The sequence below is a fragment of the Drosophila mojavensis genome, unplaced genomic scaffold (genome assembly GCF_018153725.1).
Source record: "Drosophila mojavensis isolate 15081-1352.22 unplaced genomic scaffold, ASM1815372v1 contig_136, whole genome shotgun sequence".
NCBI lineage: Eukaryota > Metazoa > Arthropoda > Insecta > Diptera > Drosophilidae > Drosophila > Drosophila mojavensis.
In genome coordinates, this window is record NW_025318667.1 from 6,084,705 (window position 1) to 6,156,497 (window position 71,793).

The 71,793-nt window shown below is 42.4% G+C and overlaps 6 protein-coding genes and 1 long non-coding RNA gene across 8 annotated transcripts; 3 read left to right on the forward strand and 4 right to left on the reverse strand.

Moving 5' to 3' along the window:
• Positions 1-7,701: 7,701 nt before the first annotated feature.
• On the reverse strand, positions 7,702-8,292 carry LOC6586046. Its single transcript, XM_002011633.3, has 2 exons — positions 8,184-8,292; positions 7,702-8,126 (listed from the first exon to the last, which is right to left on the reverse strand). The coding sequence occupies exons 1-2, from the start codon at positions 8,290-8,292 to the stop codon at positions 7,702-7,704; spliced, it is 534 nt and encodes a 177-aa protein (XP_002011669.3).
• A 3,879-nt stretch (positions 8,293-12,171) lies between these two features.
• Positions 12,172-13,381, reverse strand: LOC122756839. The gene has a single exon (XM_044007469.1). It carries the CDS (start codon positions 13,379-13,381, stop codon positions 12,233-12,235), a length of 1,149 nt encoding a protein of 382 aa, XP_043863404.1. The 3' UTR covers positions 12,172-12,232.
• A 9,812-nt stretch (positions 13,382-23,193) lies between these two features.
• Positions 23,194-24,406, reverse strand: LOC26528085 (putative uncharacterized protein DDB_G0271606). The gene is made up of 2 exons (XM_044011449.1): positions 24,321-24,406; positions 23,194-24,197 (listed from the first exon to the last, which is right to left on the reverse strand). The coding sequence occupies exons 1-2, from the start codon at positions 24,397-24,399 to the stop codon at positions 23,251-23,253; spliced, it is 1,026 nt and encodes a 341-aa protein (XP_043867384.1). The 5' UTR covers positions 24,400-24,406; the 3' UTR covers positions 23,194-23,250.
• Positions 24,407-27,721: 3,315 nt separating this feature from the next.
• Positions 27,722-28,854, reverse strand: LOC122757185 (putative protein TPRXL). Of its 2 annotated transcripts, none has more exons than XM_044008651.1 (2): positions 28,594-28,854; positions 27,722-28,392 (listed from the first exon to the last, which is right to left on the reverse strand). In XM_044008651.1, the coding sequence occupies exons 1-2, from the start codon at positions 28,793-28,795 to the stop codon at positions 27,773-27,775; spliced, it is 822 nt and encodes a 273-aa protein (XP_043864586.1). In that variant the 5' UTR covers positions 28,796-28,854; the 3' UTR covers positions 27,722-27,772. The 2 variants fall into 2 exon arrangements, with proteins under 2 accessions (XP_043864586.1, XP_043864584.1); XM_044008649.1 differs by having other exon boundaries at positions 27,723-28,519; positions 28,577-28,852.
• A 7,044-nt stretch (positions 28,855-35,898) lies between these two features.
• Positions 35,899-37,950, forward strand: LOC116804635. The gene is made up of 4 exons (XR_004364636.2): positions 35,899-37,112; positions 37,183-37,293; positions 37,362-37,485; positions 37,568-37,950. It is a non-coding gene; the product is annotated as an uncharacterized LOC116804635 (long non-coding RNA).
• A 1,558-nt stretch (positions 37,951-39,508) lies between these two features.
• Positions 39,509-42,412, forward strand: LOC6586049 (E3 ubiquitin-protein ligase KCMF1). Its single transcript, XM_032733162.2, has 2 exons — positions 39,509-39,614; positions 41,297-42,412. The coding sequence occupies exons 1-2, from the start codon at positions 39,610-39,612 to the stop codon at positions 42,273-42,275; spliced, it is 984 nt and encodes a 327-aa protein (XP_032589053.1). The 5' UTR covers positions 39,509-39,609; the 3' UTR covers positions 42,276-42,412.
• An 18,461-nt stretch (positions 42,413-60,873) lies between these two features.
• Positions 60,874-67,175, forward strand: LOC122757588. The gene is made up of 2 exons (XM_044010147.1): positions 60,874-60,938; positions 66,332-67,175. The coding sequence occupies exon 2, from the start codon at positions 66,447-66,449 to the stop codon at positions 67,068-67,070; it is 624 nt and encodes a 207-aa protein (XP_043866082.1). The 5' UTR covers positions 60,874-60,938; positions 66,332-66,446; the 3' UTR covers positions 67,071-67,175.
• Positions 67,176-71,793: the final 4,618 nt, after the last annotated feature.

The following is a 71,793-nucleotide window of genomic DNA, read 5'->3' on the forward strand; positions in this document are numbered from 1 at the left end:
TATTTCTATTCGTCTCTGTATCTATATGTTTGTAAATCTCTATATCTATATATCTTAATAGCTTGATTTCTATATGCATATACCTATATCTATGCATGTATTTATATATCCTTATATTTTTGTCTATATTTATATATCTATACATATCTCTCTATATTATTATATTATCTATATCTTTGCATCTTTACACTTATAAATCTATGTCTTCATATCTATCTGTCTGAATATCTATATATCACTAAAGAGATCCTTATACTTGTGTATCTTTATATCTATTGTATATATATCTATACATCTATATATCTATGTAAATCTGTACTACATCTATATCTATCTATCTTCTTATCCATATGTCTGCAATACTTTTCCTGCATATACCGTAATACCCATATATCTATAATCTATTTACCTTCATGTCCATCTTTCTCCCTTGTGCTTATACGCCCACAGCTTGCTTTAGATTCCAGGGTATCTGCATGCGGTGGCAAACAGCGGCGCTATGGCTATATTTCAAAAACTATCGCAGCATTTTGGCTAGGCAATGGCTGTGAGCGGGTAGGTGTGGGGGCGTGGTGAGAGGGGTGGGGTATGGGGGGCGTATGTCAGTGAAAGGCTGAGTGAAGGCTGACGACTGTTGTTCGGCTGTTGGCAATTGGATGCATGGACATCTGTGTATCTGTGTATCTGTAACTTTGCAACGGTAATTAAATTGCAGCTGCCTAAAAGTAGGCAATGCTTTTGTGCCCGCCGGAAAAGCGAGCGAGCGAACGGACGGGCTCTGTTTTTTGGTCAATGTAAATCGAATATACAGTGGACAATTGTGGCACAAAAGAGTTAAGTGAGAGAGACAAAAATAGAGAGAGAGAGAGACGGAAATAGAGGTAGCGACAATTTTGGACGGAGCTTAACGCTCGACTGCGTGCGCATTTCTTAAATTCATCACAAACGAATCGCAATTGCCGCATTTGAATTTGCATGTGTGTGACATGCGTTGTACAGCATTTCTCGTGTTTATCTTAGACCTACCTCGAACAGGGCTCGAATGTTTGGATACATCAGCAGAAGTACTTCGAGTTGATGAGAGAAAAAATGCAATTAATAAACCAAATAAGCCGAAAGCCAGCAAATGGGCCATAGAGCATTGAGTCGGAGGCAGAGACAATGTCAACTAGAGCCAGTGTTGGGCAACGTCTGAATGGGGTTTATGAGGCTGCCAGCAAAGGAGATGATTTTGTGGTCGAGTGGCAGAGGCAGAGGCGGGGGCAGAGGCAGAGGCAGGCAGCCAGAGCTACTTAGATCTAGCCGCAAGCTGTTGACAGCAGTTGGCCAACTGTAAAGCCAACAGCAGCTGGTCAAGCGACAGCTGGTGGGCGGGCTGGCCAAGAGCTGAGTCGAATGGGCAACGAGTGTTAAGCATTTTAATTGCAGGCATTAATTTAGACATGACTGTGGCAGTTACTGTAGCAATAGCTGTCGTTGTTGTTGTTGTTGTTGCTGCACCTGCAAATGGCAGTGGAGCGATGCGTAATCAAAAGTTCATGGGCAACGTAAATAATTGCTTGAAACAGGCTAGACACAAAGGCATTTGCACCAAAAACCAGCAGACAGACGCAGCGACAAACAGACGGACGGACGGACGGACAGATGGACGGACGGAGTGAAAGTCGTCGAGTCGCTGCAGCTGCAGCTGCAGCATTTGTCTCACTTCGTTGGCATTTAATTAAAACGCCAGCAATTTATGCAAAACAATTGCCGCGTGCACATACTTTTCGACAGCAGTGTAGCCAGCTGGGCTCATTGACTGTGCCAGACCCTGGCCAGCTCGCTCTCTCTCTCTCTGACTGCCCTTGCAGTTTACCCGGGAAAGCGCATCAGGCCGCCGACTTGAGGCTTGCGGCTGCGGCTGCTTGCGAAAGTGCCGCAGTCATCATATTAGAATGCAATTATACAATTGCCTTTGTATGGCAAGGACAACAGAACGGCTCTTAGCCCAGGGCCTGGCGCGTGCATAATTTATAATAGTCCACATAGATTGCGCTATATAGCATATAAATATAAATATATGTATATAAATGTATGTATATATGCATGTATTCATTTGCTATATGCATTGCCACGCCCCTTGCTTGCATCGATGCGTTCGCCTGGCATTTGCGATTTATTACGTATGCGACCTGTTGGGCGTGCTGCTTAAATTTACAACAGTTTGCGGAGCGCCTAAGCAGCTGCCACCCCCCCCCCCTCCCATCTCCACCAACACACATTTGCCCCAAACTGAAACTGAAGTTGGCCCCAACTTGCGGCCTTTGTTCGCCTAAGCGCCGAATTGTCGCCGGGCAGACGGCAGACGGCGAAGCAGACTTGCAGCTCAAGCCAAAAAAAATTGAAAAATTGAAAAAAAAAAAAAAAAACCAAACTTGGAATCGACAGGTTCGTTTGCCGTTCGGCAAGGTCTTTGTGTGCAACTTGACAAACTAAAAATGAAAAAAGTTTCCGCCGCCGTCGTGTTGCCAGCGTCGCCTTTTTCAATATTCCTGCGCCAGCCTTACCGCAGCAGGAGTCGACGAAGCGGCGCAGCGAGGGCTTGACATATTGATTTTGTAAACTGCCTGAGTACCCCTCCCCCTCTCACTACCTAGCTCCCCCTATATGTGAGCAATAAGAATTTAAGCCTGCTCAAGCAGCCAAGCTAAGTCAAGGTGAAGCTGCAAATCCATTTAAGCCAAAGTGCAAGAGCTGCTGTCAAAAATTTAAAGCGGCGGCAATCGAAAGGATTTCTGGATGTGGACAATGGTCACGTGGGATTTGGCTATGCTTACGTAAATGTGAAGGAGGCGTGGCAGACGAGCTGATGCATTTGCATTCCTGATGAGGTGGACTGAGGCGGGGATCAGCTATAGCCGTGTTCTGCTATTCATATGTTCGCTTGCGTGTCTTCCTGCTCCAGTGATGTCCATTTTTTTTTTTTTTTTTGGAAAAAAGGCAAAACTGACCGTAAAATACTGAAAAAAAGCTGAAAATTTAAAAAGAAAAAAAGACAGAAAACAGGACAAAAAATTTTGTTGGTATAAATTTGCAATTTGCAGATTCTGCAGTACGCTTTATTGTTGGCGTCTTCATATCGGGCTATCCACGACTTGAAATCTGGCTCTATAGCCAGCAATCCCGAAATTTTTGCCTATAAGTCTACTTGGGCATTTTATCACTCTTTTCGCATTGAACATAATTGCAAACGATGTCGATAGTACATACAAAGCACCTACACAATTCAATTTATCGCTGTTATACTCATTCTGGCATGGCTTTTAACCAAATAGAGGATGTTTGATATTTTTTCCGTATGAAGCCCTTAAAAACAGGACAAACTTTTCCGAAAAATGGACAAATTGGCATCACTGTCCTGTTCTTTCTCTCCCAGAGACTTGCAGTTTCAAATAAACTTGGCATATCTGCTCAAAATTCGATACAGTGATTGGTGGATTAGACACCGCCGTATGCTTACCAGACACTCGCCAGCTACCCGTCAGATCTCTGAGACGATTGAGATGAATAGGCTTTGCCAAAGTGATTAGTCAACTAAAAAGTCTTCCTCCCATTATGAACATATTTGCAAGTTCTCTTGTGTATGAGTTTTGAGTTTTGATTGGGTGTGTAGGAGGTTTTAATTGAGCCCTAGTTTTCTTTCTTTCAAACTACTCTTAATTTCATATTTTTATATTTTTACTTCATATTTTCTCTTATTTTTCCCCTTTTTACTATAAATTCCGCTCGCACTCTTCCTCTTCTCTAATGATGATCTCGTTTTTGTATCGATGGCACGATGCTCGACTATCGATACCTAGCTATAAGTCTATCGATACTTAACCATTTGGCTATCCTCCCTAAACAAATCTAATCTCTTATTAGCCTACGACTGGTACTTGATCAGATAAGTAAAAAAAGTGTGATACTTAAACTAAATGAAAGTGAATGAATAATATATATATGAAAAAAAATATATATATATATATATATATAGAACATTATTGTTGGGATATATATCTTGGGGCATGGAATTGATGTTAGAGTGTAGTCAAAAGAGGTAAAGTTATTGGTTCATTATTACACTTTTATTTTCATAATTTAATACATATAATATATTATAATTTATTTTTTAGATCAAGAGAGAATGGTACCAACAACTTCTACTCTACGGGAAGGCAGTAAGGGAGCTTTAAGCAGCTGTAGCTGCTCACTTGGCCAGGCTACTTTTGGATGAGAATTTGACCTCTCTCTAGTTGCTCTTTGGCCACCTTCCGGATTTTGTAACCAATTTGAGGAGTATTGAGGTCTCGTTCTATATATCTGGGTCTCATGTATCAGAGATCCGCAGCAAACTTCATCAGTATATTTGTGTGTAGCAGACACAATTTGTGGAGCTCCAACTCAGCAGCTATGACACTTGGATAACATCGAACGAGTAGCTAGCAAGACCTTGTAGATTATGACCTTGTTGACCGAGCACCGAGAAAGCCTTGTTACGCATTGCAAGTAGCCAAGACAATTTGTGTAACTAGCGCAGGTCATTGCCTTTTGCAAGTCAATAGACCATTAAGAGTCGGTCCCGTAGGTCTAGAGGGGGGTAGCCTCTGAGTAGTGCTCAATTGAATAAAGCAATCTAGTCTCCAGCAGCAACTTGTGGTTGCTTTCTCCAATTTTTGCACCGTTTGCTCTTACTCTCATATTCCTTACGAATTTTTGCTCAATGGGTACTTAGCTTCATTGGCTTCAGCTTAGGCATGGAAGAGTCCAGAAGATACTCAAAGATGCTGATGCGAATCTCCTTAGATATATCCATATATCAATATATCAGTATACATGTTTCGCTGACACCGTCTCAGCTCTACTCTCTGTTTATCAGTCATATCAAGTAGATTGAATATTTATTGCCATGCCCAGGGGAACTCGTCTGCTTAGAACTATTTGCCCATGGCTCAGGTTGAAGAAAGTTCTCGGAAATGCCGCCGCCCCAAGCCGAGTTTGTTTTTCATGCTGTGCTCCGCTTGTTAGATCGCCAATCGCCAAACGAAATTCGCCAATTTAAGCAATATTTATATGTATATATTTATATGGAATATTATTTCTATTTTTGCAATCTGCTGTGGCAGATCTGTGCGAGTCGAGCTGAAAAACACAAACCGCTGCTGGGCATAAAAAGTCAACTGTTGATTGCTCGCCAGCTGGTGACGGACGGGCTGACCTTTGCTGGGGGTCACGGGCTGCGCCCGGCGGCATCAAACCCGTTTCTGGCAATGGGCAACGCTTTATTGGGCCGTCGCGCCGGAACGTCGATCGGTTCTGGCCAAACAACATTAATTTCCAGTCATGACAGCCCAAAAGAACGAAGAGAGAGTGGGAGGGAGAGAGAGAGGGAGGGAGACACAGCAAGTGTGGAGCTAAACAACGAGCGGGTTGAATTCCCCGGCGAATGCTGTTGGCGTCTCGCCATTTATGCGTAATTTGCCAATTTACACAAATTCTTGTTGGCCCTATTGAATCTCGCTGGCCGAAACGCAACCTTTTGCGTGCCTGAGCCAGCTTGGCCGCCTTTCTGCGGCGTCACCGTCGCATTTCACGTTCGAGTCCCATGGAGGGACAGACCGAGAGAGGGACGGAGGGACAGCTACGGTTACGGGCTCACGCGCGCCAGACATCCTTGAACTTGCCGTGGCCAGGATATCATGTTCGCATATTTTTTTGTCTGCATTTTATTTATATAAACTGTAAGCCAAGTCGTTGACTCCTCTATTTGGCCAAAGCCAACGAGGCCAGCAGCGACACCAGCCGCACCAAGCGCAAAAGGCAAAGGCTACGCCAAAGACTCTGGCATGGGTTATCAATTGTTTTCACACACACAAACACACACACACAAACACACACACACACTTGCACAGGAAAAAGGATTCAGCGTCTGCCATTTTGTTGAACGTGCTACGTTTTCTTCTTTGGCCCACGAATTAAAAGAAGATTTAGGAGCGCCTGGAGAGTGTCGCACCTCAGATGCTAATCAGACTTTAAACTCGTATTTAAGCGGACGTGAAAGTTAGCCATTGAATTATGTATGCGAATATCTATAGATGTATATATGTATATGTATATCTTATTGAACACCAAATTCAAATCAATATTTTCTCTTACAGGTATATACTAGGCTGAGCCAGTCTTTAAATGCATCAATATTTGAGCTAGAGTTGGCCAAGTTTATGCTATAAGCTTAAAGGCTCAACTATATCTGAGTTTTGTATGCACATAAATGGATACTAAACTCAATTTAATTAATAGGTAAATAAATATACCGTGCGCAGTGTACTATATCAAAGCCATTACACTTTTTATTGTTTATAATTTGATGAAATTGAATATGAAATTGTTGTACCTTATATTTTCTGTTTGCTTTCAAATAGAGTTTCGCAATTAAACTTCGCTCGGAAGTAAATTAAAATTTATTCATATTTATCAGATAGAAAAAATCTAACAAAACTGATTTTTAATAAAAATATTTTCCACTATTGGATTTCACAGAAAAAGCAACTCAACATTTTTTAAATGTCTGGAAAAAATATATTACAGAACTATAAAAAGGCTTCCACGATTCCATTTCATATGAAAGAAATAACTCAAAATATAAATTAATATTTACTACAGTATATATTGTTTTACAAATATTGTAATGTAATATTAAATTACAACTTCAAGAAAAACAAAATAATTGCATATATTTGATATTAACTTTTAGTCAGAAAAAAACTAGAATAATGAAAATCTATTTTTATTATATTTTATTTCATTCGAGAAAAATGTTTCATATATAAGAAATTATTGAAACAATGTGGAACCAAAAAAAAAAATGTTTTTTTAATGTTAAAAAGAAATTTTTATATTTGTAATATTTTTTTGATGAAATAATTTGATATTTTGTATATTTTAATAAGAAAAAAACTTTTAATATATAAAATAGTAATAAATAATTTATTAATTAATAATATATATTCCAAATTAATTATATTGCACAATTAATAAAAATATATGTTTATTAATTTAAGAAAAATGTATATAAATTTTATATAAAAATTTTTTTGAAATAAAAAAATGAAAAATAAGTAGAAAGAGAGTGAAAAAAATATAAAAATAAGTAAATAAACATAAAATATAAATATATTATACAAAATATACAAAATTTCATATTTCTTTAAAAATGAAAAAAATATTTAAATTATTATGAAATACATTTCTTTTATTGCATTCACTGTTATATTTCACTCAAAAAATCAATAAATAAATAAGTCAAATTAACTTTTAAAAAACAATACCAAAAAAAAAAAAAAATAACGAAATATATGCAATTTTGCATATTTCTTCAAAAATGACCAAAATTAAAAAATGATTATTAAATATATTTTCATTATATTCACTTTTATATTTCACTCAAAAAAAAAAAAATAAATAAATAAATAAATAAATAAATAAAAAAAGTAATAATAATAAAATAAATAAATAAAGTTTATATAAGTATATATATTAAAAAAAAAAAAAAAAAAAAAACTAAATTAAAGCAATAATGAGAAACTATTTTTTTTTTTTTCAGATTTGATTGTATTGCTTAGCAGCTTGGCGGATCGGTTCGTCGACTGCTCATCTGCCCAGTCGAGCGGTTTCTGGCAGCTATCGCCGATGCCGGCGGTGCCGCTGCCGCAGTCGCTGCCGCTGCTGCTGCTGCTGCCGCGGCTTGTGTATGTGACGGTGGCGTCGCTTCTTCTTGTGCCTGCCCTGCTTGTTGCTGCTGGGCTTGCGGCGCCTGGTGACGTGCTGCTGCGCTGAGCCGCCATCGTCCAGCTGGGTGGGCAGACTTTGGTCCAGGTGGCGCCAGCGCCGCGTGTCGTTGCCATTGATGATGGTCGTCGTTGTGGTGGTGGTTGTGGTGGGCGTGGTGAAGGTCGCGATCGACTGCGGTATCACAATGATATTCTCGCGGGCCGGCTCCTGCGGGAAGAGGCCGCGGAAGAGCATGAACTTCTTGAACAGATCTCGTCCGCTGCCCACATCCGTGCCTCTGGCACTGCGACCCGCTGTCTGGGGCAGACGATAGCCTGAATGGGCAGAGTTAGATGCAATTGATTGTGCTGGAAATGAATCTCAGATCTCACCGGCTCGCAGAGTCTCAGCGCCTTGCAGCAGCTGGAACAGCAGCATCGCCAGATAGACGCTGCATGGCATCCATTTGCCCACAGATCGAGCTGGAGCGTCTCTTGGCATCGTTTAGCGGTTCTGGCAGTAGGTTCTGTGCGCTGGCTTGGCTGGGTAGCGACGCTTTTATAGATGGGTCCATGATGCGGGATGCAATTAAAAAGTTTCACCCGAAATCGAATTGCGTGCTTGCGTGCGCGACGCTGCCTTGACATGGTATCATTAGAGGCGCTGGGGCTGAGCCGTTGCGTTGCAGCCATGACTGGCGGGCACGTAAATCAAGCGGCAAGTGTATGTGTGTGTGAAGAACTCATAGAGAGAGAGAGAGAGAGATAAAGTAAGTAGCCGAGGCACAAGTGAAAGTTGTAGGCACAGTAAATCAAATCTAATAAACTCGACAATAAACATGCGCACATAAATCTCGGAAGGCGGTACGAACGAAAAACTGGCAAATCAAGTTGCAGCCCAAACAACTATGCGCACACACACACACACACACAGGCACACACGCACATACAGCTTGTATATGTATCTGAGAGATACAATACTTATGGCTGGCTAAAGCAGCAGCCCGAGCGTGTTGTATAAATAAATAAACGAATTTATGTTTTCACAGCCAGCCTCAATCTTTTGTGCGTGTGTGTGTGTGTGTGTGTGTGCGGCATATTTTTTTATGCACATATTTATATTACATGACCACTTTTGCGGCCAAAGGATGTGCGGCAGATAGTGTCAGTGCGTGAGACACAGAGGCAAATAACTTTAACATAATTCACTTAAATCTTTTCGGTTTAATCTTGAAAAGTGTTTCACACACACACACACGCACATACACACAAAGAGAGAGAGAGAGACAGACACAGAGCCAAGCACTAAGTGTTCCATTCAGACAGAGCTTGACAGAGCGACAGACAGACAGACAGAGGGCGAGAGCTGTGGAGTCCTGACAGTCAAGTACATTGTGGCACACACACACACACACACACACACACACTGAGAGCTGTCCAGCAGCTGCAAATGTATCTGTATCTGTTTCTGAATCTGTATCTGTGTATATACGATACGAAATGTATCTTGCTTTGTATGCCAGCTGTGCGTAGCTATGCTTGACTTCAACTTTTGGCGCCCAAGTCAAAATGTTTTCTTGTAATTTCGCAAAGTGTTGAGTCAATAATCAACAGGATCTCATAGGGTCCTTAACCCGGGGCGAAGCTGATTAACAAAACACAAGAAAAATATTGAAAGCCAATGGAAAATTTCATAAATTACAATCTGAATGAAGAGGGAACAGTAGAGAGGAGAGGTGAATAGAATATAAGAGAACTACTATATATAACAAGTAGGAAAGCTTTAATCGAGACTGCTCAACTACGAGAGGCTCCGAACCCTGCGAGCAACTGATATTTTAAACATTCTGCTTACACAGGAGACACAACAGGCACATACACACAAACGCACGCACACTTAAGCAGTATAAGAAAATTCGAAATTCTCTAAAATACTCATGAGTCTATAAATAAAACTTAGAGAAACTAGCTTTAAAAATGTTGGAAATATAATTTTATTACGGATTTTCGCTAAGGTTTTTAATCGATATGAAAATAACGGGATTAGCTATCAATTTTTTGAAACAAGCTCTATATGTGGGTGGCATATGCGAACTCAAAAATAAAAATTAAAGTCTTCAGCTCGTATATCTTCTGAGATCGATGCGTTCACACATACGGACAGACATAGGCCTCAATCGATTCACTTCGTCATTTACTTTATACTTTATGGGGCCACTCCTCCTTCTGCTACTATACCCTTATTTTCCATTTTCAATATGCATACATGTATTCACTACATTTTATATATGATATTATGCATGTATATTTATATATATTTCTTTGTGTATTATAAATATTTTTATCTATATTAATTTTATTTTATATACTCGCCTTTGAATCTGCCATCATTTATAATTTTGTTGTGGCTGCTGTTGCTGCTGCTGCTGCGGCTGGTTGTGATAAAATTCAATTATAACATTTTCTATTAACTTAAAAGCTTCTTATATTTATTTAATTTGTTATTGTAGCTTGGCTGTTGTTGTTGTTAGTTTTGTTCGACTTGCCAATTATTGTTGCTATCAAATACACACCCACAAGCAAACCCACACACACACACACACAGAGAGAGAGAGAGAGAGTGGGTGATTTTATGAGTGCTGCCATCAATTAAGAGTTCCTTGGCAGCTGTGCGTCTGTTGGCCATCTTTCTCTTGGCTGCTGGCCGCAGCCTTTTGGAAAATAGTTGACATATTACAGCCAGGCTAAGTGTCTAATTGTCTGTCTGTCTGTCTGTACGTTTGTCCGTCTGATTGCATTTATCTGAATATCCATTTTCATTTGCCAGCATATTTCAGTATTCACAGCCCAGCCCCAGCTGCCCGAGCGCCCATTAGCCCGATTTCAATTTATTAGTACTGCTTCTTCCCACATTGCCTTCTTCTTCTTCTTCTTCATCTTGGTCTTCTTCTTCTGCTTCTTCCCATTGTTGCTATTGTTGGCCTGAATTGAATTGTTATGCAAGCAAATTAAATCGATCTACTTAAAATATGAACGAAATGCATTATGGCATTCAGCCTCTGCCGTCCGATTCGTGGGCAACGGGGCGTATGCCTAATAATGCTAAATGGACTCCGTTTACAAACGGAAAACATGCGTAAATTAAGCCTCAAAGGCAAATATGCAACGTCTTGGGCTAATAATGGCCACTTCATTTCTACAGCATTTGCTGTTGTTATTAACAGATTTGTGGTTTTTGTCTACCCAAACTACTGCTAATAACTTGAGTGCCAATCGAATCTGAATTTCAATAAACAAACCTCCACTGAGCACGGCTGAGGCGGCCGTTGAGTGTATACTCAATACGGATTTACGTAAGCATTGCGGAATTTCCAATGAAAATAATCTTTTAAGCTATTCCTCGCATTTTCGAGAATAGTGAAAATTCGTTGTAAGCGAAATTCATTACCATTCAGATGCATAATTCCAATCCTTGTTAAGCTGAGGAGCCCATTGAAAATGCTAAATCGACGTTGGCTGAAAATGAATGTAACAGGTCAAAAGAGGCGTGGTCAATTTCACAAATATATATATGTAGGTATACGGTCCGATTGGTTAGGCATAGCATAGAAGAAAATGTAGGATATATACCTATATATGTATGTATAGCTATGTGTACCTATTATATATAAATATGTAGTATTACCTATATATGGTTGAAATAGTGAAAGATTAACGTCTGTAACGGCTCTAGTCCTTGCAAGCTGCAAATTTTTTGCTTAAATTTATAAAAAAAAAAAAAAAATTTAAATACAATATGAAAAAAAATATATATAAAATAAAGGACCTTAAAATGCAAATTTTTTGTTTAAATTTATGCTATCAATTAAATTAAATAAAAAAAATAAATAAATAATAAATAAAATAAAATATATATAAAAAAAAAAATAAAAAATAAATAATAAAAAATAAAGTACCTCAACATGTTTTTAGTCAAATTAAATTAATTTTTTTTTTTTTTATATATATATATATATATTTTTTTTGAGTTTTCAAATTCTGTTCTTTGCTTGTTAAAATAATTTAGTTCTTGTAAGCTGCAAATTCTTTGCTTAACTTTATGCTAACAATAAAATTAAATTAAAAAAAAAAAAAAAAAAAAAAAAAAAAAAAAAAAAAAAATTAAAAATAAAGTACCTCAAAATGTTTTTAGTCAAATTAATAAATTCATTTTATTTATTTTTTTTTTTTTTTTTTATATATAAATTTTTTTTTTTTTTTACAGAATTCAAACTCTGTTCTTTGCTTGATAAAATAATTTACATTAAACAAGTGGGGAGAGAAAAAAAAAATTGAAAATTAAATCTAATGCTAAATTCTAGTCAAGAGAATGCGGTGCATGGCCAGTTAGCTTGGATGGGAGTCGTGGGGGTGGGGGATGGGGAGTCGGGTCGAACGCACGCCTAGAGGTACTGGATGCGGCGAATGTTCTTGGCAAAGGCCGCCAGGGGATTCCTGCTCTCAGTGGCAGCTGCGAGCGCCGGCCGCTGCCTTCGACGCTGGCCCAGCAGCGGGAAGCGAGCGTCGCCCATTTTGGGTATGTCGGTGCTGGTTAGTGCTGTGTCGGCTGTGCTCTTCGGCTGATCCGAGTCGAGGGGATCCATGACTAGCGACGCATCGTCCTCACCCTCGCGAACGGCCAGGGGGCCAGAGTCCGCGTCTGCTGTCAGCTGGCGCAGCATGCGCAGGTTGAGGGGCACATAGCCGACCGCATTGTTGCCCAGGCTGACGGGCACCAGGGGCACAGCACCGCCGAGAGCACTGAGACGACTGAGGCCATTGTAGCCAGCGAAGACGTTCGCACTGCTGACGCCGTTGTCGTACATCTGGGCGGAGCCGTAGTCGATCAGATTGTAGGGCAGAGCCAGGCCCGGCTGCTGGCCCTGACGCGTCTCGAAGTACTGCACCGGCATCGACATCGACATCGGCATCGGCATCACCTGAGGAGTGCGCACGATTTCGCGGACCACATAGCGCGTGCCGCCTGCAGGGGGGGCCTCGGTGGGCGCGTTGTTGATATTGGTGTTGTTCACCCAAAACAGCGTCCCGTTCTTCTCATCGAATTTGTGCCTTTTGAGGAAATGGAAGCGACGTGACTCGTCCGGCTGGCTGGGCGACTCCCTCTCCGCCACGGCGGGCACATTCACCAGCAACAGGTTCTGCCTCAGGGCCGGTGCCAGCTCCGCTAGGTCGGCATAGTCCGCCTCGGGCTGCTCCAGCTGCTTGCCACGCTGCTCCTCGGCATGGACGTTGGCAGCGAGCTGCTTGGCCTGCTGCTGCTGCTGCTGCTGCTTCTTCTGCTGCTGGAGCAGCGCAAGTGCTGCACGCCGCAGATGGGGCGCGTCGAGCGGCGTCTCGATGTACACGTCGTTCGAGTCGAATGTGGTGTGCCACAGTGGCTCGCCACTGCGCTGCGCGGGTCCCATGCTCGTCGCGCTCGTCTGCACGCGCCGCTCCCTGCCCACAGAGGCCGCCCGGCCGCCATCGATGCCCAGCGAGCCGATCACGGCCAGCGCTAGCAGTAAATTCCTTATCCCTTGCACTCGCATCATCTTTTCTGCCTTTGTCGTGTTGCGCTTCTTCTCTTTGCTTGTGCTCTTGTCCAAGTTGCTCCGATGGGTCGCTGTGGTCTGTGGTCTCTGCCTGGCTAGAGGTCGTCCGCCCGGCTTATATAGTTGCTCCAGTTGGCTTCAGCTGGCCGTGGCTAATGAGCGCCATTTATTCGACAGTTATCGCCGACGCTTATCAGCGAGTCGAAGCGTTCTGGCTTTCATCGCGATAGCCAAGCGAGCCCATTAATTTTGCTCTGCGCAAGTTTTGCCTGATCTAAAGCCAGCAAAGAACTTGACGCTAATTGCGGCGAGGACCAGCCGCAGCTGAGTGCACGAAAGGCTGCAACGACCCATTGACAGATATACACAGAGAGAGAGAGAGAGGGGGAGAGCAAGTTACAGATAAATCCTTTGCTAATTGAGTTATGCATTCATCGTGCACTACTTTGGCAGCTCTTGTTAGCTCTGTTAACTCTTGGCCCAAGTTGCTGGCGACTTCCGTTTGTTTAGCCATCTGCTCAAGACAAATATTCTATATAAGTATATATGTAATAGATTAAACATGTATAGTATATTTCTATATATCTAGATCAGCTAGTTGCCTTCATAGTCCATTCGACAATTTTGTTATGCCATTGTCATGCAAGAGCTAACGGATTGCTTTTAGATTGTAGGAGGGAGCGGGGGTGGGAGGGAGGCGTATGCTTACAACTGCATTACTATCTCCACCTCTATAAATATATAGCTCTCGCTCTCTCTCTCTCCCTGTCTCACTGTCTCTCTGTCTATCTGTCTATCTCGCTTCGTGTTTGTCTTGGCCCAATGTGTCAAAGTCAACTTGGTAAAAAGTTTGCTTTTTATTATTTCGTTACCTTCATCGTCGGCGTCGTTGGCACTTTTTGAACTTGCCACTTGCCACTTGCCGCATGCCGCATGCCGCATGCCGTCGCTGCTGCTGCTTCTGCCCCGTCTTCATCTTCACGCTCCGCTTACCGAACGCGGACCGAGCGAAAATATTATAACATAGCATACTTTCCGGCGCTGGGCAAAATATGTACGAAAACAGCGCTCACCGAAATTGGGCAACGAGTGAACCGAAATAAGAAAAATATGATGGCAAAAGCATCGACGGGATAAGCGCAACTAGTAGATTCTCTGTAGCCGGCGAAAGTCTCCTAGAGCTCTTCCAGTTGGGAATCTTTGGCATTGAGTTCAAAGAGGCAATCGCCACGACTAGCGGATACCCGGCAATGAAGAAAACTGATATAGATGCCTATGATTGAGCGAGAATTGCTTAAGTTACGGTTTATATATTTAAGGAATGGTAAGAAATAAGATATTAGCTGGAATTGACACGACTAGTAAATACCCGGCCATAAAGGAAATGGATATGAGTTGTTCAATTAGAAAATTCTTAAGGCTTACAGTTTATAGATTATTCTTAGGGAACTATAATATATAATAATATATGATATTAAATACATAAGCTGTAATTGACACGACTAGCAGATACCCGACAAAGATGAAAGTAATATAAACTAAAATTCTTCAACTCTTCAAATCAGCTATATCCATGCCTTAGACTTAATTTACAAATAGAAATGAAATAAAGCATAAATGATAATCGACTAGACTGGCAGATGCCTTACAACAATACATGAGCAAATCAGCTCTTGAATACTTTGCTTAAGCAATTCCATTATAGAGTGAAAAGAAATAAGAAGAAAGAAAATAGATAAATAGATAAAAGGTTCAGGTTGCTCTTTGAAACCTATAAAATTCCACAATTAACTCCAAGCCATGTAAGCAATTTATGATCATCTTTGTTCATATTCAGAATATTTAATCTTAAGTTTCCACAATCCACACTAGATATTCAAGACTCCCACAACTCAAGCTACTATACGATCTGGCTAACCCTATGCAGCATCTGCAGCAGCCCGCTATAAATATTGAAAAAACAAAAAACAAAAAACTCTATCCGTATGTTGGATAGGTCTGAGTCGTCTTGGAGTTGGGCGCGTTATGAACGTGTTTTTCCGGGCGGGCTGTGCGAGGGGTGGAGGGATGAAAAAAATGCTATGCTATAATACGATTTTAGCAATGGCGTCGACTGCACTTACAAGCCGCTGCCCGCCACCAAGTTTGATATAGCGTGAGCCATGCCCACCGCCCACCGCCCACCGCCTGCCACCCACCCAGGCACATTTGGAAAGCTCTTGTACTTTGCGCACTTTGCGCTCGCGTTTCTTTTCACTTCTCAAACAGTTTTTTGTCGCAATAAAAATTTAAGTCGATTTTATGGGCACAAAAAGCAAGTGGAAAGCCCGAGTCTACGTCTTGAGTTGCCAGCTCTGAGCTCGCGAGCTCTGAGTTCTGAGTCGTGAGTCCTGAGTCCTGAGTCCTCAGTCCACAGTCCACAGTCCTCCGCTGTCCTCGGCTCTGTGTCTGTGCAGACTTGAATCGTGGCATCAACTCTCGAATGCAAAGTAAAGGCCAAAATTACAGTTCTCGGGCAAAAAGTTTCATTTCTCTGGCGATTTTGTTGTCTCAACTTTGCATTCATATGCAAGCGAGGGCGGTATGGGGTCGTCAAAAATTGGAAGGTTTATTTAAATTTCAACTTGTTTCGAAAACGTTTAAAAAGTTTCCGCTACTAACTGACTGCTGATAACACAAAGTATCCCCATCCCAATGCCGCAATCACTCCCCCCTCCCCCCTGCCAGCAACCGACCCGCAGCCCAAACGGCAAGTTGAAACAGTTGGCAAAGTTGATTCGACTTGTCCTCAGCCCGCGTCGAAGAGGCTGAGCGAGGGGCGTGACAAAATTAGCACAGCATATAAATAGAAATATATAGAGATAAATATATATTTTATTTACTTATGTCATATTTATTTTCGCATTTATTGCCGACTTTAAGCCGAGCCCCAAATAGCATTCAGGCACATTAAATATAGAGCACAATATATGAAATTGACGAACTGGTGCGAGGCCAGACGCTGCTTACCCCACAATGTGGGTCACAATGCCAAATGTCTGGGCTGTCATTTGATATTGGGTCGGAGCAGGAGAAAGATAGACGTAGACAAAGATGGAAATAGAGATGAAGGTATATAGATATAGATCTAAATATAGATACGGATACAGTACAGATACTCAGATACAGATACAGATACAGATACAGATACAAAAACACATACAGATACAGATACAGATACAGATACAGATACAGATACAGATACAGATACAGATACAGAAAAAGATACAGATACAGATACAGATACAGATACAGATACAGATACAGATACAGATACAGATACAGATACAGATACAGATACAGATACAGATACAGATACAGATACAGATTCTAAGATACTCAGATACAGATACAGATACAGATACAGATACAGATACAGATACAGATACAGATACAGATACAGATACAGATACAGATACAGATACAGATACAGATACAGATACAGATACAGATACAGATACAGATTCAGATACAGATACAGATACAGATACAGATACAGATTCTAAGATACTCAGATACAGATGCAGATACAGATACAGATACAGATACAGATACATATACAGATACAGATACAGATACAGATACAGATACAGATACAGATACAGATACAGATACAGATACAGATACAGATACAGATACAGATACAGATACAGATACAGATACAGATGCAGATGCAGATGCTGATAATAATACATTATGCAATGACTAGTCTGAGTCTAAGCCAAGTCTGCCCCGCATTTAGTCAGCCTGGGTTGAGGCTGCTCTAGCCACTCGGCTCGGCCTCGTCTGGCTGCGGCAGCATCTCAAACGAAGTGAGTTGCAACTAATTTCAGTTTAATTTGTGTCAGTTTTTGCCTTAGCAGCGCTTTTCTTTCCACGCCGTCGTCATCGTCGTCGTCGTCGTCGTTACTTATTATCCTTTGGCTTCCCTTCGGCTTCAGCGTGCGACGTGTAAATGCTGCTAATGACGTCGTCGTCAAGACACAAAAGGCTCAATGCGCCAAGCTCATCGCTCAGTGCTCGCTGCTCGGTCGTGGGTGCTCGTCGCTCGTCGCTCGGTGCTCCATGTGGCTCATCCGTCTGTCTACCTGACTGTCTCTCCGTGCGTCCGTCCGTCTGTCTGTCTGTCTGGCAGCGTCTTTAATGACTTCCTACTTTAATTTAGCGAATTTATTATTTTAATTTGCGCGCTTTACGTTTTTCGCGGCAAATTCGCTGAGCGAATTTTCGTTTCGATTTCGATTTCATAATTAGGGACCAGGCCTTAGTCGTTTTTAGACGGTTGCCCCTGGCAAGCGCTGGCGGTCCTTAAGCCAAAAACCGCTTCAAATTCACCACCCCAAATAGCTTGCCCTGCCCCCCATCCCGCCTCCCCCTGGCCCCTGGCCCTGCCCATGGCCTGCCTACGCTCCATCCATTCATCAGGAACATAAACCGCCAGCGTCCATGATGTTAATGCGCTTATTTTCATGTTAATTACCAGCAGACAAGCCTCGGCCTCGCCGGGGCCATAGTTTGGTCAGTCGGGCCGTGGGACTCTCGACTCTCGACTATAGCATAACAATGGGCGATGCTGAGGACCGCCCGCGGCCAGTAGATGGCGCCAGCACTTCAGTTGGGCTGCGAGCCAAAACTCGAGCCGGTGCTCAGATTTTTGGCAGGCGATTTAAATAATTGACAGATTTTCGCATTTCACTGAGCGCCGTCGGCCATCTTAGCTGGCATATCGGCAGGGGGTCAATGGGTTCCTTAAACCGCTTCATATCGTTTCTAGCTCTGTCTACTTCCCTCTCTCTCTCTCCCACTCTCTCTCTCTCTCGCTCTCTTTCTGCCTGTCTGCCTGTCTCTAGCTATCTTCATGTGCATTTGAAAATTCATCTTCCACTTTAACTTGTGCTCCATTTTGTTCGTCTCCGCAATAAACTGTTTTATCTTTATGAGATTATATCTTCAGTTTCACCCACACAATTTTGCCCTCTCTCTCTCTCTCTCTTTCTCTCTCTCTGTCTCCCTTTCGCTTCCCAGCTATCTAATGTCTGTGCGTGTGCCAGACAAACTCTTTGCCCAAAGGATTTTTGTTTGACAAAGTTAAATGCACGATGTGCCCAGGCACGCAGCTACCGGCCTCCCTCTCGCCTCTCGCTGCGCCCCCTGCTCGTTATTCTCTTTTACATTGCTTTGTTCCTGTTCCTGTTCCCATTCCCATTTCCATCCTTGCTCACCTGCTCTGTTCAATATTAGTTTATTGGCCAGTTGAGCTGTTCCCAGCATTTAAGCCGACAGCAGTTCAAGGTTATTGATACACCTCATAGCTGTGGGCTATGGGCTCACTCTACCGCAGTCGCTGTAAATCGCCAGGCTATAAATTGCGAAATTTTGCAACTCAGTTGGATGAAAGCGAAAACATTACACTTACCTGCCATATAAAGGACTTAACTAACGGTATAAAAAGCAAAGCTGTGGTGCTCTGATTTAAGAGTTATTTTCTCTCATTTGAACTAGCCCAGTTAGAGTCATAGATGAAGCAGTTGATGATAAGAGCTTTATGTTGCAGCTACTTGCATGTGATTTTATATGATATATGTATGTACATACATATTCGGTATAGCACATCATTCAATATATCAGCATATGCTCAGTACAGCGACTCTTCTTATTGGACTTTCTGTAGATGTTGGCCCAAGACTGAAGCTCATAGCTCTTCGATATTCCTGTGGATGTTGGCTTCGGTTCAAACCATGAGCAGTACTTTCTTCAAGATAAAATTCAACACTTTTTAATGCGTTCCATTTGTTTGGCAAATTTAAGCAACATTCGCATATTCGATATTTTATGTACTTAGTGTCATCGATAACTTGAGTAAAGCTATCGCATAAAAGTTGTCGAAGGGCCAAATATACAGATGGACTAGGCTAGATGCTGAGCGTAAAATAAGATATGTATCTGGTTATGTAGATATAGACTCTATATCCCATTCAGTTTAACTATTCCTAGCAAAGTCTCTAGCTATCTGCACTTCAATAAACAGACTCAGAGTCAGAGTCAGAGTCCGCCATATTCCTTTGAGCCTGCAGTGCAATGCACTCGCTAAACACTTCCTGATAAACCTATAAATACCCCTTAGTCACTTTCATAAACATTCATAATCACTGTCTGTGCTGAACTATGCATGTCTGGCAACGCCCACTGACTGTCTGGCAGCTCTGGCAGCTGATTTAACCATAAATGGCAACGGCATTCGAATTTGTTTATGCATTTTACGACCCAAACGTCAGCTTCATGTCGGCATTACCACCTTTGAGTGGCTGCCGCTGCAGTTGGGCGAACGATAAAAACCACACACACACAGAGAGAGAGAGAGAGGGAGAAACACACACACACACACATATGTGCAGGCGCTGACAATGAGCTCCCAGCACCAGCGTGCAAAAACAATGAGGTGATAAACTTGAAGGCTCAACGCACAACAGCTTCGGTCCACGACAGCGACGTCGACGGCGACGCGCCAGCGACGTCAACCTCAACGTCAACGTCAACGTGCCGCACATTTAGATGGCACCTTGGAGAGGAGGCGCAGCCCAGAAGTGCAGCAGCAGCCCCGTTGCCAGCCGAGATCGGGCCGGGTCTGACATGACAGGGTTATGCCAGGGATCTTACACGGCTGCCAGGAGTCGGGGCCGACGGGGTGGGGGGTGGGGGTGTTTAGGTCTTGGGGTTGTTGCTATTGTGGGCATTCGTGTGCATGCGAAGAACAAAGCAAAATCAGCAGGCGACTTGCTTTTATGGCTTGTCTTGCTGCTGTAGCTGCTTTGCCAAGTCTTCATCCAGCCCCCTCCAGACACACATGTGTGTATGTATGTGTGTGTGTGTGTGTGTGTGTGGGAGTGTGTATGTGTGCAAGTATTTCTTGTTCTGCTCTTTAACGTTTTTCAAAACGAAGAAAGTTGGTTGACTTTTGAATGACTTTCTGGCGCTCGTCGCGTTGGGGGCAGGACTGACTCTAGTTACTGTTGCTACTCCTGCTCCTGCTGCTACTCCTACTCCTGCTGCTGCTGCTGCTGTTGTTGTCGATGTTGCATTTGTTTTATGTGTTAAGTGCGCTGGGCCCGAGCGCACAGAATGCATCTGCTTTGCGCTGCTTGTAACTGACGCTGATGCTGCTCCTGCTGCTCCTGCTCCTGCTGCTGCTGATGCTGCTGCTGCCACAGAGCCCGCAATCCGCAGTCCGCAATCAACAACTTGCAGCTCGCACAGCGCACGCAATACGCCGCACGCCTCATGCTGCATGCCACACGCAATGCGCAGCAGCTCGAGTCGAGCTTGGCTAAATCTAGTTGCAATTAATGTAGCAAGCGTTTCGTTTCGATTGACATTTGTTGATAATTTAAGCAATTATTAGAAATTGAAATATGCATGAAATTGCGAGCAGCAGCAGGAGCAGGAATAAATATATGCTGAATTAGCAGCACTGCCGAAAAGTATGCGATGAAATATTTATGCCACAATAGTTAATTGATGTCAATCAATATTCATGCAAATTCCAAGCAACGTAAATTGAATTTGAAATCATTTCCATTCACGCAACCCACAAAACAAAACAAAACAGTTTGGGGAAAGAAATGTTGAGGAAATTCTGCATGTTTGTCGGGCGCTTAAGCTGCTTAACGCTTCAAGCTAACTATTTATTTAGCTTGTAAGGCTAAATGCGTTTAATTGAAGAATTTAAGTGATAGGCATTTAATTGATTACAATTGGCTTGAACAATTAGAAGGCTGCAGCCTTGTTAATTTGCTTAAGCGATTAAGACAAGGAGGGCTCAGAGCACTGTGCGAATTATGAGCACTGTGAAAACTACTCCTCTCTATCATAAGGAAAGCTTATTAAAATTGGAAGCTAAGCAGGAGATTAGGCAAAGGATTACGAATCAAGTTTCTCAAGGTCTTCTGAAAGCGATACTCACGCCCATTAAAATGAGAGAGGGCTCAGCAGGAACATATATCCTCATATATTTAAAGTTAACAACAACGAAAAGTTTCTGAAAAGTATTGTTAAAGCTCATTCAAATTGAGGATTGGAGGAAAAATTAAAAAAAAATATATAAAGCTTCTGGAAGCTTTGGACGTTTAGCTAAAGTCATGATGATGATAATTCAGTTGTTCAATGAATGAGCAAAGTGCGTTTAAGCTAAATATTAAGAATTCTTGAAGCTACAAGTCAAAAATGGAAGCTTTACGAAAGTCGTATCACGTATCCCGAGCAGATAAATATATTTGCTTTGAGTACGAACAAGATTAAGAGAGATTAGAGGAGAGGTTAACTAAGATTAAAGTTAATAGAAAAGAAAAGCGAAACCTTAGAAAGAACTCAAAGCTCATTAAAGCTTTTATTCATTTGATTGACAAGCGCGAGCATTTAGAAAAAATTGAATAATATATACTTTGAGTACAAGAATATTAAGTTGAAGCTAGTAGATAAATTATTATTATTTTTTTTTAAGAAGAATACTCGCAGCTCGTAGGCTCTGAAGCTTAAGTTTATAGTACAAGATGAGAGCCATTGGCATTGGATTAAACAGCTTTAAGAATAAAGCTAATATGGGAGGTGAAAAGTAGTAAAAATAATAATAAATAAAGCTCATAATACGCTCAATTCGTTACAGCTTTAAGAAATATTTAAGCCATAAAAGTCCTCATAATTTGCTTTAAGCTGGAGTGGAATATGGATTACTAGAAAAACAGTATATTTTTAAGTATACTAGAAGCCCATTAGAACTGAAGCTTATAGTTTAGTTCAGATGAGAGAGATGAGATGAGATGAGATGAGATGAGATGAGATGAGATGAGATGAGATGAGATGAGATGAGATGAGATGAGATGAGATGAGATGAGATGAGATGAGATGAGATGAGATGAGATGAGATGAGATGAGATGAGATGAGATGAGATGAGATGAGATGAGATGAGATGAGATGAGATGAGATGAGATGAGATGAGATGAGATGAGATGAGATGAGATGAGATGAGATGAGATGAGATGAGATGAGATGAGATGAGATGAGATGAGATGAGATGAGATGAGATGAGATGAGATGAGATGAGATGAGATGAGATGAGATGAGATGAGATGAGATGAGATGAGATGAGATGAGATGAGATGAGATGAGATGAGATGAGATGAGATGAGATGAGATGAGATGAGATGAGATGAGATGAGATGAGATGAGATGAGATGAGATGAGATGAGATGAGATGAGATGAGATGAGATGAGATGAGATGAGATGAGAATAGATGAGATGAGAGACGCATACGACGCATACATTTGAGTTAATGAGTTTTAACAATAAAGCCAGTATGACTATACACGTAAGCCTCTGCTCTCAATAATTTACAGTTTTTATGAAGCTTTGAGTCATAGAAGTACTCCTCATATGCTTTAAGCTCAACTGTTTTCAGAGTGGAGTAGGGGTGACTAGGAAACATTCTTTCTTAAGAGGAATACTTGAAGTTCGCAATAACACAAGCTTAAGCATATGGTGTAAGATCATAACAAAGCAATATGACCAATATATGATATGATGCACGCAAGTAAAGCACCTACTCTCAATTTGTTACAGCTTTAAAAAAGCTTTCAGTCATAGCATCATAATTTGCTTTAAGCTCAGCCGTGTGGAGTAAGGATTCAGCTTGCTGAAATTCTGATTGGAAATCGGATTAAAATTCTGATTGGACACAGCGTTTCGGGCTTTCGGTTAACATTTTATTCGTATTTCATCACTGATACAGAGCCTAATCAGCAGCTGCGGGCCATAGCTGCGGCCAGTGGGCGCTGCCTAAGCCTCGTCGTAGTCGCGGATGATTTGCCTCTGCTGCTGGCGGCGGCGCTGTGGCTGCTGGCGACGACGGCGCTGCTGCTGCTGCTGCTGAATGCGGCGGCGCTGCATCTGGCGACGACGCTGCTGCTTTAGCTTCTGCTGCCTGTTGGCAGCCGGCCGGCGCTGACCGTTGCCGCGGCGCTGCTGGTTGGGGCGACGGCGACGCACCTGCTGGCCGCGACGATTGCCGTTACGATTGGCGTTGCCGTTGCGGTTGCGTCGACGAACAAGTCGCACCGCATTGCTGCCCTGGCGACGTCGGATCTGCTGCTGCTGCTGCTTCTGAGGTCGGCGCCGGCGGCGACGCTGCTGCATGTTCTGCTGGCGCGGCACATTGGAGCCGTCGCCCGCCAGCGGCTGGGCCGCTGCTTGCTGGCTGTCGTCCTCATCGGCGGCGAGCGGGCCCTCGGTGGACGACTGCGGCTGCTGCTGCTCGGATGGGCCATGCAGGGGCTGCACCTCGCCCACCTTCACCTTGGTCACCTGATCGCAGGGCACATCGCTGTAGATGACCACATTGCCGTAGTTGCAAACGATTTGCGACTCGTCGCCGTCGTCCGCCTGGCGGGGCTCGATGCGGCCCAGGCCGCGCTTGTCCTCGATCTCGTAGATGTCGCCCGACTTGGTGATGAAGCCCGTCACCTGCAACGGCTTTGCCTCCTGCACCTGCAGCGACGACTTCAGCTGCTGCGGCTGCGGCTGCGACTGCATCGCCTGGGGCGACTCTTGCTCCTTCTCCGGCTGGGCTGTCTCCACGCTGACCGGCACCAGATGCTTCTGCTTCATGGGCGGCGCATTGATGATCATCAGGGGCTTGGTGGGCTTTGACTCTGCCTTGGGTGCGCTCGTCGGCTTCACCGTGGAGCTCAGCAGCGGCGCTTGAGTTGGACGCAGCTCATCGCGGGCTGCGATCAGTGAGAGAGAGAGAGAGAGCGAGAGCGAGAGAGAAAGAGTGAAGGAGACAGAGGGTTGTGGATTGTCAGTTTGCTTTTGGTTGCTCGCAGCGTGGGGGGATCAAAAAAATTTACCGCTCACCAGTGAATGGCCACTGGCTATGGCCAGGACCAGGACGAGCAGCGATTGTAACGATAGTATTGCCCACTTCATGGCTTGATTTGTGCACGGCAACTGAATCGGGAGTCGTCGCGAGCTGCCGCTTATATCAACTTCCAGCGATCGCCGATCGGTGCATAAATCATTGGCTAACGGCACATTTTGCCAGCCTCTTGGGCGCTTTGGGGTCGTCTTGAGGCTGTGCATAATTAGCCGCAGTTTGGGGCCGTCTCGGCCCTCAGAGTTCAAAGCACGTCGAATGCCGCGTCGACCCATTTTCCGCAACTTTCGGCGACTCTGGGCCAGCATCTATGGCTTTCTATCGGCCACGTTCTGATGAGAGTTCAATGGCTGAACTTTGGCTTCATTATCATTTTTGCCTATTTACCAATTTTCGTTTGTTTTGCTTCTTGTTCAACTCGTTTGCGATGTGATTGGGGTATATTAGTTTGGTGTACTTTTCACCTGGAAGTCTGTCCGTCTCTACAGATGTCATCTACCCGGCCATACGTCCATCTAGATGTGTTGCTCCCTTAAGTATCTTGCAGTCGGTAACAGCCGTTCCGCATTTCACATTTTTACACGATTTGCGCGCTGCTTATTCAAATTCAGCATTGGGGTCGATCGACAAGAAGAAGCATAGAATCATATATTATATATAGACGCAGCTCTCGGGCTCCCGTCGTCGGGCTCCGATAGCTAATTTAACAAACGAGCCGGGACCGTGAAATGTTTGCATTCACCATGTCCACAAATGATGGAATCTAATAAGCTAAAGATGAACGGACTACGCTTTGTATATACATATTTATTTACAGATATATACAGACATATGTGTATAGCTATAGCTTTTGCCTAAGACGCAAATCAAGCCGTTTTCGGTTAGCCAGAAACTCATGCAGCGAAGTGGGGAATAAAAAATAACAATTGGCTATTAAAACATTTAATAAGAAATTTATCAATACTTTCAAAGCTCATTTGAATAATTAAAAGACAGCAAAAAATAAATTGTTTAATTTTATTTAATATATTTTTTATAGGTTTCAATAAAATTTGCTTCTTTTTTTTTTTGCGGCCTTTTTGCAGAGATGAAACTTAATTTATGTTAATGATGTGCACAGTGAGAGCCAAATGTTTGACTACCTGCGGCCAATGCTAAAACTATATGAAATATGCCAAACTTCTTCGTTACAAAAAAAAAAAAAAAAAAAAAAAAAAAAACAAAACAAAAACAAGTAAGACGGCTCTAGTCGAGACTTCTCGACTAGGAGATACCCTGAACCCTCCAAGCTGATATTCTAATCATTCTGCACTTCTTCTATGCACACATACATACACATGCATCCAGACGCACGTATAACAACGCGCTCTGCTGACAGCGCAGTAAGCAGCGACTGCGCTTGGGCTGCGCTGCAATGTGGGCAATATTATACGAATTTATTTGTTAAATTATTTAATTTCTAGACGCACAATCTTAATGAAACTTTCAGAGCGTAATCATATGGTGAAAATGTGTGTACATTCTAAAGCACACGTCTCTAGTACTTGAAATACGCCTTTTACAAAGGTGAGGGTGTGGGGGTGGATATAGGGGTGGGGGTAAATTACAACAAAAATCGAAATTATATAAAATACATATAAGTCTACATTTAAAATTTGGAAGCTCTAGCTTTAAAGGTGTAGGAGATATAATTAAATAACTAGCTTTCGATAAGGTTTTTAATCGATAATAAAATATCGGGAGTAGTTATCGATATATAAAGAAAAACTTGATATGCGCGTGATATACACGGACCTAGGAAAAAAAATTTCAAGTCTCTAGCTCTTATATCTTCTGAAATCGACGCGTTCATACATACGGACGGACGGACGGACGGACGGACGGACAGACAGACGGACAGGGTCAAATCGACTCAGCTCGTCGCCCTGATCAAGAATATATATACTTTGTGGGGTCTGCCACGCCTCCTTCTGCCTGTTACATACTTTTAACAAAACCATTATACCCTGATTTCCCATTTTCAATGGGTTCAGGGTATAAAAAAAAAGTAGAAAAATGTGAAAAAAAAAAAGATACTGAGGAAAACAGGTTTATGCTTTAGCTAATTCCGATTCTATTCAAGCCGCTGCTGTGTGCTTAGCTATGAATTGTGATCAATGTAAGTATATGGATTCAATGTAAAAGGGGCAGGAGGCGTGGCTGAATACGTTTTCGGTATAAGCCTCAGTCTCAGTCTGACTGGACGGACGTTCTTTCTTATTATAAACATCTTCGTTAAGCAACGGAATTTGCATTGGAGAGGGAAAAAAAAAAAAAAAAATTAAAAAAAGTAAAAATAATAATAATAATAATAATATTAATATTAATAATAAATAAATAATTTACAAATATTATTACGTATCAAAAATAATATAATATATTATTATTATTATAAATATTATATCAGATCTTGAGCAGGAGCAATATATTGGGGTACCTCTGGTCTGTCTCTCTCTCTCTCTCTTTTCTCCTTCTCTTTCTGCATAAGCTTTACACCGAAGCAGATCTTTGACCACAAAAAATATGCTTCAATATATTTACATATTATATATTTTTGTATATATGTAAATATATATATCTGGCATTTCAGATCTTGAGCAGGAGCCACAATCAAGTCGATCTAAGCTTCATTTCGTTTCCACGAAATCGATACAAAATAAAAATATTAATCTTCCGTTATTTATTTATATTGTTATATGTTTTCGTGGCTCTTTCCAAGAACTAGCACGATTAAAGGTGCGACTTTATATTCAGCAACCGGTTTGACTCGAGTCAAGAAGAGTCAAGCTACAGCGATTACAAGCTCACAGATAATTCTTAAATTACATTAGATCCACTATACATGAATTAAAATAAGTTCTTATTACACTTAAACTGAGAGAGAGAGAGCGAGACAGACCCTGTTACTCCAGCATAATCAGGGTCTGTCTCGCTCTCTCTCTCTCTCTCTCTCTCTCTTAGTTTTTAGCTTAGCCTTCAATTAGTTAATAATGGTTAAGAAATCATAGTCGTGTTTACTGTGCGATGAGTCAGTTACCTGGATTGATCGACTTAGCTCTTTCGACTCGTCAACATTTGCCTAGGCTATTATCATAATCAAGCCAGTCCATTGTTGGCTGGGGCATTACAGTTTGGAGCTGGTATCAAGCGGCGATTGCTCCATATTTGAGCTTCTCATTAGCGGATGAAGAAAAGACTCAAAAACTAAATTTCTTTAAGCACTGCAAAAGTAAACAAACTCATCGCACTTTCGGGTAGAGAAAACCAGTTTTCTTTATTTTAAAAAATAACAATAAATTTAATAAAATAAAATAAAATAAAAAAATTTTAAGTCATTAAAAAAAAAAAAAAAAAAAGAACTCAATATCTTTTTGTGCAATTGATCGTTTAGTTCCTCCTGCGATCATTGCGCTCCCTCTGCTTCATCTGGTAGCTGTGCAGAGCCTGCGCTAGCTCGCGTAGGTTTTCCGATCCCTGCCGCTGCTGTTTGCGCTCCTGCTGCTTCTTGAGCTCCTTGCACATCTTCTTCAGCTTCTTGCGCTCCTTCTTGACTGACTTCTGCTCGTGGCTGTCCTCGTCCTCCTCAGACGAGGAGCTGTCCCGCTTACGGCGCCGGCGCAGCTGCTCGCACTTGGCCAGCAGCTCCTTAACCTCGGCATCGTCGTCCTTAGGCGTTGTGCTCGATGCATCTGAGTTGGGAGTAGTGCCTGATGCATTGTCGCCTTTCAGGGCGGTGCTCGATGCATTGTCGCCTTTCGGGGCGGTGCTCGATGCATTGTCGCCCTTCAGGGCGGTGCTGGATGCCTCCGAGTTGGGCGTAGTGCTCGATGCAATATTGTCTTTCAGGGCGGTGCTCGATGCATCTGAGTTGGGCGTAGTGCTCGATGCATTGTTGTCTTTCTGGGCGGTGCTCGATGCATTGTCGCCCTTCAGGGCGGTGTTAGATGCCTCCGAGTTGGGCGTAGTGCTCGATGCAATATTCTCTTTCAGGGCGGTGCTCGATGCATCTGAGTTGGGCGTAGTGCTCGATGCATTGTTGTCTTTCGGGGCGGTGCTCGATGCATTGTCGCCCTTCAGGGCGGTGCTAGATGCCTCCGAGTTGGGCGTAGTGCTCGATGCAATATTGTCTTTCAGGGCGGTGCTCGATTCATCGGACTTCGACGTAGTGCTCGATGCAATATTGTCTTTCAGGGCGGTGCTCGATGCATCTGAGTTGGGCGTGATCGATGCTTCCAACTCAGACTTGGGTTTCTCTGTTGTAGAGATGATCGTTGTTGTCGTACTGCTGCTTGGATTTTCATCCACATCGGGCTTTGGCGTAGTCGTTGAGGACGGTGCCTCCGTGCTCTGCGGATAAGCGCAGCAGCAGGCGGCCAGGATGAGGCAAATGAAAATCGTCTCCTTGCGCATTATTGATGATTTATTGCCTTCAGCAGCTCAATCAACACTAAGCCAGCCCAACAATCGATTGCATTCATTTATACCTCCGATACGTCCCACTGGGAGCAGCAGCGCCAAGCGTACGGCCTGACTGGTTTTTCAATAGACCAAAATACACTAACTACGAATTTATTTGAGTTTCATGTTTATCTGCGGGGGGCTTTGTTGACATGCGCTACGCGCGAAACGAGTGCGTCCATGAGCACAGCGAGCCTACAAAAAATTGAGCAATTCGCTGGAAAAACAAAGATATATTGATACAATTATTCGAGACAACCAGGGAAGCTTAACAAAGATATTAAAAAATTGGCTCATCTTGATTAAGAATCCTGATTCTGGATCATGCTTGAATAAACTTTTGATTTAATTTGAAATATGCTTAACTTTTACGACGAATTGAAGGAATATTTGTGTTTGAAAGCTCTGAAGAGCTACTATTTACCCTAATTTAGGCTTTGTTTGTAAATTTAAGCAATCAAGCAATCTGCTTTGAAAGTATTTAAGATTTAAAAAAGTTTCAAAGCAGATTGATTGACTGCTTAAATTTAATAGAGCTTGCAAGCTTTCCTGTACAGATAGTGAGATTTGAGGGTGTTAGGTACTGAAAATGCTAAAGTTCTAAGGAGCTTTCGAGAATATTGTAGCTTCCTTTCCAATTGCTTGAAGATCTCGGAGCTTACTTACTATGAATCCCACATTACTGAAAGCTCATTAAAGCTTTTTGCTAGATTCAGAGCTCAACTTTTTGGCAAAAAGCTTCGCAGTTAATCATGCTTGGGCCTGTCGCCTATGCCGCACTTGACTGTGGCTCGCTCTTACAATTTACACTTTAATGAATTCTTTACACATACGCAAAACTATGAGCGGCAGATGCTCCCTCTCTGCCAATATATATTTGAATACTTCCGTGAGTGTATGTGTCAGCGTATTTGTGTTTGTAATTCACGCTCCGAGTGCGTCAGCATTAACTCGTTTTGGCCCAATAGATGCCAACAACTTGGTGACCGAGCCGACTCCGCAGATGCTTTATTAGCTGAGCTGAGAGCTTACATGTGAAGCTAAAGAACTGATATGCCCTGATCGAGTGACGATTGCAGGGCAGCGACATGTCATGCACTATAATTGATGCATTATGATTATTTTTGGAATGTTCTCATTTGTTAATAAACCGTTTGGCAGCCCGGCTCGGCTGCCCACACACAGCCGCACTAATTGTTTATCAATTACATTTGCTAATTGCTTAATGCACCTGCAAAGTGATGCGGCATTAATGTAAATTGCAACATTTTTAACATTTGGCAGACAGAGCAAACTTTCTCTGCCACCCCCCCTCTCTCAGTGCGTGTACAAGTAATTGAATAAAAAGCGAAAAAAAAAAACGAGAAAATAACAACAAATAATTAAAAAGTGCACGTGTAGAAAAAAAAAAAAAAAAAAAAACAATACAAAATCCCGGTGCTATCCTGATCCTCGCTGTGCGACTGGGGTGGGGACTGATGGGGACTCAGACCGGTCGTAACCCCGCTGCAAGCGCAACAATTTTAATGAAACAGAGAGAATATGTTAATTGCGTGTGAAACCGCTGCAACGAGTTGCCACTCGCTGCGTCTCTCTTTTATTTATTATTACAATTTTCCACTCCTTTTTGCCCGTTTTTCCCGTTTTTTAGTTTTCTCGTTTTTTCCACCTTTGCAACATTTTTCTTTTCATTTTCAGCTTGCAGCAGTTAAGCAGCAAAAAGTATGCAACATATGTAACATAGTGCGGGCGGGCTTCCAGGCGGCCAGCCAGCCAGCCAGCCAGCCAGCCAGGGCTGCCATATCGGAGTGCTTGCCATATCCAGAGCCGCATTTAGAGAAAAACAGCTTTCAGCGTCGAGCATAATGTAAAATGCAAATTTTCACGAGCATATATTTCAATTATGCTAATTGGATAAATGAATTGTATGGATCTGCTTCAACGGCAAGAAGCTGCGCATCTCGTAAAATCATGAGTTTCGAAACTTTCGGCACAGATGGCCGGGCAGCTATCGGAAGCCAAAAACATGTTGCTTCAAATTTCAATTGGGTCACTTCATATTTTGAAAACAATTTTGTTTACAACATCATATAGTTTACCCTTGGGAATTTACTGCTAAATTGAGCGTGCGCGGATAACTATGGAAGCTGCAGTGAATGCTTTAATACAATATTAGGACTGTAATCGGTGCACAATATACAGCGTTGCCCAACTGTATGCAGTGATGTAATGAATATTAGTAGAATGACGATGACAATGACAATGACAATGACATTGAAAATGACAATGACAATGACAATGACAATGACAATGGCATTGACAATGACAATGACAATGACAATGACAATGACAATGACAATGACAATGACAATGACAATGACAATGACAATGACAATGACAATGACAATGACAATGACAATGACAATGACAATGACATTGACAATGACAATGACAATGACAATGACAATAACAATGACAATGACAATGACAATGACAATGACAATGACAATGACAATGACAATGACAATGACAATGACAATGACAATGACAATGACAATGACAATGACAATGACAATGACAATGACAATGACAATGACAATGACAATGACAATGACAATGACAATGACAATGACAATGACAATGACAATGACAATGACAATGACAATGACAATGACAATGACAATGACAATGACAATGACAATGACAATGACAATGACAATGACAATGACAATGACAATGACAATGACAATGACAATGACAATGACAATGACAATGACAATGACAATGACAATGACAATGACAATGACAATGACAATGACAATGACAATGACAATGACAATGACAATGACAATGACAATGACAATGACAATGACAATGACATTGACAATGACAATGACAATAACAATGACAATGACAATGACAATGACAATGACAATGACAATGACAATGACAATGACAATGACAATGACAATGACAATGACAATGACAATGACAATGACAATGACAATGACAATGACAATGACAATGACATTGACAATGACAATGACAATGACAATGACAATGACAATGACAATGACAATGACAATGACAATGACAATGACAATGACAATGACAATGGCATTGACAATGACAATGACAATGACAATGGCATTGACAATGACAATGACAATGACAATGACAATGACAATGACAATGACAATGACAATGACAATGACAATGACAATGACAATGACAATGACAATGACAATGACAATGACAATGACAATGACAATGACAATGACAATGACAATGACAATGACAATGACAATGGCATTGACAATGACAATGACAATGACAATGACAATGACAATGACAATGAAAATGACAATGACAATGACAATGACAATGACAATGACAATGACAATGACAATGACAATGACAATGACAATGACAATGACAATGACAATGACAATGACAATGACAATGACAATGACAATGACAATGACAATGACAATGACAATGACAATGACAATGACAATGATAATGACAATGACAATGACAATGACAATGACAATGACAATGACAATAATATAACATAATAATTATTTATAACCAATATACTAATTTGCCCACTAACTAAGCCCACTGTTCCCACTGTCAAATATATCTTGACTTGACAATTGTTGTAATCTAATCACGTGACATACATGTATAATGTTTATTATTCAGGATAGTATGAGCTGGCACATACCTCAATAATTAAGCCATTAAAATTCAAATGATTTCAGAAAACAAGCGCAATTCGGAGAAAACCTGAAGAGCAGTTGCAAGCGACCTGAGCTCAACAGAAATGCGCCTCAATTGATATAACTTATGTACAATATATAGATATACACAGACATATATACTTAGATATTGTATATATTTTGTAATTTAGAATGAATCGATTTGTATATATAATTGGCAAAGGTTAGAATATTTGCATGCGCATATTTAAATGCCGTATTACAATGCGCTGGGCCTGCCATGGCGGATGCTCCTGTGCGGGGAAGGGGACTTATGTTAAGCGAAATGCATAGCATTTCCATGGCGGCAGGGCGCTGCTTGTTGCTTAATCCAAATTATCATCATAAGAGCTGCACTAATGAGCACAACTCAACATAAACAGAGCGCTGCTCACTGACGTCTGTTGTCCGTCGAGCGTCGAGCGTCGACGTGCTGCCTGATGGCCAAGACAAAGTTGCCTGCCAGCCAGCTGGCAAGTTTTTCAAATGTCATCAAGTGCTGGCAGCGACAAGTGCAGCTCGGGCTCCATCAGTCTAATTGCAAGTGCAGCCGCAAAGTTACGTACATTTCGCGCGCTTGCCGGAGCGGAGCTGGCGCTGACGTCGCCGCGTACACTGCTGTCGTCCGTGGCACTCGACTGCAGCCAAAGGCTGCGTGCCGCTGAATGTCCTGGTTTTATTAGGACATGTTCTAAATCATACGACAGCGCCTCGGGTCGCCTGTGCTAAAAGCGGCCAGAGCCGAGCCAATGCGGCATGAGCGCAGGCGCAGGCGCAGACAGCGGCAGAGGCAGCGGCAGTGGCAGCGACAGAGGCAGCGGCAGAGCCGCCTACCATTGTTATGGCCAGCTAACAGTGACTTAACAGTGGCTCAACAGTAACTGGGAACAGTTCTGGGCTGGCCATGTGAATGGGAATTGAACTTAATTGGTGGGTGGGTGGTTGGTTGAGTGGGCGAGCGTGTGTGTGTGTGTCCTCTTCTTCTTCTTTTAGTTATTTTTATTTTCGTTTCTGTGTTTGTTTGTGTGTGTGTGTGTGATTTTGTTTTGTTTTTGGTTTATTTAGTGCTCGTGTTGCTCCGTCTCAGGCTTTTTATGCCACATGTCCGCATTTGGCTTGTGCTGCTGTTTTTGTACTTGCAGCATTTTCGCTTGCTTTGATGCGTGTGGCATGTTTAACGGCACTTGATGATACCATATAAGCAACAACAGCAGCAGCTGCAATAACAATTCCACTGTGATTTGTGCGTCGTCTTCGACGTCAGGTGGAACACCCAAAAGCAGGCAATGCATTTCAATTGCTCGACGCCCGTTGCACTTCATTAAACCCGACATCGACGGCAGGCAGTGCATTTTCTGTGCACTGCCTGCCAGTCTGAGTGTTGAAGTGCGCCACGTGACCCACACACACCAACACACACACACACTCACACACTCACTCACACACATACACTGAGAGTGACTCTAGAAAGAGCTGAAATCGTAGCCATTGCCTGCACTCGGGACACATCACGTAGCCGTCACGTGGGCACAAAAATACAGTAAAAAAATACAAAATATATAGTTGAAAAATATATAAAATAAAAGTAGAAAATATAAAAAAAAAAATAAATAAAATAAAAAATAAACAAAAATAAAATCAACAGTGACACAAAAAATCACTAGAGTAGCTGAAAGCAATTTCATTGCAGTCATGTTTAAAGCTAAGATCAAAAAGTCCAGTTACTGAAAAGGAAGCTTTTGTTTTCATATTTATTTTCCATATTTTTTTAACAAAGGCTTTGCTACCTTTATTGGCAACTTAATCTAATAGAATTATAATTCGTTCCCATATTCGACGAACCCATCTGGCAGCCCTACATCTTGACAGAGACGGGTACAATACGCCGTACAGGCTTAAGGCGGCTATTTGAGAGATATATAATATATTTTCTATTATAAAACTAAATCAAATTGAATTAATATTGTTAAAAAAAATAAATAATAATAATAATAATACTAATAAATAAATACAAAAAAAAAAAAAATAATAATAATAAATAAAATTGTGTTTTTCTTTGAATACAAAAAATAAATAAATAAATACGGGTTCGTGGAATATGGGCAGCCTTGTACGGCTGTCAGATACGTTCGTCGAATATGGACAGCCCTGTACAATATGATAATGATAATGATTAATGATAGTTGGAATTAGTTTCATCTATATTTGGCTATTGCAAATGAATAGCTAAATAAATAATATAATTAAAAATATTAAAATAATAAAAAATAAAATAATATAAAATAATAATAATATAATAAATAATAAAAATAAATAAATAAAATAAAATGTATACCTCAAATCTAATTTAAGACATCAGAAATTAATAATATAATGAATAATAAAAAAAATAAATAAATAAATAAAATAAAATGTATGCCTCAAATCCAATTTAAGACTTCAGACTTTAGATTATAAGAGAAGCAGATGCCATCTATGTCTGCATAGTCAGAATCGCTCGAATTTCCATTCTGTTGTTTACGCTGCGTAATTTATTCGTACTCTTTGCTATATTCCGAGTCACATTTCCCAGCTCACTTGCAGTTTGGCTTGATCCAGATATATTTGCTTATTCTATCAATAAATTATTTGATTACTTATTTAAAAATAATTTGAGTGCTCTGTCAGTATGAATCGCTAGACCCCTCAGCTACTCACAGTCCACTCAGCTCCAGTGCAAATTTGAATACCCTAAGAGGCAGAAAGGTTATCGAGCTGATAATTTGAGCTCCTTCGAGCAGCACTAAGTGTCCATTGTAATGTCACTTGCGTCAACTTATTCGAAATAGAGATACAAAAAAAGAACAGATGATGCAAAATTTACTCAGCTCTAAGTGAGAGGGAGAGAGAGAGAGAGAGAGATAAAGAGATTGAGAGCTTGACAGCTTGTGCCTTGGCAATTTTCACTTATTTGCAGCATACTTGTAGGCATTTGCCAAAACTCTGGCCGAGTTGGTTTGGTGGGGCTGCTGCTATTTCACTGCTGACGCCCAGCCACAGCCACAGCCGCAGCCGCAGCCACAGCTACAGCCAGAGTCGCAGCCCCAGCTACAGAGGGGGGCGGGCGCATGGCCACATCATCTGACTTGCTTTGAGTTTAGTTTGAAAAGTAATCGAATGTTATAATTTCCATTAAACTGATTTCCCACGACAAATGCAAGGCAAACAAGCCGAGTCAATCCAAGCCCAACAGGCGTTGCAATCTTGATGAGTGTGGGCGGTGCTGCTGTTGGCCACTGGGTGGCTGGGCGTGCGGCCAACATCCAGTCCGATCGGGTGTGGCTGGCGAATGCCCGTGTCACACTAATGCACTTCATGTCAGCTCAAAGGAATCGAATCGCCAGTCGGGCAGCCAGTTAATGGCTACATGCATAAAAAGCTGAACGGATAGCAGCCTGGCCTCTCCACGGAGATGGACCTGGCCGGGGACCCGCCTTGACGTGCCGCGCCCCATCGCCCCCGCCGCCCCCCTCGCGCCACGAGTCGCCGTCGACTCGATTTGACTCCACTCGGTGCGCTTCAGCTGCATCTCGCAAATGAAATATAAATTAAATTAAATTCCAAAAGAGCAAGACGCTTGGCCACCACATGCATAAATCAACAGCTCAAAGTGCAGGCCAAATGTCAACCGTTGCATCGATTGCCAATTGCAACTTGCAACGCAACGCACATGCCGCATGCCGCATGCCGCATGCCGCATGCCACACGCCACAAAGCTCTGCTCGCTATGCACACTTTCTGTCGACCAGATGAACTAGTTCCACAGATCGTTATCGATAGTTGTTGTTGCTATTCTTGCGTTTATCGATTAAGGTCAATTTTTTGGTTTAATTTCATTTCGAACTGAATTCCATAAATGAAATGATTATGGAAAAAGTCGCACTATGCATAGAGGGAGATGCTTATTGGCTGACCTATATCAAGAACAGGATTGTTAAAGCTCCACCAAGGCGTTACAACTCTCAGGTTTACAGCTCGAGTACATCAAAAGCCGAAACGAAATGATCTGGAAGAACTTTGGCCTACACAGCGTCTGGAGGATTTTGAGATCAAGTTTTGTATATCTATATCCATATCTATATCTATCTATCTATCTATATATTTACATGAATAATTGATATTACTTGAAACTTGCAGAAAGCTCTTCTAAGTACATTGAGTACATGCAAAGCCGAAACGAAATGACCTGGAAGAGCTTTGGCTTACAGATCGTCTGGAGGATTTTGAGATAAAGTTTTGTATATCTATATTTATATATCTATCTATATGTTTACATGCAGAAGCCTCTATTCATTGATATTACCTTAAACTTGCAGCAAGCTCTTCAAAATGCTTCCATCTCTCAGCACACAGTTCGAGTACATCCAAAGCCGAAATGAAATGACCTGGAAGAGCCTCGGCCTATATCCGCGCTTAGGTTTCAGATCGTCTCGCGGATCTTGAGATAACGCTTTGTATATCTATGTGTATCTATCTATCTATCTATTTGTTTACATGTAGAAGTCTCTATTAATTGATTTTACTTGAAACTTGCAGCAAGCTCTTCCAAGTGTTTCAATCTGTCAGCCCACAGCTCGAGAAAAAATTACCTGGAACAACTTTGGCCTGCACAGTGTCTGGCGGATCTTGTGATCAAGCTTTGTATATGTATACCTGTCTATCTATATGTTCACATGCAGAAGTCTCTATTAATTGATATAATTTGAAACCTGCAGCAAGCTGTTCCCAGTGTTCCCATCTCTCAACTCAAAGTTCTACATCCAAAACCGAGACGAATTGAGCTGAAAGAACTTTGGCCTACACAGCGTCTGGCGGATCTTGTGATCAAGCTTTGTATATGTATATCTACATATCTATCTATATATATATATATGTTCACACGCAGAAGTTTCTATTAATTGATATTTCTTGAAACTTGCAGCAGCTCAAATGATGTCGCACGTTGAGGCCTTTGCTCATTCCCCATTGCTGTGGCGCCAAGGTCTCCAACTTGCTGTGGCGCAAGCTTCAGGTGTCTTCACTGCTTCTGGATAAGCCTGAGAATTGGCAGACAGTAACGGCGCCGCGGCTCGGCTGTTTACGCGCTAGCCTGTATCTAATTCGTACCATGCACTGCATAAACAAATATCAAATTAATAAAATGCTCGTCTCAATTCATTTCCGAGCAATGTTTATGCTTCTGTGTGTACCCAAGGCCACTTCCATAGGGAACTGGGCCGGCTGGGCGATCGTTTTTCCAGCAGATATGGGAGTAAGCGCTCTCTATGCGACGCAATTAGCTGGAAAATTCTTGTGTGCTTATCGAGATCTTATGCAAATAGCTCGACAGCAACAGCAACAGCAGCAATAGTAACTGCAACAGCAACTGCAACAACAACAACGACAACAGCAACAACAAGTAAAACAATAACAATACTCGAACGGGCAGCAACAAACACAACTGGTAATAATTTTCACATTTCCGTTACAAATAAAAACCTATTCACTTTGCTAATATGGCCGCAGCGATTCATCCGGTGTTGGCTGCGTTTCGGGTGCAGGTGCTTCAAAACTTTCCGCACGCAATGCAATAATTTGCCCAAAGGCCAAGGGTCGTTGAATACCCTAGCCCCAGGGCTCATGGCGTTGATTCTATTGTTGCGTTTGTCACTTGAATTGCGAATGGGTAGAAATAATTGAAATGAGAGAGATAAAGAGTGAGAGATAGAGAGACATACAGAGTGAGAACTGGTAGAGATTGAAAGTGACTTTTGAGAGATAAGGAGAGAATGTGAGACAGATAGAGTGGAGTAATAAAGAGGGAGAAAAAAGTGCTTAAGATATATAGACAGAGAGATCAACGAGAAAGTAACAGATAATGTGTGAGAGAGAGAGAATATCTGGAGTGAGAGAGAGAGAGAGAGAGAGAGAATGTGAGACATATAGGGAAAAGTAATAAACGAGCTTTGGAAGAACATGAGAGAAAAAAAAACTATATACGTAGAGTGAGGAACGAGAAAATGACAGAGAAAAAGACTGAGAAAGAGAGAGAGATAGAAAGGGATAGATATATATAAGAACAGACACATGGAAACAGAGTGGGACCTAAAGACATATGCATATATGATAGAGAGAATGATAGAAGGAAAGAGAGAGAACGACAGAGAATGAATAACAGAGAGAGAGGTAAAAGCGAGAGAAAACATAGTAATTGAGAGAAGGGGATAACAATGAGAGAGATGAAGATAAAATAAGAGAGAGAGAAAACGGAATGAAAGTACTGAGCGAAGAAGTGAAAGTAAAAGTAGCTAGAGACATATAGAGAAAGCGACAGAGAGGGAAAAATTATAGAGAAATAAGAGGAGAGATGGAGACAAATAAATAGTCTTACTGAGATACATACATATGTATATAAGAAGAAGATAGATAAGCAGGGATGATATATAGACAGGGGAGAGAGCGAACAAGCGCATATCTCTAATGTGTGGAACAAGTTCACATAATTTGCTTACAAATTTCCTATAAGAATTGAATAACTTTTATATCTGATTGTGAAAAGCCAATTTGTTATATCCCGATCTTCTCTGATTCTCTCTCTTATTTTCTGTTCTCTGTTTACATATGTTTTCCAGTCCAGTCGCCACTTTAACATTCTTTACTGCTGTTAAGTGGTCCGAAGACAGTGTTATATAACGAGAGTTGATCATCGAATGTTGCCCCATCGGCTCGCCAAATTTGTCCACCTCGACTTTCTTGCATCGCTTTGGTAACGCTTCCCACAGCTTTGCACAGCAGCATCGATAATTGGCATTGGCAGTGTTGCATAACGCCTAGAAGATTCTTTATTGAAAAGCCGCCACTCGCGCTGCATCTTTTAGTAACGAAAGTGCTCTGCGCAGCGTCACGTGCTCTCAAATTCTTACCGAATCTGCATTCATCGAGTGAAAAATAATAATTATTGAACATTATTTTGGATTATCTTGAATGATGTGAGTAGAAGTGTATTTACGCTGCGACTTGGCCAGCGTGGCTAGCCCAAGCTCGCTATCTATGGCATTTGTTTAAATGTCAGTTAGTCAGTTTGCCAGGCAGTCAGTCAGGTTAGTCAGGTCAGTCCGTCCGTCCGTCAGTCCGTCCGTCCGACCGTCCGTCAGGCTGGTCGCATTTGCAAGTCGTTAAATGCTTTTGTTGCTTCACATTGTCGTGGCGCACACTTGCAGCTGCAACAGTTTTGCTGCCGCCGCTCCTGCTGCCCCTCCAGCGGCCGATGCTGCTGCTCGACTCCTGCTGCTGTTGCTGTTGTTGCAGTTTGTTTCGTGTCGCTGGCATTGTCAATGCTTCGACTTCCTTCCGCTTTGGCTAACAAATTTGCGTCGTGCATGCAGGCCAGGCAAACATAATCATCATTATTGCTGCAATCAGCATATTTGGCAGGCTCAATGCGGCCCGCCTCCTGCTGCCTTACATTGTTCATCCTGCGGGACACAAGTAAGAAAATAACACGGAAATATTGTAAATTTTATGCCGTTCGCTACTTCAGCGGCACCAGCAGCAGCAGCAGCAGCAGGAGGAGGAGCAGGAGCAACAACTACTACTACTACGAGCGACTCTAGCCATAGTTGTGGTTATGCTTAATATCCGTCATTAAAATTGTTGTTTGTGCCGCAACGTGCACTCTCGCTCGCTCCCCCTCCGTCTCTCCCGCCCTCTCCCTCACCCAGTGCAGCCATAGAGGTCAGTTGGAGCCCAGCCTTGTCCTGCAGGTCTCCTGCTCTGGCCTCTGCCTGCCCCCAGGTGCGTGGGCGCCTGCACCGCGTGCCTGTGCCGCTTAGGCGCATCCTGCCACCAACTTCAACTTTCAACTTTAACCCTAGCACACACACACACACACATACACATGGGCATTATGCAAATATTGTGTGTGGCTCGTGTGTGTTTCTATGGCATTGCACGATAAGAATCCATTGCGCAAAAATTAATTAGTCAATTTGCATGAAATTTATGTACAAAGCGCGAACAAACGAAACGAATTTTGATGTATTCCGCACACATGAAGGAGACACGCGCTGGCTGGCCAGCGCCAGGACTCCTGCCCAAAGGCCACTCGAGTCAGGTGAACGTGAAGGCAGAATAGAGCCCTTCCTCTGCCTCTCCCTTTCCCTCTATCTCTCTCTCTTTAATGAAATAAATATGATATAGGATCTGGCACATCGAGTTAGATTTATATACACATATAGACTCTGAGAGTGTGTTTGTGTGAGCGCGCAGTTTGAGCGCTCTATAAACAAACATAGCTGTAACGAGCCTCAGCTGCTTCTATATAAGATCCCAAGCAATTATCGCTCTCGATAATAGTAAGCTCGGAGTCAACTGTCATCGTCGTTGAAGCAGGCACAGCATAGCATAGCCCTATAGGAGCTCAGAATCAGAAAGCATTCAAACACCAAACAAATCACACCAAAAAAATATAAAAAAATAAAATTTCCAAAAATCGAAAAAAAAAAATATATATAGAAAAAATTTATAAATTCCGAAAAGAAATAATAAACGCTGAAAATAAATCGCAAAGTGAGTGCAAAAACGGCTAGAGAATTGTGTAAAGAAAATCGCGTAACCCGTTCAGATAGACTAACCGCTTCCTCTCTCTCTCGCTCTCGCTCTCGCTCTACAGGATGGCTATGCATTGGGATGTGAAGTGCGATGGCTGCGACAAGACCCACTTGGTGCACTACAGATACAAGTGCCTGCGCTGCCCCAACTACGATCTGTGCGCTGCGTGCTACGAGAACAAGGTGGAGACGGGACAGCATAGCAACGAGCATCCGTTCCAGTGCCTGCTGGATCGGGCTGCGCGCGAGCTGTTCTTTGCCGGCGAGGAGATACCGGAGCTGTGCGCGGACAGCTTCACTTGCCCGTTCTGCGGCAAGATGGGCCACTCCGTCAAGGAGCTGGTGAAGCACATCCAGGCCAAGCATCGCGGCGACAGCACGCCCGTCATCTGTCCGCTGTGCGTGGCGGTGCCAGCGGCGGACACCGTGCGCATGACCAACCTGGTGAACCATGTCTCGCTGATGCATGGCACCGGCATTTTGCGCATCGGCGGCGGCGCCGGCAGCAGCTCGGTGCGCACCACTGGCTTCGAGTTGCCGCCCATAAGCGCCTTGTCGGGACTGGGCCAGGGCCAGGGGCCGGAGAATGAGCTAACCAGTGGCTTGCGCGCTCGCAGCCCACCGCCGGATCCGGCACGCATGGGCGGCTTCCACTGGCCAGTTGGCAGCCTGGGCATGAGCAGCAGCGCCTCGCAGGAGGAGGACTTCTATCCGGAATCCTGGCTGCCGGAGCTGAGCAGCCTCAGCGGCAGCATGCACACCATGCGCGACACCGATCTGGATCTGAGCAGCCTGGTCGAACATTCGCAGTTGCGCCGCGGCACACCGCTCGCACTGCTGCAGCAGCAGCAGCAGGAGCAGCTGCAGCAACAGCAGCAGCAGCTGCAGCAACAACAGCAACAACTGCAGCAGCAGCTGCAGCAAAACCAAGGCCAACGGCGCACCCAAAATCCCCCAGTGCCACCGCTCGCCATGGAGGAGGACTTCAGCGACATCGATGCCGAAGACCCTGCCGGCAACGACCCAACCTCATCCATTTAGGCGAGGACACTTCATTCAGCATCCAAATTCACGTTTCAATAGTTGTTCGCTCATCGCGCAAACATTTCATATATGTTTTTCTAACTCACCCATTCAATAGAGGGTCTACTTAACCAAATAAATGTTTTGCATCTAAAGCTTCTAGTTCTTCAAATGATATGCTCTAGCAGTATATTTTTACTGCCCTTGTAGCTATGTAGCCCATAGTATGACTCGTCCTTTCACAACTACATCTGAAGTTGACTAGCTCTTGTACAATCATTTATACACATACTCAGCATAACATCTGGCGATTCGGTACCTAAGTTTCTGTAAAGCTATAGATATTATTTACATTATATCATTCTCATATCGATATCATCTTGAATTCAATTCACATTTCTTAGTTCAACTTAAGGCAGTGTAAGGCTCTTTCTTTTTATCTACTGAAAATAATGTAAACTCTAAGTATAATGATTCTGTATGTAACAGACGGCAGCAGGCGTGGCCCAGCTCTTAAATTTGTATGTATTCCTGATCAGCATATTGAGCTGCATTTCCGTCCGTGCTTCGGTTTGTCTATACATGCATCAACGTCTTTCCATGCGTCTACCGCTGTCCGTCCATTTGTCCGTCTGCGTTCTTTAGCTCTGATCTCGTAGCACACAAATGCTAGAGTCTTGCCATTTGAGCTGGAGATTACAGATTGGCTATGCAGGAGCGCTACTTGTAATGCATATAAGGAACTTATATATTTCGTATTTTAGAGGCAGCCGATAATATATAAAATATGTGTATAACATGTATATATGTACATATGTATCTGTTTGTACAAATTGAAGAATTGCAAAATGTCAAAGATATTCTAGCTCAATTTTATAATATTTGTTACTATGTGTATGTTTGCATGTATGTATATATGTATGTATGTACATAGTAATTTGAAGTACCAACATACTGGTCCACTAAGAAGTTAAGGCTTTGAGTAAATTTCGCTACAGAGCCATAGACAATAAGCATAAAATATAAATAAAAGAAATATGTAAACAGTAAAGCTGCAGAAACATCGATAGTCATTTTCTTTGTTTTCTTCAATCGATGTTTCAAACTATCGATGTGTGTGCCTTGTGTATCGATAGTTGCGATTATCAACTCTAATGCTTATAAGGAAAATATTTTGCTGTTTCGCATTTTAAGCTTTCACATTTAATGAAAAATATAATACAAAATAGAAATAGAAATTTACGTTTCTTTATTAGACTTTTAGATTAAAAATGTTGAATAAAAAAAGTCAATATAGTAGAATATATATGTTTATGAATTTAAGAAAAATTTTGTTTGCAAATATATAAATTTTATATAGAAATTTTGTTAAAATCAAATCAAAAATAAAAAATTTGATTAAAAAAAAAAAAAAAAAAAAAAAATGAAATTAAAAAAAAATAAATAGCATACAATTATATAATAAAATATATACAAAACCACAATAAAATATAAATATATAATAATATTTATACTAAATTACATATTTCTTTAAAAGTGACCAAAATACATATATATATATTTTGGAGTTAGTATTAAAGTACTGAAAGACATACTAAAAGCTAAATAACTTCCTTTGGGCACACAAAAATTAAAGCTTGAGTTTTTCGTCATTAAACACTTCCAAATGTCAGTAATTTGTATATATTTATCACATAAATATAGGTACATATATAATAATAAGTGATTGAAATAAGCTGCGAGCCACTGTTTATAGACAGCTCCAATTGCAGAGTTTCATAAACTTTCCACAGTCAACTTCTATGAACTTGAGTGGATCCGAACATGAGAACTCGTAGCTGACTTAAGGCACATTCATTCTCTTCTCTCTTTTCACTAATTGCTTGCATGGAATATGGAATTATTTCAGATCGTCAACTAAGCGCAGAACACTTCCGATAGATCTATAGACCTCTTCAAGATATTACTATAGATTTCTGATTGGGGAGCTGAAAGTCTATAAACGTAGCTCGGTATAATTGAAATGTTGAGAGCTAATTAGAAAAGTGAATGCCGGCTGAGTTTCAGCTGCGCAGCTGTCGGCCTGCTCCCACTCACTCAGTCTCTGGGGCTTGCCTTATCTCGGCAGCTACTTCCTTAGAGCAGGTGTGCTGCCTAAAACGTAAGCTGCGCTGCCTTGTCTCCGGGCACGTCAGGAGCGAAGTGTTACAGTCGAATGTCTGCGTTGCTGTAATCGGCTTAGAGGTGAAACCTTTTGTCATTATAAAAGGATTTCAAGCTTGACAACATTTCCATTTGTTGCGATTTGGTCCTCTTCACTCTAGTGGGGCTGGCGAAAAGCGAAGCCTAGTTGAATGGAGGGCAGCAGCAGCAGGTGGGTAAGGCAGGTAAGGGAGGGCAATGGAGGTCCTGTGTGTTGCTTAGTTAACTTTTGGCTGGCTGCGTCCGTCACCGGGTCTTTGATTTTGTTCAAAGAAATTAAGATTCAAAAACCGATACCGTTCATGTTACCAGTCCCAATTATAAGCCGGCCCAGCCTCGGCCCATGTTTTGCTATGCTGGGCTGTGCCGTGCTGCGCTGTGCTGTGCCGTGCGCTCAGGTAAACGAGCTGCCTCTGTGTCAGTGGCAAAAAGCATTTGAGATAAATTGCCAATCGAACTAGATAAAATGAGCTGTGTAAATAGTGGAAAGGCGCAGATAGGCCACTTTGAGAACGGCCCCAAGTGCTGCCCGCTTGGCGGAAACTATGCCGAAGCGAAACTGAGCCGCATCAAATCAAGTCAAATCGAATCACAACAAAACAAAGCAGAGCAAAACAATGCTAAACAAAACAAAACAAACCACACCAAACCAAACAAAACCACCTGCTCCTCCAGCTCCACTAGGCTTTGATCTGTGCGCTGCGTGACTGCCTGATGGGTCAGATTCTGGCGACCAGGACATGGACTGGGATCCGAATGAGAATGTGGTTGACCAGGGAAACGCAGCTGCCTGCAGGTCGTTATGTCTAATGAGTATTACGGAGACAGGCGGACGGACAAGTACGCCGAGGCAGCAGCCGGGGCGGCGTGACTTAAAGGGTTGCCACTAGCGCTGAGCGCGTGAGTCTCAGTTCGTTGACACTCACGGAAGTGCGTGAGTCTGAGTCTGAGTGAGTGCTCGACTCTAGCAGGAGAGACAGACATATAGAACATATAGAATCGATCGAGCATAGCTGTCGTGACACGAAGCCCAGTTCGTGTCGTGTCACGACAAAAGATCGTCGAGTGGAGCGAGCTGAGCTGAGAGTTTGATTGGGGCACAAATTGACTTGCCCATCAGAATGAATTGACATTGTGTTAGGCTCGTGCCGGGGCTCGTGTCACGCGCTCAGCTTGGGCCCACGCTTTGCTATGCCACGCATTGATATGACAATAAAATTGAACGACTTTGGTTTTGGATTTTGCGACTTTGCCTTTATCGCCCTCCACTCGGCAGCCGGCGGTTGCTTTCGGCTGGATCCCCACCCCTCCCCAGCACATGAAGAACGCTTGCACAATTTTTAATCATGGCTGGGTATTCTCGACATGGCCCCAGCTCCTATCGGCTGCCCGTCGTGGACATTGTTTGTGCCAGCGACACATAAACATGCATGGCCAGACTGTGCTGGCTGGGCTGGATTACGGGCGGGGGCGGTGTGCAGGGGGGAAGAGGAGCGGGCCTAGGACCGGTTTATTGTTGCCGTTTGTATGGCTTTTAGTCCTTTATCTTGTTTCTAACTCATTGGATCGCAAAAACGGTCTCGTGTTCACCTTAATTGGGGTAAACATAAGTTCTGATTGCCCGCCGGGCTAGGCCAGGCCAGGCTAGGCCAGGCCGCTTTTCTATACAGCTCTCCAGCTCTCCGTTGGCTTCGGATTTGGCTCTGGCTTTGGCTCTAGCACGCATACCAAAGAGTTGCCAGCGACATTTTGCAGCTTCTTTTCGCTTTTCTTGTTGCCTTCGCTCTCCTTTTCTTTACCCACTATCTTTTTATTTTGATTCCCTCGTGCTGTTGTTGTTCGTCTAATTGAAGTTGTTCCTTGTCCTCGGCTGCTATCAAGAAATGCGCTGGCCAAAAAGAGCAGAAGACGTTCTAGCGCAATCTCAATCGCTGGCTAGCTAAAAGCTAAAAGCCAAAAGCTAAAAGCTGAAAATCGAAGACAACAACGCTCCCAACATATCCAATTAGATGGCAGCCAAAAAGGGGTAGAGCGCACCAGAGAGCGACAGCAGCAGGAGCAGGAGCAGGGGTCGGGCTCCCGGGGCAAACGGATGTGGCGGCCCAAATGCCATTGTTGCCGGCGCTGCCATTGCCGGCGCTCAGATCACAAAAGCGAGATAAAAATTGTTGAACGTGTAATTTTTATTTATTGCATACAATTTTTAGAACAAATGACAGACAAAAGGTTGCGCCGTCAAGGCACTCGCAGTCGCAGTCGCAGTCGCTGTCGCTGTCGCTGCTGACGTCGCAGCTGACGTCGAGTCTGGGGAGTCGAAAGGGATTGCAAAGCGGAAATTTCATTGCCTACATTTGAGCGCGCGCTTAGTAATGTATGCATTTGCCATTCAATGTGTCTGTGTGTGTGTGTGTGTATATGTGTGTGTGTGTGTGTGTGTCTGCGAGTGTCTGTATGAAAATTAAATTTTCTACTTCAAAAGCTGAGCGACGAAACGGACGGAAACAGCAGCCACAGACCGCAGCCAGAGCCTCCTGCTTCAAAAAACCGAATTGAAAAAGCGTTTAGGACACGGCCTTTCTCACTCTCTCTCTGCTTGTGTGCGTGTGTCTCTCTGTGTGTGTGTGTGTGTAAGTGAGGGCAACTAAATGATGGGGAAACTATAAAAATTTACATAACAATAATAAAGGCAAAGGCAAAAACGGCGCAAAGTCAAAGAAACGAAAGACATTTATTCATTTCTGTTCTGAAATTAGCATAAAGTAAACCTCGCACTCACACGCACACACACACACACACACACACACATAGGCATTTACATAGTCGCATAAGGGACAACAATGGCTATGCGTGGGAGTGGATGAGTTGGCGGTGGGTGGGCGGGGTGGGCTAAAGGTAAGGCATGGGCGCTGGTTACGCACAATCAAAGCCTTAACTTCAGAGTCTGTGCCGGAGTCTGTTCCGTCGTTTGATAAGCGTGAAAAACGTGCAAATTTTAATAAAAGCAAATGAGCCGCAAAATCATACAAAGCAACAGCAACAACAAAAGCAACAATATTGACAACAATAGCAGCGACTGTCGGGAGACAGGCAAATCAGAGAAAATATATGCTACAATTTCTGTCTGCTAATGTCTCAACTTTGTCACGATGATTGTACGCCCACACACACACACACACACACACACACACGCTTAGATATACCCTGGCCGACGCTGTAATGTATGCTATGTTTTACATTTTAAGATCGTTGCGACAAATAGAGTGAGCGCTTGAAAAAGGTACGACTGTAAGATTGAAGTCAAAATAATAAGGATAACGACAGTTGTCAATTGCTGTGTCCAACAGATGAGCTGAGAGTGGGAGAGGGAGGGAGGGGGAGCGAGACAGAGAGAGAGAGGGAGAAAGGATATAGGGTATAGAAAACAGGATATAGGATATAGAGGATAGGAGATAAGAAATAGAATATAGGAGATAGGATATTGAATATGGGATACAGGATATAGAGTATACGATAGAATATGGGAAATTGGTAATATAAGATATGTAGGATATAGAATATAAGATATATTATATCTATTTCTTATATCTTATACATATGTTATATCATATTTGTTATATCTCATATCTCATATCCATATCTATATCTCATATCTCATAACTCATATCTCTTATCTCATATCTCATATCCATATATATATATCTTATATATTATATCTTATATCTTATATCTCATATCTTATATCTTATACCTTATATCTTATATCTTATATCTTATATCTTATATCTTATATCTTATATCTTATATCTTATATCTTATATCTTATATCTTATATCTTATATCTTATATCTTATATCTTATATCTTATATCTTATATCTTATATCTTATATCTTATATCTTATATCTCATATCTTATAGCCTATATCTTATATCTTAAACCTTATATCTTATATCTTATAGCTTATATCTTATATCTTATATCTTATATCTTAAACCTTATATCTTTTATATTATAACTCGTATATACGAGACGTCTCTCTGCTGATCTATGGAATATGTTCCTCCATCAACTTCCGGTTCATGCATCCAATTTGCATGGCCTGCTTCCGCATCGAGTCCCACCTGCTCCACCCTTTCGGACGCTCCATAAATTTCATGGCCGTTGTTAGGTGGCCCTTAAAGAGCTCTCCCGGCAGCTGTCGCGCTTAGTGTCCTGTTCTGAAATATGTTGCATGTGCTTTTTGCTGTTGTTGTTGGTCTTTTAGCCGCCTGCTGTCGCTCGGCACGATGTCAAGGGCACGAGCTAACCCGAAATAAGGCGAGGCCAGCGCCGTAACCCGGGGCAAGTTTTGGTGGACACACACGCACCTTTTTTTCTGTTTTATTTTTTGGTTTATGTTTTTATATTTTATTTATTTTATTTTCTTTTTTTTCTCTCTCTCTCTCTCTCTCTCTGATTGTGTTAACCCGCACATGGATCTGAAATTCGGGGCCGCAGTCTTTTTTGTGTGCTTTGCGGCAAGTTGTTAAATAGCACTGACACTTGCCAGCTCTCTCTCGCTCTCTGCCCCACCCATTGGTGAATATTTATATGCTATATCTCTTCCATTCCCGCTCTCACTCTCTCCCCTCTGTCCTACTCCCTCGCTCACTTCATTTCCACACGGTTTTTTCATACCCTGAACCCATTGAAAATGGGAAATCAGGGTATAATGGTTTTGTGAAAAGTATGTAACAGGCAGAAGGAATCATCGCAGACCCCATAAAGTATATATATTCTTGATCAGGACGACGAGCTGAGTCGATATAGCCCTGTCCGTCTGTCCGTCCGTCCGTCCGTCCGTCCGTCCGTATGAGCAAAAGGATCTCAGAAGATATAAGAGCTAGAGAGCTGAAATTTGGCATGCATACTCGTGTATACCATAGGCAGTACAAGTTTGCTTTATTTTTTCGATAACTTGTCCGATAACTTTTTTATTGAGAATAATCGAAAAATCGACTTGGTTTTTTCAGCCTAGTTTGAACGCTTTTAAACCTGGAGACTTCAAATTTGCGTTGTATATAGAGTTAATATATACAAAGATTTTGTAATTTACAGAATTTTGATACCACGCCCCCTTCGCCCCCAATTTGTAAAAAACGCATTTCAAGTACTAGAGACTTGTGCTTTGGAATGTACACACATTTTAACCATATGATTACGCTCTGAAAGTTTTATTAAGATCGTATGTCTACAAAAGAAATTATTCAACAAATAAATTGTCATAATATTGCCCACAGTGCAGCGCAGCCCAAGCGCAGCCGCTGCTTACTGCGCAGTTAGCAGAGCGCGTGCTTATAAGTGCATGTGTATGTATGTGTACATAGAAGTGCAGAATGATTAGAATATCAGCTTGGAGGGTTCAGGGTATCTCCTAGTCGAGCAGTCTCGACTGGAGCCTTCTTACTTGTTTTTGTTTTTTTTCTGCAGCTGTCCTTCAGCTCATAATCCTTTTTTATTGCAAATGACCACGCTAACTCGATGGTCCACACCGGTTGAGGTGGTGCGCGTGGTTGGCTGGCTGGTTGGCAGCGCCAGGCGGGTCTCGTCAGCTCATAAGGCTCATCAACAAGTTCATTTTACGGTCAATTCATTAAAAAAGTTTTTCACTTTTTTGACCATTTTTATTACAATATTTAGTTTGTCACATCATGTGTGTGTGTGTGTGTGTGTGTGTGTGTGTGTGTGGGTGGTTGGTTGGGCGGTTGGCTCGGGTGCGTGGGTGTGACCCTCATTTGCTGACATTTAGTGGCAGTTTTCAACAACAATGTCAACGTCCATGCGTCATGCTAAACATATATATGTATGTATATACTTTTTGCCTTTGTTTATTTATTTAATTTTCGCCTGTTTCTCCCTTTCTTTCACATATACATATATATGTGTGTGTGTGTTTTTTTTTTCTGTTGAGGTTTTTGTGCTGCGTTGGCTTTAATTTTATGATTATTGTTCTTTTCCATTTTGCTGCCTGGAATCATTTGTGTTTGTTTTTCTTACTTATTTTCTATTTTTTTTTTCTGCTTTTGTTTTTATTATTTTTATTATTATTTCTATTTTTCTTTTTCACTTTTGTTTTTTGTTTTCTTCCATTTTTTGTTGTATGTTTGGTCCGACGCTTTTGTTCATTTCTTAAGTGGCGCTTTATAATGTTGACAGTTTTATTGGAGCGCAAAATGTTGGACATTTGGGCCCACTACGCTGGCCGAGTCGGGCATGCCCGCTGGCCATTAGAATCGGCATTGGCATTGACAGTTTAATGGCCGCGTCTGTTAGTTGGCCAAGTTATTATTATGCTGAGCGGGCTCACTCCAAGCTCTTCATCAGCATGCGATTTGATATGGCTAATATGTAGTGGAATTATGACCCAATTGGCATGAGAACACTAAGCAACAGCTCGCAATTAAATGCTCAGAAATATTCATTATCTTTCGCTACTTATTCTCAAAAATATTGAGATTTTTGAGAGATCTTGCTGTCTATAGAAGTAGAGGGGCACATGCCTTGAGCCCATTTAAAATGTGAATTCAGTATATCAGGAGGCGTGGCAGACTCCTTATTTAAAATTGCTATGCAGCGACTCCTCCCAGAGTCTTATGCGACAAGACTTGCTTGTCTAGGCTTTAACTGAGGTGTAGAATTTGGTTGATATTGATTGATATGAGTTGATATAAAGTGCAGTGGATTTCTTAAGGATCGATAGGTTTATCCTCTTGAATTCCTTACATTGATTGCTGTAGCAGTCTTGTCAGGCTGAACTTAGATCATACAGAGATATATTTAGATATATTTCTATTCTATTTGACGTCTTCTAAGTCTCCCTAGAGACTTCCATCGAATGGTTCGCAGCTATAATTAAACATATTTTGTGGCTATTTCATAGGCATAAATATTTAAAGGTATTTAATTTCCTTTTGCGTTATAATTTTATTAAAATCTTTAAAGAATTGCTTCAGCTCAATTTGGATTAAAATTTAGCTCAATATTTAATGAAATAATTAAGAGAGAAATTTTTCTTGTTATCTCTGCTTACATGTTCACCTTGATACTAATTGTTGCCTGCACAAAGATCAAAGAACCAATTAGGTAAAATTACTGAAAATAAATAATATACAAATTTCAATTTGCCATACACACACACACACACACACACACACACACACACACGCACACATGGCAGCAGCTACCAAAAAGTCTAGCTGAAAAATTCTATCTAAATCAATAAATGTTGCGGCATTGTTAAGCCAATGAATGCCACAAGGTTTAAGGAAAACTTGCAACAGCCACATGCGCAAATTATACGTTGTCATTGGATTTGGGCCGTTGGCAGTGGAGAGATACATACATACATAAATGCCTGGACAACAGCGCCACAGCAATGGCAGCGCCTCCAGAGTGCAGGCAAACTTTAACAAGCGACTAATGTGCAGCCAGGGGTAGGGCAGGGCGCTGGGGTTCAGTGGGGGGAGTGTGCCAGTCATATCATATGTATAGCAAAACTTGCAGCAGTTGCTCCCGCTGCTGCCGCTGCTTGTGCGTGCCAGCATTTTTGGCCCGTAATAACTTTTTGCCATACTTACATCACCGCAACGCTGTAAAATGCTGTTGAATATTTTTCTATTATTGAGGCAGCAATGCCAACACCACCCAGCCAACCAACCACCCATGCAACATCTTTGGTGCGCAGCACCACAATCAAATTGGATTTGCAGCAGTTGGCAGTTCACACACATTTGCCATTTAAATACCCTGTACGAACTGATGGAGGGATGGGCTGCATAGGTCTAAAGAGCTCAAATGTAGCTGCTTGTTTGTTGTTTACAGGGTATCTTAGAGTCGTAACCCTCTTGTTGCTAATAAAGTGCCTGAAGACAGTTGCTTATAGGGTATATCTAGCTTCTTTTGACTTGATATCTAGTTGCTTACAGGGTATCTTAGCAAGTTTTGCCTTCATAGTTTTTGTAATTGCTTACAGGGTACTTAATAGTCGGAAATCAGCGTTACACTTAAAAACTCAGTGTAAGTCGATTACAGGGTATCTCATAGTCGTGGAAAAACTTTACATAATATGTTTTGACTTGTTAGTTAGTTGCTTAAAGGGTATATCATAGTCGTAGACAAGATTTACACGTTCTAGCGCATTGTCAGTCGTTTATAGGGTATCTCATAGTCGTAAAGCTGTTTTACAGAGTATGTTTTGACTTATTAGTTAGTTGTTTATAGGGTATATCATAGTCGTAGACAAGATTTACACGTTCTAGTGCATTGTCAGTCGTTTACAGGGTATCTAAGACTCGCAGCGCACCACAAAACTAAATGCGTTTGACTTGTTAACTGGCTACAGGCTATAGCTAATTCGCAGTTATTTATAGGGTATCTTAAAGTCGTAGATCAGAGTTGACAGTTTCTAGCAGAGTTGTTTACAGGGTATCCGAGAGGTGTTCCCTATAATGCAGCTTGATTCGAGTCTTTTTCTTAACAATTTTATTACATTTAGAGTATAACTAAGTGTCTATTGCTTACAGGGTATCTAAGAGTCGTAGATCAGCTAGCCGCTCGCCGCTTTGGCTTGTTAATTTCTGCTCGCAGTCAGTCGATGTCGACGATTCCCGGATGTTTAGTGCAACTCGCAGGCGGTCGAAAGCAGCTCAGTTATGGCCGGGTTAACTCACCCGCCTCAGTGGGCCAACTCGGTGCGTGGCTGCCTTTTGAGCCATAACTTTTAGCTGCCGCTGTCGTATATTATTATGATTTTGTGGTTGTTGCTGCGCAAATTTGTTGCACTTGAGCAGCGGGCGGCGAGGGGGTGCTACCGACCGAAAGTAGCTGCAAAAAAAAAAGAAAAAAATAATAATAATAAATAAAATAAATTTAAATAAATAATCAGTTAGAGCTCAATGGCGAATTGGCATTGGGCTAGATGCGAATGCAGCTGAAGCTGATTGCAAAGCGTTGGGGTAGCCACAGAGATACCCTCGCTGTGCAATCACAGGGTATCTGTGGCCATCGCGACTCTGGCAACAATTTGAGCACAATGAGTTTTATGGCTCTGCCGTGTTTCGAGATTTTATTGGCGCTTGAGCAAGCTGCAGTTAACGTCCTGTAAGTTGGGTTAATAAGTTGAGAAGTTGCAGATGAAGCGGAGGAGGCGGGGCAGGGGCACGAGGAGGAGAAGGAGGCGGCCGCCGCCGCCAGCTTATCTGCAACTGGCTTAACATGATTTAGCAGCAATTAATCCACAAGCGAAGATGGCTCAACTGCAGCGCTGCCTCAACTGCCTCAAGTTGCTGCCACTAATCATCGACATGTGGCAGCCCCGCTGAAACTTTGCTCCATTCTTTAGCGCTTGATGTCGGCTGCCTCCCTCGAAAATCACTTTGCTCGAGCACAGTGGCAACACGTTCGTGCCGCACGCAACGACCGCCACACAGCAGCAACAGCAGCAGCAGCAGCAGCAGTAGCAGCAAAAATGTTATGCCTGTCATTAATTTTATGCAGTTGCAGTTGCCAGTTGCCTGCTGCCTGGTGCCTTCTTCTGCCTCCTGCGGGCAGTGTGGGTGCTCGTCTCACACCTGACAAGTCGTCGCTTAGCGTATTAATTACAAAAGCTGAAAACACTCAAGCTCCCGCTCTCTCTTTCTCTCTCTCACTCGATAGGGCACAAACTTTGTGGCTTATTCGTATAAGCTGAAGCAGCAGAAGCAGAAGCCGCAGGAGCAGCTGCAGCAGCAGGAGTAGAGGGAGCAGCAGGAGTAGCGGCAGCAGCTGCCTTTGGCCCAAATCAAACATGGCTGGTAATTATAAGCAGCGCCCCAACGTCTGTCACCATCAATGTCCCGGCCAGACGGGCCACGGCCGTGGCCTGAACCGGGCCGGGCCGGGTCGGGCTGGGCTGGGCTGAGCTAGCCGAGCTCATTTGTTTGCGACGCCTTTGACGAGTCGTCGACTGCCTGAACTTGATTAATGAGCGACGCGGCCATCGATTCATTTACTTGCCGACTTCCATGTTATGTGACAAACAAAAGCAAAAAGTAAAGAAAAGAAGAAGAAGAAGAAGAAGATAAAGATGTAGTAGCACATGGATTCTCTGTGGCAACCGGCCTTGATCGCAGCGCATCTGAGTCTGTGGCACAGTTCAAGTAGTTTCTATATATTTTTATAAATTTTATATATTATATAAAGTATAAAATCTTAATTATTTATATTTTATTCAATATTAAACACACAGCACTTATTTTCGCTTTCACAATTATTTAATTATAGATCGACAGATTAAGAACTTCTGCAGTATACGAAAAGTTCATCTTTATCGATGATTTCCCTTGCAAAAGTTCATTATCGATAGACACTTAACATAGACACTTAACATAACATATGAAATATCGGAATGTTATCGATAACTTATTAGCTGAGATATCAATTGCTATCGAGTATAGAAACTTGCTTGCTTGCTAGAAATTTCAATTCAAATTTCATTCTAGACTCTCGAGTGGCACTTGGCTAGCCTAAGCTCAACTGGGATATGCCGTATATAATTTAAAAACTGATTTACATTTTTGACAGCTGCAAATACAAAATGCAAAATTAGTTGGCGAACGATGCTTGAGAGCAGATCAAGTGGGCAGCTTAATGCTGAGAGTGCTTGGCCACGCAGCTCTGAGCTCGAGTACTTGCTTAGCGCTGTTCTCATTTTAATGCGCGGCTAGGTATATGCATAGTCGTGTATATTATATAAGCATGGATGTCTATATATATACATATACTATGTATATACATATACTATATATGTGTATGAAATATGACAAAAACATGTCCTTGCCCAGCTGTTTGCCACCCGCTGTGAACTTCTCATCGTCTTCGCATTTCAACATTTTGCCTCAAGCTAATAACGTAGCAGGCAGTAGGTATCTGCCGCTGTGTGTGCGTGTGTGTATGTGTCTGTGAGTGTGTGAGCGTATTTGCCTTGGCAACTTCATGCTGAGGTTTCGTTTTAATAAGTTTAACAAGTTTCTTGGTATAATTTGCGGCCAAGACTTGACGGCAAAGTCGCGGCAAAACGATACGAAATATGTTGCATAAGCTGCGGTGCCAAGGCCGAGAGTGCCAGCATTTCTTCTTCTTGCTCTTCTTCTTGTTGCATTCGTTGGCCGCGTCAGTTGCAGCAGCAGCAACAGCCACAGCAACAACAACAGCAACAGCAGCTGCTGCTGCTGCTGGGCCTGCAACAGGTTCAGCCACTAGCGATGGCCGTCCGCATTCACATGGCATGCTTACGTTGCCCGAATCGCTGTCGCTGGCTTTGAAATGCAATGCCAATGCCTGCCGCGCACAGTGGGACGAATGCAGTTGACAATCAAGCAAAACTAAAGGGGTGGACGTTGTTGAAGTGCTGACGTTTCTGCTGCATATAAGAAGGTGGCTGCATATAATGAGTGGCAGTGTTGAGTAACGCTAGATAAAATATATCTAGTATTATAAATAACACTGTTTTTTGTTCGCCTGCTTAATGATTGTTACTTTTAATGCACAAAATACTTCCTAGTTGTGAAATGAACTATGTTTTTCCTTTAATTATTTTTTTTATTGAGCTATAGTGTTGGTTAAGTTAGATTTAATTTTATTAAACACTTGGAATCGCTTCATATTCTCTATTTATGGCTAAGCGTTGTATAAAAGAAAATACTGTGGTGTTCATTGAGTAAGCTAACGATAGATATCGTTTGCTATAGGTATAGATTTGCTAATTGGTAGTATCGACTATAGTGTTGGAAATAACACGGTTTTTATTGGTCTATGAAGTATTGTTCTTGAGAAAGAACTTTTAAGGCGATCAAAAGAATTAGATATGTATTAAAAAGTTGACTTTAGTGTTTGAAATAACACTGTTCGTTTTTTAATTTGATTGTTCAGTATGCAGTAATGTTTAGTAATGTAAGATCGAAAAGTAGTTGTATATAAAACAAACAAAGAATTATATGTAACAGAACCCCTATAATTGAACCAAAAATAGTGTTGGCTAACATGTAAATAGATTTGGAATAAGAAATTATTTTTGATATATATTTATTTCAATTCAGTTGATATTTATTATTTAATATTCTTTGTGCTAGTTACACTGTAAGTTCTTTAAAAATATAATGAAAGCATAAATCGTGTTGAATAACAGAAGATTAACATAAGCTTTATTTTTATATTTTTCTATAGATCGTTTTCTCTGTATTGCATTTCAGTTTGTCTTAAAAATATTTTGGATAATTTTGATTTTTTTTTTTTTTTTGTGTGCTCAGCTTTTTGTTTTGCCCCACTGTGCGAAAGTTGTCGTTTTCTAATTTCAGTGTCCGGAACTGTTAAGAAATTCCACGCGGCAACATACTTTTGTTCGTATCAGCAGCTCTTTGAAGTTACCCAGCCACGCCCACACGCCGCATGCCGCCCACGCGCACGCCCAAGCTATAATTCAATTAAATTGGCAGCCAGAGACGGAGCCAGCGCCAGCGCCATCGCCGGAAGACTTTAAGACTTTAAGAGGCAGCCAATGCCATTGGCGCAGAGCTTGTACAGGTAGTTGGGGCGAGTTCGGCTGCGTGGGTGGGCGGGAATAGGGAATGGGGAATGTATAGGGTGTTGGAATGCTGAAATTGCGTCTGCCTGGGGTGCAGCCAGCTCGGATTTACATGCAAACAATGACATGCATAAACAAGTAGCGAACGATGACGATAACGCTGCCAGCCAGCCCCAGCCCCTGCCCCTGCTCCTGCTCTCTGCCAGTCCGGCGGGCTCACAAATGCTGAGAGAGGGGCCGATCATCACGCTTATTCGTATGGCCATAGATCTGCTCGGACACATCAACAACATGGCGCTTATCGGATGCCACGCCCAACGTGGACTCACAGATTAGTTGCATGACTGATGGCCGGCCCAACCGGCAACAGGCCCTGGGCAACAGGCCGTGGGCAGCCGGCAGCCAGCAAATAGACAACAGGCAACAGGCATGTTGCAGCCGAGACAGCTGCACATTTATTGCTGGCCAGCTTCCAGGGTTCAGCTGAGATGCGGGCGGGCACGACAGCAGCACCACAACTAATGGAACAGTTAAGCGTGTTGCGAATCTGTCCGGGAGACGACAAAAAATGGGCAGACACATTCAAAAACATAAAAACGCTTAAATCTACTTCGCATGTGTGGTAAAAAAAAAAAAAAAATGGAAAAAATTAGAGTGCAGTTGATGAGCATGTCCGACTAGTAGATACCCTCAAACATCCATTCAGGGAGAGGCGGACGGAAGATTGGATAAAGGACAGACAAGGAGCGGGCAGCTGTATGGGTGGGTTGAAGAAGTGACGGACGGACGGAAGGAGCGATGTACAGACAGGCAGACGGGTAGATGTACGAATAGATGGACAGACGAACAGACGGATAGAGAGATAGACGAACATATAAACGGACGTAAGAAAGAACGTATGGAAGGAATCGCGAATGGAAGGAATCACGTATGGACGGAATGAGGAACTGAAAGACGGATGTGAGCATGGAAGGCCGGACTGAAAAATAGATGGACGCATGAGCACATAGATGTATGAGTGGAAAGACCACTAGCTCCATCAATTCAGATCGCCATGTTGATCAGAAGACGGGAAGACGGACCGACGGACGGTCGAACAAAGAGATAGATGAACAGATGGACGAACGTAACGATGCGACGGATAGATGAATAGGTCGACGAATGAATGGAAGAACTAATAGTTTCGATCCATCCAGATCGTTGTCTTGATCCGAAGATGATGTACGGTCGGACGGACTGACAGACGGACAAACAAACAGACGGTCGAACAAAGAGCTAGATGAACAGATGGACGAGCGTACGGACGTATAGAAGGACGGCTGGAAGTGCGGACAACGGGATGAAAGTGCGGACGGATAGAAGGACCGATGAACATACGTCTGTTTGTTGGAGCGGACGGATGAATGGTTTAATATTTCGATCAATTCAAAGCACCGTCTTGATTGGAATTTAATTTTACACCTAGCCTAATTCCATTTGCGCTATTAACAACAAATATCAGTCGATTTTACAAATATAGCTAATACTATTCCACATATTTACGTCCTATTCTCATATACATCACCTCAGATATCCCTAAATACAAAACTAGATTCAGTTGTCAGTTAAGGCAGAGGTAGCCGCACACTTGCTTAATAAAATCCACAAAATTTGTTCAATTAGAGCGAATATTAAATTTGCATTCTGTACCGCTTATAGTTTGCATAGAGGATCAGCGATACTATTAGGGCGTAAGCCTATTAGCGAGCATTTGCCGGAATTTCAAGTCTCTATTATGGAGCCGCAGAGCTGAATGTGTTGATGGAAAACCTCAAATGTGTTTGAAGCATTTAAATATGTGCGTTGCATACTTTTCGGCTGAATATGCAAACAATGCGTGCAGCGGTCTCTGGTCAAAGGTGGTGCGGTGGGTCAGGTTGGGTTAGGGTGGCTTAGGATGGTGCTAGCCACTGTGCTGCTTCTCGCATTGGACGATGTTGTTGAGGTTTGTGCTCTCTTTCAAATCAATTGGCAAACAAAACAACAAAAGCGCACACACTGCCCATGTGTGTGTGTGTGTGTGTGTGCATGTGAGTTGCTGTGCTTTGGTGGCATTTACTTGGTGCAGTAACATAAATTACCACAGCGGCGACCGCAGGCGAGCTGTAACTGCGACGGCGACATAATAAACGGCCGCCGGTGCTGGGGGAGGCGCCCTGGGCAGAAAGGGGGGGGGGGGGGGACAGGGTCACACCGAAGGTACTCGCACAGCGGAGGTTCACTGCCCAGACTGAACTGGGCCGCACCGCAGTCGAGCCGCCGCGGCTATTGCAACGTTTGCGGCTTACAAATTATTTACTTAATTGCCAACGAAATGTGTCTAATGAGCCAAATTGCAATGCCAATGAATGTAACCTGAATGTGAGCGTGAACGTGAACGTGAATGTGGATGTGGATGTAAACGGGAATGTGAACGGGAATGTGAATGTGTACGTGCAAGTGATTGTGAATGTAAATGTGAATGCGTGCAGAGCTTAGCGGAACGTGACTTTAAGGCCATGCACCGATGTCTATTGTTGGTCCAGGTCCATCAAACAGATCCCTCGGCCCATCGAATGCACTTTTTGTGTGCCCTAATGCAGCACATAGAAGTCAAAGTGATCGACTTGGAGATATGCTGTAAACCTGTTGAAATGTGATGGTTCCAAATGGAAGTCACAGACAACATTAGAGATGAGAGTAATTATGAGAATAAATATACATTGTATAATAAATTAATGAATAATTACAATATTAACTAAAATATACATAAGTGTATGAAATACAAGTTTATAAGCATAAAAAATAAACACATATGAAAGCAATATTAGAAATATTTAAGTAAATAAATAATATAATATAATAATAATAAATAATAAATAATAAATAATGAATAATAAATAATAAATAATAAATAATAAATAATAAATAATAAATAATAAATAATAAATAATAAATAATAAATAATAAATAATAAATAATAAATAATAAATAATAAATAATAAATAATAAATAATAAATAATAAATAATAAATAATAAATAATAAATAATAAATAATAAATAATAAATAATAAATAATAAATAATAAATAATAAATAATAAATAATAAATAATAAATAATAAATAATAAATAATAAATAATAAATAATAAATAATAAATAATAAATAATAAATAATAAATAATAAATAATAAATAATAAATAATAAATAATAAATAATAAATAATAAATAATAAATAATAAATAATAAATAATAAATAATAAATAATAAATAATAAATAATAAATAATAAATAATAAATAATAAATAATAAATAATAAATAATAAATAATAAATAATAAATAATAAATAATAATAAAATAATAAAATAAAAATTCGAATCAGTATAAGAAAAATGTTAAGGCATTTGGATATTGCCTTCTGAAATATTATTATATATTATTATAAGAAATTGAATTATTATGAATTATTAATTGAATTATTATCGAAATTGTATAGGTTAAGTACTTGAAGCTGAACCACTGTACAGAGAAGTTGTTATTGTACGCGCTAGCACGGGAGTGTCGCTCTCCAAAAGATCGCTCTCTCGCTGCTCGCTGTTAGATGCGCATAGGTGCGCTCTCTACTGTGCAAGCTGCGCTTGCGTTCATGTTAAATTTAATAAATTCAGTACAAAATTGAACACCGGTGCCAGCACTTCGTATATTTCAGAGAGACCGCAAGTTGCTGTCTACTTTTTTTTATAAATATTATACACTGGCCATCGAAGGACCAGACTCCTTTTGGAAGGACATATTTGGCGCCCCCGGGTGGACACTCTCTGGAATTGAAGGAAGCTGGATTATGGATTTTGTGGATAATCAGGGAAGTACATAAATACATAGAGCACATAGATGACCAAGTAATGCAAGCCATAAATAAATAAATGCATTACTTGAGACATACAAAATATTAATGTATGTACAATCTACGCCTATGTACATTGTGTTGAGCTTATTTCAAATTGAAATTTAAAAAAAATAAATAAAAATAATAATAAGGTGCATATTGACCTTTGATCTGCAAATAATTCAATCTCTATTGCCTCGCATAATCCAAGTTTTCTTTGGCGCCGCTAGTGTGTTACAGTTTTTTTGCTCATTTTCGTCTCGCACTTTCGTTTTGCGCTTGCGCTCACAGCTCGCTCTCGCTCGCACATATTAGTGCGCGCTCACTTTGCGCTCAGTGCATACTCACTTGCTATATCGTTTGCACTCGCGCTTACACAGCAAATTTCGCTTTAATTTACGCTCATCATTTGCATGCGCGCTTGCAATATCGTTTGCACTCGCGCTTGCACTTATAGTTGCGCTCTCGTTTTACTGTCTCGCTTGCACATATTAGTGCGCGCTCACTTTGCGCTCATTGCATACTCACTTGCAATATCGTTTGCACCCACGCTTGCACACGCAGCAGCGCTCTCGCTTTGCGCTCAAAACTTGCACTCTCGCTTTGCGCTCATTGTATGAGCTCGATCTGCACTTATATTTTGGCATTCATACCGGCGCGCTCTCGCTTATGAATGCATTGCACTCAGTCGCTCAACAGTCAAATATAACTCAATAGACCACTTGCCCAAATAGTCACTCAACATTTTGGTTGTTGTCTTCGCTATATCGTAACAGTCACTCAAGTATAGTTTAACACTGCCAGCGTAATATATTGAGATTTATTACGATCGCGCGCATTTGTTAACATTCTTGAATTGCTCTTCGCTTGTTGTCATACATTAAGTGAACTTTTATTTGTTTCGATTGAAATTGGTTTCAACTGAGCATCACTTATAGCATCATGACTAACAAGCGAGGAAAGAATAGGTCTATGGACGAGTCATCATCAGAGCGTGTCGAAGCTCTGTTGGCCGTTTACAAAAATGTTACAAACGACATAACACGCATTAATAAATCATTAAAAGATTACACTAAACCAGTAGAGCCATTTGAAATTGAATGTCGACTTGAGATATTGAACCGCTACATAGAAAAGGCCTTTAAGACACAACAAGAGTTGGACGACATTAACGCAGATTTAGTGCCTCGGTCAACGTTAGAAGATTTGTGTGTATCGACAAAAGCACTTCTTATGAAGCGAGGTAGTGATAGCCAACCTAAAAGTGAGAGTCCCGCTAACTCTACAATGATTAGCTCAGTGTCACATTCTAGGAATCTACCGAATATAAAGCTGCCAAAGTTTAGCGGAGAATATTCGGAATATAAGAATTTCATTGGACTTTTTGAGAGTTTAGTCGACAACGAGCCAGGGTTATCAAATATAGAAAAGTTTAACCACTTGTTGTCATGCTTGGACAAAGAAGCATTAGGCACTGTCAAGGCATATCAGGTGACAGATGCAAATTATCCAAAAGCGTTAGCTGCTTTAAAAAATGTGTACGACAATCAGTGTCTCATATTTTTTAACAGCATTTCAAAACTATTTGATCTCCCACACATGTCCGAACCGTCAGCATCATCTTTGCGCATGCTGATAGACTCAGTCCGTGCCATTTACGAATCTCTTTTATCGCTAGGATCTGATAAGCAGATTTCGAATGCCATGCTCATCCATTTGGTAATGATGAAAGTGGACGCTGGCACGCGCTCTAGGTGGGAAGAGAATCTTGACTACAATAAGCTTCCATTGTGGCAAGATTGTGAAGCTGCCTTGAACAGACGGTATCAGCATTTAAGTGCTGAAGACTCATCTGGTCCACGTCGTAAGGTAGCTCAGGATAATAAGAAAAGAATTGGGAAAACTTCTCTAGCTGTCGCTCTGCCAAGTGAGCCGCAGAGTCCCAAATGCGTGTTTTGTAAAAAGAACGATCACTTCATTCACTCGTGCTCGTCGTTCGCAGCAATACCTTGCCAGAAACGTTTTACGTTCGCAAAGAGCTATCCGCTCTGTATAAATTGTTTGCGAACAGGACACTCAGTGGCTGCTTGCAAATCAGCCCACTGTCGTGTGTGCTCTAAGCCGCACCATACCATACTGCATAGATACAGCTCTGAAGCGGCTCAAAGTAGCTCAGCAGTTGTATCAGCAGTCCCTCGTGTCACTTCGTCACAGATTTCATCTGTAAATCACGCACGGATAGCCTCTGATCAAGTTCTTTTGGCAACTGCAGTTGTGAAGATAAAAGATCAATCTGGATCTTATCACTTAGCTAGAGCTTTATTAGATTCCGGCTCGCAAGTAAATTTCATAACTGAAGAACTGGCAAAACAGTTGAAATTAAAACGGCAAAGATCTGGGATTCAATTGTTGGGCATTGCTAATTGTCAGTCATCTGTTCGGCACAGCGTTCAAACTTCGATAGCGTCCCGAACGGACGACATAGAAATCCGAACAGACTTTGGTGTGTTACGTTCCATTTCGTCGTATCAACCAGAGAAGCACACTGAAGAGATCAAGGTACCTGATAATGTACAATTAGCTGATCCTCAATTCCACAAGCCGCAACGTATTGATTTGTTGCTCGGTGCTGATATCTTTTTTGATATATTAAGAGAAGGCAAAATAAAAGGATCCGATAACAACCCAACATTGCAATTGACTGCCTTTGGTTGGATTGTATCTGGTCGCTGCCGAACATTGAATGCAGCTACTAGTTCGTCGACTTTCATTAGCGTCGTAAACGACGACATAGCTATAGATTCAATAGTTCGCAAGTTCTGGGAGTTGGAAGAAAAGCCAAATACAATTAATTCGAATTTGTATACCCCAGAGCAACAACTGTGCGAGAAGTCATTTGTGGAGACTATTTGCCAAACTACCTCGGGTCGTTTCAGAGTGTCGCTGCCATTCAAATCAAGCCCACATTGTCTTGGTACGTCTTACGACACAGCCAAGCGACGATTTCTGGCCTTGGAAAGAAGAATGAGCAAGCAAGAAGACATTCGGCCAATGTATATTGACTTTATGAAAGAATACTTGGCCTTGGGTCACATGAGCCCAACTAACAATCAAATTCCGAGAGAGCCGCATTATTTCATCCCATATCAATGCGTGCTAAGACCGCACAGCGCATCCACTAAACTTCGAGTAGTGTTTGATGCCTCTAGCAAGTCCTCCTCTCAATTGTCGCTGAATGATCTACTCATGGTGGGTCCGACCATCCAGCCGCAGTTATGGGAGACTTTGCTAAGATTTCGACTTCGTCCTTGGGCTGCTACAGCAGACATCGCTAAAATGTACCGTCAAATTGAACTTGACGAGTCCCACCGCAACTTTCAACTTATTGTGTGGAGGGAAACGCCCACTGATCCGTTACAAATCTTTCGATTAAACACAGTAACGTACGGGACAGCGACTGCTCCATTCTTAGCAATTCGATGTTTAAAACATCTAAGCGACTTGCATGCTTCCACTCATCCAGCTGCTGCAAGATCGTTAGCCCGAGATTTCTATGTTGATGACCTGTTGACAGGAGCAGATAGCGTCGAAGAATTGTGCTTGTTGCATCGAGACTTGATCGCAATTCTTCAAAAGTTTGGATTTCCTCTCACAAAATGGTCGTCCAATTGTAAACAACTCGCAGCACAACCAGCTAGAAACGATATAGTTATTGGTCATCAAGAGGACACAAAAACATTGGGATTAATTTGGAATCCAATGAATGACAGCTTTAGATATTCCATGAACTGTCCAGTAGAAGTTCAACAGACCAAAAGATCCGTTTTGTCATTTGTAGCAAGGTTATACGACCCCTTAGGTTTGTTAAGTCCGATCGTAACTCGTGCGAAGGTCCTTTTACAGGAAATGTGGTTGCACAAACTTGGGTGGGATGACCAATTGCCTGTTCAAATGAGGCAAGAATTTGAGGCAGTAACTAGCTGTTTCTCAAATCTAAACTCGTTGCATATACCTCGTTACGTTGGCACACTTAAATCGAAAGGATGTCAAATCCATGGATTTGCTGATGCCTCAACGAGAGCTTACGGTTGTTGTTTATACGTAAGAATGCAAACAGATAAGGGTATCACTACCAGGCTGCTAGTCGCTAAATCTAAGGTAGCGCCCTTGAAAACAAAATCTGTTCCGCGGCTGGAGTTGTGTGCTGCAGAATTGTTAGCTACCTTATGGGATGCGGTAAGGAAAGTACTTGATTGTCCTATTAATCAAGTCACATTTTGGTCAGACTCTGAGGTGGTGCTTCATTGGCTGCGAATGCATTCATCTAGCTTGAACACATTCGTTGCTAATCGCGTTGCAACCATCCAAGAGTTGACAACTAATGTATCTTGGCGTCATGTACCAACGAAAGACAACCCAGCAGATATTGTATCTCGGGGATGTTCAGTTGAGGAGCTTAAAACATCATTGTGGTTTTGCGGACCAGGATTTTTAAAGCTCTCTGACACATGGTGGCCAGCCAACCCACAAATCACCCTATCAAAGGAGTTAGAGCTGCTAGAGAAGCGTAGAACTGCAATTACTATGATCGCGGTCGATGAGGTAGCAAATCCTATCGTACATCTTATTGAGTCAACGTCATCATTTTCTAAGCTAATCCGCATCGTTGCCTATATGTTCCGCTTTATCAATGGAAAACAAGAAAGTCATTCTTCACTTGTTCCTACAGCTTCTGAGTTAAGCTTCGCATTCCTTGCAGTTATATCTGTAATTCAACACATTGAATTCAGCGAAGAAATAAAGAAAATAAAGAAGTCAGTCGTGTTGCAACCGTCATTGCAAAAACTGACACCATTTTTGCACCCACATCAGCATGGCAGGCGTATGTTATGGTTGCTACGAGTAGGAGGTCGTTTATTGAAGGCACCATTAGCACATAATGCCAAATTCCCATTGTTGCTTCCAAAAAAATGTCGTTTCGTAACGCTTTATTTGGAGCATTTGCATCACTCTCATTGCCACGCCAATCCCCTAGTACTAATGGGCCTGCTTCGTCAGCAGGTTTGGCTGGTCAATGCTCGACAGGCTTGCAGTGCAGTAGTCCGAAAATGTGTACATTGTTTTCGCTACAAGCCGAAACTCTTATCCCAAATAATGGGCAATCTTCCCGCTGATCGCTTACATGGAAATAGGCCATTTGAGATCAGTGGAGTGGACTTTTGCGGTCCAATACTAGTTTCGCTGGGAATTCGGGGCAAATCGCCAGTCAAAATGTATATTGCCATATTTGTTTGCTTTACTTCGAAGGCAGTGCATCTTGAATTAGTCACCGATTTAACCACAAATTCATTTCTAATGTGTTTATCCAGGTTCGTTGGTCGACGTGGGCTTGTCCGGAAGCTGTACTGCGACAATGCCACCAATTTCGTGGGTGCTGCACGCACGCTGGACCTCAAAGCTACGTTCCATGGCAACACAGCGGACATGGAAATGTTTGCTGCGGAGCGGGGCATGGAGTTTGTATTCATCCCTCCTCGAGCGCCGCATTTTGGCGGCCTTTGGGAAGCGGCGGTGAAATCCGCCAAAGGTTTGCTGCTGAAAGCGATGGGCAGCGCTCGATTACGGCAAGACGAGGTGGCCACCGTGCTGGTCGAGGTCGAGGCCGTGCTCAATTCGCGGCCAATGGTCGCTCCCAGCAGCAACCCCAACGACGGCGAAGTGCTCACGCCAGGGCACTTCCTGATAGGAGCAACGCTCGTGCCGCTGCCAATCGCGTCCACAGAGCCAGTCGACGACGTCAAGCTGACACTATTAAAAAGATGGCAGCTGACATCCAACATCAAGCGTCGATTTTGGAACGACTGGTCAAGGGACTACCTGCTCAGCCTGCAGCAGAAGTCAAAATGGACGAAGGAGAGACAGAACATACAGGTCGGAGCAGTCGTGCTCGTGGGAGAGGACAACGCTCCTCCACAACAGTGGATGCTAGGCGTGGTGACGGAAGCCATAGTCGGAGGAGATGGTAGAGTGCGCGTAATTGTCGTTAAGACAAAAAATGGCACATATAAAAGGGCAATTCATCGCGTTGCACCACTGCCACTCCACTAATACACCATGTTATTGAAGCCCTGCGGCCTTTCAACGCGGCCGATGTTAAGGCATTTGGATATTGCCTTCTGAAATATTATTATATATTATTATAAGAAATTGAATTATTATGAATTATTAATTGAATTATTATCGAAATTGTATAGGTTAAGTACTTGAAGCTGAACCACTGTACAGAGAAGTTGTTATTGTACGCGCTAGCACGGGAGTGTCGCTCTCCAAAAGATCGCTCTCTCGCTGCTCGCTGTTAGATGCGCATAGGTGCGCTCTCTACTGTGCAAGCTGCGCTTGCGTTCATGTTAAATTTAATAAATTCAGTACAAAATTGAACACCGGTGCCAGCACTTCGTATATTTCAGAGAGACCGCAAGTTGCTGTCTACTTTTTTTTATAAATATTATACACTGGCCATCGAAGGACCAGACTCCTTTTGGAAGGACAAAAAATATAAAAAATTAATAAAAAAAAAATAAATAAATAAATAAAAATTAAAAATATATTACAATTAAAAAATATATTTAGTGTCATAAACAGTATAAAATATATAAACAAATTTAAAACAATCTTTAAAAATATATATATATACAAAAAATTAAATATAAATCGAAAAATATTGATCGTTTTTGGCAAAACAAAACTCCTTGTCTTGCCTTCAACTACAGGGTATTTTCAGGGGATTTCTTGTTGTTTTTGGTTAGCTGGAAATAATTTCCGGCAGACAATGAAATGCAATTTGGGGATAAAGGGCGAATGCTGCAGGACGTTGAAATTGGTGTGTTTGCATATGTCGCAATAAGGTGCTTTATGTGTGTGTGCTTGAGTGGGCGTGGCATATTGAACATTAGCTAAAACTCAAGTGAGCCGCGACGAATTGAAACGAATCGAATCGAATTTTCATCCGTGCGCAAGTGTCGGAATATGTGTGTGTGTGTGAACTCTCCCTCTCTCTCTCTCTCACACTCTCTCTGTGTTTGTGTGCGTACGTATGTCTATGTTTGGGGCGCAGCGTTTTGCGGCGTGTTTGTGCAGTGACAGCAACAGCGACAAAGTTGATTTATCAGTTTGGTGGCCATTAATCATCGCAGCGACAAGTTGGACACCGAGCGGACCAGCTGGGGTCAACAATGTTGTGCCCGGCCCAGCAGGAGGAGCGGGAACAGTAGCAGCAGTAGCAGCAGCAGCAGGAGGAGCGGCAGCAGGAGTCGGAGCAGGAGCAGGAGCAGGAGCAGCAGTATAGGACACAGATAGCACTTTGGGCATGGGATGTCGCTTACGCTTCAGCGCGCCGGCAATTTCTTTATTGTTGTTGTTTTGGCCCAGATAAAACAAAGAAGGAGCACGCTTACGCCCAGCCCCCTCGCCATCCTTGACAATGGGCAGGTTGACACTACCTATAGACTCTATATATAAATTAATATACGTACATATATATATAGTACATACATATCTAGATATGGATAATATGCAGTGAGCCACCCAGTCAGCCCATTCAGTGGCCAACACCTGGCTTCGATTTGTTTTGCATTAGCCCCAGCGATGGAGTTGGAGGAGGAGCAGCAGACCTGGTTGAAGGCAACGAAATTCTTGGCTGCATTTCAATTCACAGCACATAAACCAACAAATCGCCATTGGTGAAACTTTTGCTAAGTTCTACAGCCCCCACCTTCCCCTCTTCCCCTCTATGCGCTGCCGATGGCGCCTTATCGAGCTGCTGGCCGTTTAGCTACGCTCGGCTCCCGGTGCGATTTATCTGGGCAGCGCAGGTGACACGCAGTGCAAAATTGCCGGCCATATATATTGGCCCAGTCATTAGAGCGACGGCAGTTGGGGGCGATAAATGTTAAACGGCCAAATCGATGGCAACACATGCGATGGCAGCCAGGCAGAGTCGCAGAGCAGGAGTCGCAGGAGCCATAGCCGGAGCCACAGTCACGGCTCCGGGCGCCGTTTCAGTGCCACAAGCCGCGCGACAGACTGTGCCGCCTTTAAAAGCTCTGCCAAAGCTCAGCACTAAAATGCAAACAAAGTACGTGAAAGACTTTCCGGACATAGTTCTACGCCGGCATGCAGTTTATAGTATGAATACACTCTGCGACCGCGAGTATAACCAGTTTGCATGCAGATTATGTGACAGATGTGATAAAGTGTAATGTGGGGTAGTTGTAGTAGTAGAGGAGCTAATAGTTGCAAGTCTTAAGTAGCTCCCTCAGCTGAAGAAATATGAGAGTCAATGGGAGCTATGTAAGCTATGTAAGCAGATACAGATCTCTAGAGAGATGTGATATGAGCTCTGCAAGGTGAAAGGTTCTGTGACTCAATAGCTTAACTGAGCTTGGCTTGACTCGATATCTTAGAAATCTGGAGAGATCCTGTGAGTCGATGTGTATAGCTCTGGAGGGATCCGTGCCTTATTACGTCAGAAGAGCTCGGCAGGCTGAAGAGATCTGTGAGCCATTAAGTAGATCTATACAAGCTGGAGAGCTGTCTAGTTCAGTGTCTTAAGGGAAACTGAAGAAGCTGAGAAAGTTGGGTTAGGAGAGGTCGGTAAGCTGAAGAGATCTGTAAGGTGGAGAGATCTGTGACTCAGTGTCTTAGCAGAGCTTGGAAATCTGGATAGATCTGTGAGTCAAGAAGTAGAGCTAAGTAAGCTGGAGAGGTCTCTAGCTGAGTGTCTTAAGGGAAACTGAAGAAGCTGAGGGAGATGGGTTAGGAGAGGTCGGTGCTAAACAGATGTGTTGTCGATAAATAGATCTGTGCAGTGAGGAGAGATCTGTGACTCAGTGTCTTAGCACAGCTCTGCAAGCTGAGGAGTTCTATGATGCGATGGGTTAGTAGACCTCGGAAAACTGAAGATATTTGAGATTAGACTTGGAAGACTTACAAGAGTTCAGCTGACTAGTTGAAGAGAATCCATACTTAGAAGACTGCAAGTTGAAGAGATCTGTAGCTTGAAGAATCGGTAAAGCTTTACAAGCCGAAAAGGTTTGGGATTCAATGGCTTAAAAGACCTTGAAAAGCTGAATAGCTTACGCCAGCTGAGAGAGATGGCTTAGGAGGGAGCGCTAGGCTAGAGAGATTTGTGACTCGATGGCTTAAAAGGCCTCGAGTAGTCGAAGCAGCTGAAGAGATCTGTGATTAGACGGCGTATGAGAAGATCTGTGAATCGATGGCTATAGGACATCTGTAAGTCAATAGGTAGAGCTTGGTAAGCTAAGAGCTATGTAAGCTGAAGAGATCCAAGACTCGACGATTGGCAAGCCGAATACAGCTGTAAGTCAATAGGCAAGCTGAAGAGATCTGTGACTAGACTTAAAGGAGCTTAAGTAAGCTAAGGGGATCTGACTCGATTCAATATACTCCTCGACTTGAATACTCTTCCCATTTCACCTGCAAGTCAACATTCGCTGGAGTCTGAATCGCAATGCCCCAACGGCTCGCAACAGGTGTCAGCTGAGCAAACCTGTTCAATTAGTCCATGTGCCGTGGCGGCAGGCTGTTGTCTGTTGGCCATTGGCCGTTGGCTGTTGGCTGTTGGCTGTTGTCTGTTGTCTGTTGGCCTTGCTGTTTGGGCCAAGTTTTGGTGCGTTGGCTTTGTATATTTGTGCTGTGTCTGGGCATAAATAGCATATGGCAATGGCTGTAGCTGTAAATATCGCTATCTCTCTGGCTAGATATTGTGTATACTGTGGTTTATGTGTGCGTGCGTGTGTGTGTGTGTGTGTGTGTGTGTGTGTGTGGTGCGTGTTGTGGTCTTTTTGTTGTTTACGCAGCGCAGTGCTAAGCGCACCAAATGCAAAGATTGAAAGGGCGTCAACATACACATAGAGAGAGGGAGAGGGAGGGGGAAAGGGAGAGAGCGAGAGAGGGAGGAAGAGATAGAGTGCGTGCGTGTGTGTGTTTGATTTGGTTGTATCTGTCTGCCTCTCTATATATACGTGTGTCTGTGTGTGTGTGTGTGTGTGTATGTGTGTGTACTTAGTGTAATTTCAGCTAATTGCTTAATCAATATATGTACTAACTCACACACACACACACACACGCATACACACCTGTCCACACATAGTTCAATTACTTTTATGACGCTGAGAAAAGTGAGTGCGAGTGGGCGTGTCGATGGACTAGTGGGCGTGTGGGCGTGTGAATGTGACAGCCTTGAGCGGAGATCAGGTAAGCCTAAGTCGCGGCAAATCTGTGGCTACAGCCAGGCCTTAATTTACGCAGATCCTTGTCAAATCTTAGCTGAGTAACCATTTTTAAGCCCCGCCCCCTCCGCCGCACCTGCTACGGCCCCTCTGGCTGTGCGAGCGGAGCAGCTTGTGGCCTTTTGTGGTTAGTATTCGGTTCTATTTTTGTTTACTTGTTTTTTTTTTTTTCATTTTTTTTTTATTTCGGTTGCTGGCCGAGCTTTGGTCAAGCTAAGCCGCTTAAATTTGCTGTCCGCGTCAAATTGGTGCCATCAACGCAGCTTTGCCGTCCGGCCGTCCGGGCGTCCGGCCGTACGGCCTGGCCGTGGGCCTGTTTGTGGACTTGGATGTCAATCCGGACGGCAATCCCGGGCATCCCGGTTAACGGGCGGCCCGTCCGCCGCACCGCACCGAATGCGATCACACAGAAACCCAATTAAAAAGTTTGCATTTTTATGCCCCGCCCAATGGACGGCACTAAAAATTGCTACAAAATAACGAGATTTTCAGCCAGATTGGCTGGGACTCGGTCTGGGAGG

Coding starts and splice junctions, on each gene's coding strand:
- LOC6586046 (XM_002011633.3), bottom strand. CDS start 8,292: ATGCCAAGAGACGCTCCAGCTCGATCTGTGGGCAAATGGATGCCATGC. Junction 8,127..8,183: donor CGCTGAGACTCTGCGAGCCG/GTGAGATCTGAG, acceptor CTGCCCATTCAG/GCTATCGTCTGCCCCAGACA.
- LOC122756839 (XM_044007469.1), bottom strand. CDS start 13,381: ATGATGCGAGTGCAAGGGATAAGGAATTTACTGCTAGCGCTGGCCGTG.
- LOC26528085 (XM_044011449.1), bottom strand. CDS start 24,399: ATGAAGTGGGCAATACTATCGTTACAATCGCTGCTCGTCCTGGTCCTG. Junction 24,198..24,320: donor TGGCCATTCACTGGTGAGCG/GTAAATTTTTTT, acceptor CACTGATCGCAG/CCCGCGATGAGCTGCGTCCA.
- LOC122757185 (XM_044008649.1), bottom strand. CDS start 28,795: ATGCGCAAGGAGACGATTTTCATTTGCCTCATCCTGGCCGCCTGCTGC. Junction 28,520..28,576: donor CAGATGCATCGAGCACCGCC/CTGAAAGACAAT, acceptor TCGAGCACCGCC/CTGAAAGACAATATTGCATC.
- LOC122757588 (XM_044010147.1), top strand. CDS start 66,447: ATGGAAATGTTTGCTGCGGAGCGGGGCATGGAGTTTGTATTCATCCCT.